Source organism: Bos indicus x Bos taurus, chromosome 17 (assembly GCF_003369695.1).
Source record: "Bos indicus x Bos taurus breed Angus x Brahman F1 hybrid chromosome 17, Bos_hybrid_MaternalHap_v2.0, whole genome shotgun sequence".
Lineage (NCBI taxonomy): Eukaryota > Metazoa > Chordata > Mammalia > Artiodactyla > Bovidae > Bos > Bos indicus x Bos taurus.
Genome location: NC_040092.1, coordinates 12,952,698 through 13,024,786, shown reverse-complemented (window position 1 = coordinate 13,024,786; position 72,089 = coordinate 12,952,698). Strand labels below are relative to the sequence as shown.

General features: G+C 43.7%; 1 long non-coding RNA gene across 1 annotated transcript; it reads right to left on the bottom strand.

The window, feature by feature from the left end:
• Window positions 1–23,310: 23,310 nt before the first annotated feature.
• LOC113907481 lies at window positions 23,311–68,709 on the bottom strand. Its single transcript, XR_003515209.1, has 5 exons — window positions 68,620–68,709; window positions 37,518–37,674; window positions 29,327–29,448; window positions 28,489–28,628; window positions 23,311–23,588 (listed from the first exon to the last, which is right to left on the bottom strand). It is a non-coding gene; the product is annotated as an uncharacterized LOC113907481 (long non-coding RNA).
• Between the last annotated feature and the right edge of the window lie 3,380 nt (window positions 68,710–72,089).

Sequence of the window (72,089 nt, the reverse complement as noted above, 5' to 3'; positions counted from 1 at the left end):
TGTTGTTTTATTTTTACTTATTTTTTTTTAGGTTGTGTCATGTGGCATGCACAGTTGTAGTTCCCCATCCGGGGATCGATCCAGTGCCCCCTGCAATGGTAACATGGAGTCTCAACCGCTAAACTGCCAGGAAAATCCCCTATCTGTTTTTTGGGGGACTCTCCGGGGATCTAGAATACGACAGTGCCTTCCATGAAGACACTCAAGAGCAGACGAACCTGAGGCAGGCCACACCTGTGGTGTTGGTATTAGGGTCATCGATGGTGCCTAATTGTTTTTTTAAAAAAAACCAAATGATGGGCTTCCTACCATTGTTTTCCAATGCCTAGGAACTTCCAAAATAGACAGAAATCATCTGACATCCTTAGGCTCAAAATCTCTCTCTGCACACAGCCTCTCCTTTCCCCGGGGAGGAATGTCTCCTTTGCACTCACTCTCTTCGGAAGAAGCCAGAAACATGTTGTCACCTGCAAGCATTTCCAAGGTGACCCAGCAGAGAAATGTCAGTTGGAGGAGGTGTGTGAATGTGGAGGCTGCAGAGATGGCCAAGATTCGAAATGTCCTCATCTAAATAAACATGCTCCGTGTGTGTGTGTGTGTGTGTGGTGCTGGTGGTGGTGGGCAAGGGCATGCAGACCTTTGTAAGTAGGGGAAAACAACAGGCTGCTACAGGAAAAATGCTAGATGGGGACTTCCCTGGCGGTCCAGTGTTTAAGACTCCATGCTCCCAAGGCAGGGGGCAGGTTCGATCCCTGGCTGGGGAGCTAAAATCCTGCATGCTGCACAACACGGCCAAAAAGAAAGAAAACCAAAACAAAACAAAAACGCTACCTGAAGAGCCAGCCAGGTGTGGGTGAGCATCCCAGTTCCTCTCCTTCTCAGCTCTGTCATTTTGCACAAGTTTCTAACTTCTCTGAGCCTCCATTTTCTCCTCTGTCAAATTTCAGCAGTTTTCCTGTGCTACTGTATGGGACTCGATACAATAGCTCATGTACCGAAGAATTCATGCATTGCAGCTGCCCCATAAATAGTAGGAACTCAATGTATGGATTATCCGGATGCCTGGGTGACCTTGGCCAATTCCTTTTGTTGTTATTCCTGTCTAAGTCTTGATTTTTTTCATCTGTAACATACAACTGGAGTGGCAAACGAGGCTGATTGGTTGATTGATTCTTGAAGCTTTCGTTTTGTTATGAAGTGGTTTTTCTTCCCTCAAACAAAATCTCATGGGGAAACCCAATGCGTACAACTGTTAGAGTCTCAGGTTCAAGGAGAAACAACATACTCCAGCACCCTTTCTTAGCCACCCTCTTCCTGGTACATCTCACAGGTGCTGGGCTCCTGCGAACAGTGGGAAAGCCAGTACACCACACAGTGATCCCCAGTCTTCCTTTGTCTGCATGACAGCCTCACCACATTTGCCACGTCTGTGTACCACTTGGATTATTTATTTACCTAATATGTTTCTCAACTCAGCCACCTGCTATTGGCTTAAATTTTAATTCAGTCCAAAAGGAAGCTCTACGTCATGACCATAAATGAAAGACCGGTGTCTGTTTTCATCAGTAGGTGGTTACACGGGTCAGACATGTGATAAACCCGTGAGCTTCCTGCTGTGGATTCAGAGCCTGGAAGCTGCCCTCACTCAGTCTGTATTCATTTATTTTTGATTGATTTCTCACTGCAGTGGCTTCTCTCGTTGCAGGGCATAGGCTCTAGCTGTGCAGGTTCCAGCAGTTGTGGCGCACAGGCTTAGTTGCCCCGAGGCGTGTGGGATCTTCCCGGACCAGGGTTCAAACCTGTATCCCCTGCATTGCAAAGTGGATTCTTAACCACTGGACCAACAGGGAAGCCCTGCCCTCATTCTCCCTTAAAAAGGAGGATGAGCAAGTGGCAAGAAGGGGTTTTAAGACACAGCAGCACCAGCTGGGCCTTTCTCCTTGCAACAGTCAGGACTGAGTGGGAAATGAAAGGAAAGCACAGCACAGCATCTCTTTGTGCCCTTTCTGTCTTTCTTTTTTTGGCTGCGCAGCATGTGGGATCTCAGTTCCCTGACCAGGGATCAAACCTGCACCCCCTGCATTGGCGTCTTAACTACTGGACTGCCAGGGAAGTCCCTAGCTGTGCCATTTTAGGTTGGCTTCCCTGCATGACATTGTTCAGAAACACTCTATGATCACTCTAACGGGTTTGTAATGATCCCTCCCTCCCCATAAAAGATAGATTCAAGTCCTAACCCCCCATTACCTGTGAATGTGACCTTATTTGGAAATAGGATCTTTCCAGATATGAGAATCTCAGGAAGAGATGCTCCTGGATTTAGGAGGACCTTAAATCCAATAACAAGTGTCCTTAGAAGAGAAAGAAGGAGAGTTGACACACACAGGACCACGTGAAGATGGAGGCAGTTGACACACACAGGGACCATGTGAAGATGAAGATGTGGCTAAAAGGGAGTGATGCAGCCACAAGCCAGTGGACGGACGCCTGGAACCATCAGAAGCTGAAGGGCCAGGAAGGGGCCATGGTCCTGCTGACCCCTTGATTTCAGATTCCTGGTGTCCAGGACTGTGCAGGAATACAGATCAGTCGTTTTGAGCCTCCGAGTTTGTGGTGGCTGGTTGTGACAGCCTTGAGAAGCTAAAGCAATCACTAAACCCATTCCCTATATCAGGGGTCCCCAACCTCTGGGGACCATGAGATCTGAGGTGGAGCTGATGCAATAATATCAGAAATTAAGTGCACAATAAGTGGAGTGCGCTTGAATCATCTCAAAACCATCCCTCCCCCTCGCCCCCTGTCTGTGGAAAAACTCCTCCACGAAACTGTTCTCTGGTGCCAAAAATGTTGGGGACTGCTGTCATATACACTAACATTTACCAGTGTAACCAATTGTGTGTTTTCTCCTCTTTTCTTTATGAGGGGCTATGAGCTGCCTTTTTAGAACAGGCGCTTTTTCCTCTAAGCGATCTCCTCTCCCCAAGAGTGTGCTTGGTTTTCCCTAAGAGGGATGGTAAAGACATTGGATAGACCTGGCTGGAAGATTCTCCTGTGTTCTCCGCACTCCCTGCTTGGGGAATCCTTTGTCTCCATTTCCCTTTTCTCTCAGTCCTACCTGAAAGATCAAAGGAAAGGGAAAGTTGGATCTCCGTCTTGGTACCAAAGACCCAAAGTGCAACTTTTGGTTGCTATTAAAAAGAAAAGAAAAAAAAAAAACAAACCTCATGAATAAACCATGTTTTGTGATTTAAAAAAAAAAAAAAAAAAAGGCTATAATTCCAGAGCAAATCAATGGTTGGAACTTTCCAGCTTAATGTGAGCCAGATTCCTGCCTCCCTGTTCTCTCTCCCTCTCTCCTGCCCTTCTTTTCTTTCTTTCGTACCAAAAGCTGTCTGCTAAACTTCTCAAACACCCTTTGCCTTTTTGACCCTTCAACTTGTCTTGAACTTCAGAAAAAATTGGGGAAATGGCACTGAGTGAACTATATATAAGTCCTGGGCGTGGAGGGGGTAGGGAGGAGGGGGGCCACGTTGGGGGGTGGGGGGACAAGTCTCACCATGAACTTGGGGCCTCGGATATTCGCTTGGAAAAAAATAAAAAGCCCTCTTCTGTTAATGGAATTAGTAAATATTTGTTGCTCTGTTCTAGGCCGGTGCCCCAGGGGGCTCTCTGGAGGAAGGGGGGGAAAAGAGAGCAAATAAAAATAAGACTAGCTACTTTTCTGCTCCTTTCCCCCCTCTCCAAAGACACTAAACAGACAAGTCGGAGGATTAGAATGAGGCCTTGTGTGGCTGCTGCGAGCAGGAAGTTGTGAGGGGGCTTTGTGGCGGGGAGGGGGGGCCTGGTGGGGACGAAGCAGACCCGCTATCTGGTAATGGGAACGCCATTCCTGCTTAATGAAATGATTGCTGGCCGAGTTCCTGAGTTATGGCGCGGCCTGCACAGTCTCTGGCTTGCTTCCTGGAGCCCGGGACCCCCGGCTGGGGCTCCCGCCTGATGTGCAAAGCGTGTTTGGTGAGAGGCAGGGGGAGTCGGGACGGAGGTGGGGAGGTGGGCAAGAGGGAGAGAGAGGGGAGCAGAGGTCCAGCCCTCCGTAGGGAGCGGAGACCTGGGCCAGGACGAGGACGATGCCAGAGAGAGGAAGCCGGGGGCGGAGAAAATGGTCGAAACAGAGCGAGGCGGAAGGGAAAACGGAGGGAGGCCGGCAGAGGAAGAGGCAGGACAGAGTGTGCCTCGGGTTCACAGACGTGGACAGAGGAGAGAGGCCAAGATGAGGGGAGAGGTGTGGACGGGCCGGGATGAGGCTCGGAGCTGATGCAGGTGAGACCTGGACACGGACAGAGTGAGAGATGGAGAGAAGGGCTGGGAACAGAGACCGAGCAAAGCAAAGACATGGAGACACAGGGAGAAAGGTGGAGCCAGGGCGGAAAGCCTAATGCTAGGGAGACGGGAGGAGGAGGAAGGAACCAGGCGATGGGAGAGACACTCCTGGAGACAGGGCCTGAGACAGAGATCCAGGAGGAGGGAAAGAGGCAGAGGAAAGAGTACGGAGGCAAGGAAAGAAGGTGGCATCTCTGTACTTGGGAAGTTAAGTTCTCTCTTTTTTTTTAGAATTTTAATTTATTTATTTTTCAATTGAAGGTAATTGCTTTACAGAATTTTGTTGTTTTCTATCAAACCTCAAAATGAATCATCCATAGGTATACATATATCTCCTCCCTTTTGAACCTCCCTCCCATCTCCCTCCCCATCTCACCCCTCTAGGTTGATCCAGAGCCCCTGTTTGAGTTTCCTGAGCCATACAGCAAATTCCCGTTGGCTATCTATTTTACATATGGTAATGTAAGTTTCCAAGTTACTCTCTCCATGTATCTCACCCTCTCCTCCCCTTTCACCAGGTCCATAAGTCTGTTCTCTATGTCTGTTTGTCCATTGCTGCCCCTCAAAAAAAATTCTTCAGTACCATTTTTCTAGATTCCGTATATATGCGTTAGTATACAATATTATCTTTCTCTTTCTGACTCACTTCACTCTGCAAAATAGGCTCTAGTTTCATCCACCTCATTAGAATTGACTCAAATGCATTCCTTTTTATGGCTGAGTAAAATTCTATTGTGTATATGTATCACAGCTTCTTTGTCCATTCATCTGTTGACCGACATCTAGGAAGTTAAGTTTTAATGAGCCCATTAGACTCCATCACCTTGACGTGAAGTAAGGTCCAGCTGAGGATAAAATAAAGATCATATGAAGACTTTCCTGGTGGTCCAGTGGGTAAAAGGCTTCGAGCTTCCACTGCTGAGGTGGGGATAGGTTCGATCCCTGGTCAGGGAGCTAAGATCCCGTGTGCCATGCAGCACAGCCAAAAAAATTATTTAAAAAAAAATTTTTAAGTCATTGAAAATGAAAAATAAAGGTCATATCCAAAGGCAGCCAAGTAAAGAAGGGACAGTACAAGAGAATGAAAGGATCTGAGGCCCTTCAAGGTCACTTTGAGCTCGGACTTCTGCACTTCCTGGGATGTTTGGGGACCAACTCACAGATGGAACAGTTTCACTTATGTAGCTTGTTTCTGGTCATCCAACAACCCTCCAACCATCCAACAACTTTCCAACAAAGGAAGATTCCAGGGAGAATCTGAGAGTCAGGGAGGTGAAGTTATTTACAAGGAAACAGAAAGAGAAAGGGGAAACGTGGAGGCTCTAAATTGGCTGGACAAAAATAATATATATGCCAAAAAGAGGAAAGGTTGGAGGTTAAGAGCTCTGGGGCTTCATTTTGTTCAGAATGAGGCTAGATGAATTACTTTAGCGATGATAGTGATCAATCAAATTCAAAGTAAGAATTTAATGTACACATTTTTAAAATGTAACTTCTAAACAAAGAGAGGAGAAAAGGTTGATGAAGAGGAGGAGATAAGAAAATCCTGTCACTCTAACACACGTAAGGAAAAAGAGAAGGAAAGGAGCAAAGACAAGAAGAAAAACATAAAGACGTGACAAGAAGAAATCTTAGATGATGAAGTCCAAATGAATCTGTAATCACATTCATTATAATTCATTAAAAGACAGAGATCTTGGGAATGGATTCTGTGTTTTTTTTAGGAGGTCAGCTATGTGCTTTTTCCAAGGTAGGTATAAAGTGATAGAAAAGCTGAAATTGGGACTTCCCTGGTGGTCCAGTGGTTGAGACTTCGCCTTCCAATGCAGAGGGTGCACGTTTGATTCCTGATTGAGGAGCTAAGACCTCCACCTGCCTGGTGGCCAAAAAACCAAAACATAAACAGAAGCAATACTGTAACAAATTCATTAAAGACCTTAAAAATGGTCCACATTAGAAAAAATGTGAAAATGAAAAATTAGACCAAAAAAAAGATATTCTAAGCAAATATTAACCAAAAGAAGGCTGATGTGGTAAATGAATTTCGTGTAGAATCAAGTTTGGAGCAAGCTGGCTTCCTCTAATACCTGAGCATGGGCTGTCACTGTTCACACTGGTGTCCAGGCCCGGGGAGACCCTCAGCCTTGTAGGCTGACTCTGGACTCAAACACCAAGGCTGGACTTTTACACGACATATCTTTGGGCAGCCACTTTCTCGTGTCTTCACCTTTTTGGTTTCCTACCCTGAGCTCCAAGACCTATTTCTCAGTAATGATGTGTCTGTCACAAGAGGGGAATACAAGAAAACCACCTTTGTGAACTGATGGATCACAGAGATGGTGGAAAAAAGTCTTGAGAGAGAAGTGGGTGGAACAGGTTTGAGGGGTTCCAGCCAGCTTCCCCACCCCCACCGTCTGCAAAAAAGCCTGCTTTTCGTAGCAGTGAAACATACTATGCTTTCATGTTTCCCACTTCTCGTCCTCCAGCATCCTCATCTTATTTCCTCCATCTGAAAATGTTCAGGTTTCCATCAAAGTGGGTAGTAGTTTCCTATTTCTTGGTTTTATTAAGAGGGCAAGAGCCAAACATCTTGGAAAAGGTCGTTATTCTCCGGGTTCTTGCAGTGTATTCAATCCAGAGTCAAGAAACTGCTAAACATCAGCCTCCCGCCTCTGCCTTCTCACTGTGTCCGAGATGGGGGAGAGCACTAGAAGTCAGAAGAAATTGCTGAGCCTTCTCTGGAGGTCCAGTGGTTAGGACTCTGGGCTTCCAGTGCAGGGGGCACAGGTTTGATCCCTGGTTGGGGAACTAAGATCCCATATAACTCTCAGCCAAAAAAAAGACAAAACGCACATGCAAGAAAATCAGAAACAATATTGGAACGAATTCAATAGAGACTTTAAAAATGATCCACATCAGAAAATGAATAAATAATTTGAAAAAAGTAGATAACCAACAAGGACCTACTGTATAGCACAGGGAACCCTGTTCAATATTCTGTAATTATCTGAATGGGAAAAGACTTTGAAAAAGAATAGATACAAGCATATGTTTTAAAAAAAACGAGTAGAGACACGCAGTGAATGATACCTATAAGGATACTAATGATGGTCATTATTATTATTAGGCATTATGATTTTCCCTCTGTCCAGCACTCTTTCTGCTCCACACAGCTGGGCTGAGACACGATGTGACATGCCGGTGTCCCAGCCAGAGGCTGAGGAAATGAGACAACTGTCCCAGCAGCCTGGTTCTTCAACCATGGTTACCACATGAACAGCAGACCAACCTCAAGCTAGACTTTCTTCACCTCCGGGCAGTCAAGAAGCTGTGATGTGATCTCAGGAAAGGCCTCAGCTGGTCTTGATCTCATGGAGGTTCTGAAGATGAGATGACCCTTCTATAGGGGCCAAGGGGCTGAGTTTTGATTCCCCTGCTTTGCCAGTCTTTGCATGTGGGATGTCCTTGGTGGTTCAGTGGTAAAGAATCCTCCCATAATGCAGAAGACTGGGGTTTGATCCCTGGGTCAGGAAGATCCCCTGGAGAAGGAAATGGCAACTCACTCCAATATTCTTGCCTGGAGAATCCCATGGACAGAGAAGCCTGGCGGGCTCCAGTCATTGGGTCACAGAGACAGACTGAAGCAACTGAGCTCTGCCCTTTCCTTAAAGGGTTTGTTATCTTGAGTAACACGAAAGTGAAAGTTGCTCAGTCGTGTCTGACTCTTTGCGACCCCATGGACTATACAGTCCATGGAATTCTCCAGGCCAGAATACTGGAGTGGGTAGCCTTTCCCTTCTCCAGGGGATCTTCCCAACCCAGGGATTGAACCCGGGTAGCCTGCATTGAAGGCAAATTCTTTACCAACTGAGTTATCAGGGAACCCCAATCTTGAGTAAGGCGGGCCTCTTTAGTTGAGGGCAGAAGCCAGAGGGATGGGAGATGCAGGCATTTGGAGCACCACACCCTTAAACACTGTGGAGTAAGACATTCAGTCCTGAAATGGATCGGAGCAGCACACCATGCCTCCATGACACTTGACCTTAAACTTTCTGTGTCTCCTTTTTTTCATCAGATGGAGATGATGACGCCCTTTCTCAATCTCCAATAAAGGACCTAAAATAAACAACAGATATAAAACTGCTTTGAAAGATTAAAAGAAGAGGAAAAGGAGGAAGAACTCTGCAAATGGCCACAAGATATCAAAGGGAGGAAGACTCTTTGGTCCCTGCCTCGGACGAGTCAAACAGATAGGCCTTGAGAACTTGTTCAGCAAGTTTTACACATCCTCAGCACCCTGTTCAGGCTGTTTCTCCCCTTTGAAGAATGATTTGGAGGAAGGCTTGGCCAATCCTTTAGCCGTCCTTCCAAGACCTCAGGGTCATTTCCCTTGTCTTCAGTGATTTCCTAAGGAGAAATGCAAACCTGGATTTCTTTAGTCGTTGCATCAACATTTACTTCAATGGGCACTGTCTGGCCAGGGAAGAGTGGCTTCTCCTCCAGGCAGGAGCATATAAGGAAAGGAATCTGGATTGCATAGAGGTTTATCTTGATAGAAAAGATCCCCAGTGTGGTCTCAGCCATTCCTCCAGGTGCCCTACTGGCTGAAAAGTCACAGCAGAAAAACTAAGGCACCAGATCTCAGACCCACAAATTTCCTTTTTCAAAAAATCTTCCCAACAAAAATCTTGATATATTGGCCTTTTTAAAAAACTTTTTATTTTATGCTGGAGTATAGTTGATTAATGATGTTATAATAATTTCAGGTGCACAGTAAAGTGACTCATATATATATATGAGGAATTTGGGGAAGAATGGAGATACACCTTCTCCTTTGGTAACCATAAGTTCGTCTCTGAGTTTGACAGACCCACAAATTTCTGCTGTCACTTCTTGTCCCTAGCAAATGATGCAACCAAGAGGCTTCTGTCTGGTATGTTTGCGACAGGCATCGGCTCCTTTAAGGAACTTCCCAAGCCACAGCCATGGTATTGTTCCCCAGTAACCAAGATGCCAGTGGCTGTTGGCATGAATGCTGGGGCCACTCCCTGCCTTGTCTATCCTGGCAGCGAGGAGAGTGAACAGTTCAAACTATGGGGCAAGGTCTGGGCAGACTAACCCAGGAAGAGGAGGGAGTGAGAACCACAGATGGTCCGAAAGGATGGCCGAGTTCCCAGGCTCAACTCTCATGTGTATTAAGTTTCATTGATCACCTACTACACACCAGGCACTGGAAAAATTCCTCTAATTACTTTGCCCTCATGATCCTCATGACTGCCTTTCCCCCATTTTACTGATAAGGAAACAGAAGTTCAGAGAGGGGTCATGTCTTCCCCAGTGGCTGAATAATTGCAAAAGGATTTGAACCCAGATCTCCAAAGCCTAGATTCTTAACCACTGGCTGCCTTGTGTAGCGTGGTCGGTTCTCTCAAACTGAACAGATTCTAAAGCGAACTCAGCTTGGTCTCATGTCCAGCTGGGTGTCTGTGTTATATCCTGATAGAATGACATCATGAACAATGAGACTCAAGACACTTCCTGTTCTTTCTGTGTCCTCTTCCCTCTATGTCCTCCTTTCTTTTCTCCTTTGTTTTCTCTATTTACTGAGTCCCTATGTTATACCAGACAATGCAAGTATTGAGAAATTTATACCATTGGTCCTGTCTTCTGTGTGTCTTTAGCGAGACGTTCTTTTAGGAGAATCGGGTGAAAAAGCCAATGATTACCCTGCAGTGGGACACATAAGGACTTGGAGATGGAAACAGAGGTCCACGGAAACATAGAGAGGTTATTTAAATGCCTGGAAAGACTTTAGTGAGAAGCTAGTGCCACTTAGGCGTGATGGATAAAGAAAGAGCAAAGATGAGAAAGAAGAGCGAAGCTAGAAGAAGGTATAGCGTGTGAAAGGTTCTGTGAAAGGAAGGAATGTGTCGTTTAGGGCAACAATGGGGTTGGGTGGAGGCCTAAGGAGGAGAGTGGAAGATGTTGAAGTTCTGGAGGAAGCCTGTTCAGACGTGACAGGCCTTGGGTGTCGTGTTAAGGAGTTCAAACTTGATCACACTGGCACTAGGGAACCCCATCAGATATTTAAGGGTGGGAGAGTGGTGATAACATGGGCTCTGTAACTTTTTCAATATTTATTTTTTATTTATTTAGCTGTGGCAGGTCTTAGATGTGGCATGTGGGAGCCAGTTCCCAGACCAGGGATCAAACCCAGGCCCCGTGAATCAGGAGCATGAAGTCTTAGCCACTGGACCACCAGGGAAGTCCTGGGCTCTGTGTTTTAGAAAGATCATTAGGCAGGTGTGTGCATAATCGGGCTTCCCAGGCAGTTCAAGTGGTAAAGGATCCACCTGCCAAGCAGGAGATGCAGGTTCGATCCCTGGGTCAGTAAGATCCCCTGGAGGAGGAAATGGGAACCCACTCCAGTGTTCTTGCCTGGAGAATTCCACGGACAGAGGAGCCTGGAGGGCCACAGTCCACGGGGTCGCAAAGAGCCAGACACAACTGAGCGACTGAACAGCAGCAGCAGCAACGTGCATAATCAACTGAGAATAGACCAGTGTAGTGAAGAGACTAGAGCCAGCGGAGCCAATCTAGAGCCCATTCACATTGTCCGGGTGATGTTAGATGAGGGCCTTCCAGTCACCGCTTCTCCTGGGGGGATCCAGTGCCTCTGATAACCTCTTTACCCCAGGGCATTGGGGAATGGCACATTGTACCCTCCACAAGCATCTGCCTTTGTAAAGAGTGATACAGAGTGGGCTGATGCTTAACTAAAGAGTGATTGACTCTCAGGCCAATTACAGAGTTATTTTCTAAGAGCTTGTGACACTTTCAGAGTGCACCGCTTATTCTAACTGGACTACTCCAGGGCTAATGTCTTCCTACTCAACTTTATTTCCACCCAAACACTTCATCCAAGTTCAGCAGGCTTTTGGCTGAACTCTGGACCTGCCCTTCATCCTCCTGAAAGGATTCCCGGCTGATTTCTACCCCACAGTCCTAGAACCCGGAGGAAAGCCTCCAGCAACCACTGCCTCTCTCCCAGGCTGAAATAAAAGATGATTTGGCTGGCGCTTCCAGCTCTCAATTTCTCCAGCCACCCTCTCTCCAGCAGAGTCCCAGTCTCCATTAATACTATTACTTGGGATGACATTTCCTCTGACCGTCGTTGTCTCTTTTTTTTCCTCGTCCTTAATTCTCTAATTTGTCCTAATATGCCCATTGCCTGCGTATCAAGTCATCCGTGAAGCCGCCCCATTTCCAGGTTCCTTCCTCCCCATCAGCCGAGTCTCCGTCTCCCACAGAAATTAGAGGGAGGCGGCTGCAAGCCCGCAAGGGCAGGAAATAGAATTAGGGGACGTATTAATTGGGACATCAAGTCGGATTTCGTTCCAGGCACTTCCTTCCGTTAACCACTTTGAAGCTTCCCCTCCGTGGCTCTGTTTCTCATTAGATGGAGCTCTTAATGGGGAGCGGTGTTTACGCATGGCGCAAATATGTCATGTCTTAGTCTTCAGACTGGCAGGCCCAGCTGATGGGTGAGGACAAGAGGAGAAAAAGGCCAGCCAAGGGGGTCAGAATGGCTAAGGGTGGAAGTGATACTGAGAAGAAATGGCGACTTTTTAGCGATGCTAAAAAGAGGTGTGCTTTAGGCTAAAGAGAGAGATTGCGCCAAAGCGCCGTGACTTTAAACTTCACCTTCTGTGCAATTTCTAGGGTCTGCATGCTCATTTGCAAAGCAAATCCCTTTCTTTCCTTTCTTTCTGTTGTATAATAATTGTGCTTTTCCCAGCAGCCATGGATTTACTGGCTGCTAAGATTAAAGATGCTTTTTGCCAACACCTAGGAAGCTGGTTGAAACGAAAGCACAGGACCTGATCCAGAGAGAGATGCCAGGACACCTTGTTCCTCTGTGTCTTCCTAGCTCCCAGTTGTGACAACATCTCCAATCTGGGACACTCACAGCCCCCTTGAACCCCACCCCCCAAATGCTCCACCCAATCCATCCACCCCACCTCTTGGAGGTCCTCTGTCTTCAAAGGTATGGTTGGCCTGTGCCTTTATGGAATCCCCACTCAGAGGTGTTTTTGCCAACACTAATTCAGGGCTGTGAGAAGAACTTATTTGTGGAAGGGTATTTGTTTTTCCACTGAGGCAGCCAAAACCGCCAGCCTCCCTTGCAAAGGAAGAGAAGAGAGAAGAAGCATTTGTTTCTCTCGATCGCAAGCGGTAGCCCGACAAAACAAAACGCTTCCCGGGAGATTCCGAGCAGGCTCTGAGAATCACGTACTGAGACTCAAGTGTGGGTGCGTTTTGTCCTAATCCCCAGGACCCAGAACCTCACAAAGGAAACTCCTGATGCACTGAAGGCTGAGGTCAGGCCCTTCTGCTCCTCTAGCAGCTCCAACAGCCAATATAAATACCACAGTCCTGCCCTGGACACCCTTCAGTCCTCTGGAGCTACCAGAAGCCAAGATAAAGCAACCGAAACCCATGCTAAATGCTGGGGAGACAAACCTCAGCACTGAACAGAAACCAAATCAAACAAGCCCCCACCAACCCATTGAAAATGATGAAGACAGAGGTGTTTCATTTTTTTTCTTTCTTCTGTGTTTTTTTTTTTTTTCTCATCATTAAGTCCCAACGAATGAAGAAGAAAGGGACTGGGAACAAGAGGGGAGAAAGCCTGTCTGTCTTTACACAAAGACCTTGAAGTCTGAAGCCTCTCATCTCAGGGCATGTGCATTGAGACTGTCTTGGCTGTAGTGAAATAAATCAATTTGTCCTAACAAATGTTGGGGGAATTATGAAGATGTGGGGTTATGTCCAGGAACTAGAAGCATCTCAGGAATCCACGCATTTCTCTTTTCTAGGAGTCTCTGTGTGTGTGTGTGTGTGTGTGTGTGTGTGTGTGTGTGTATTTCTTCTCCCTCATGGAAGACCCGGAGAAGGCAATGGCACCCCCACTCCAGTACTCTTGCCTGGAAAATCCCATGGATGGAGGAGCCTGGTAGGCTGCAGTCCATGGGGTCGCGAAGTGTCGGACACGACTGAGCGACTTCACTTTCACTTTTCACTTTTATGCATTGGAGAAGGAAATGGCAACCCGTTCCAGTGTTCTTGCCTGGAGAATCCCAGGGATGGAGGAGTCTAGTGGGCTGCCATCTGTCGGGTCGCACAGAGTCGGACACGACTGAAGCGACTTAGCAGCAGCAGCAGCAGCAGCAGCAGCGTGGAAGACCATCTTTTCCTACTTTATCTCTTTGGTGAGGGCAAGACAGTTCCATAGGAGACATTAGCAAATCACAGTAAAGACAGCATGGACAGAGAGCATCTCAGTCTCAGCTCTTCCTGGGGAAGATATTTTGATTTGTCTCCTTGGGGCTCGATGCCATTCTTGGTTCCAACAGTTGTGGTCATAATGGATGAGTCATGTTGGACAAAGGTGGATACAGAGAAACCACCCCTACGAATTGTGGGAAGAAAATCCAGGGCACCATCATCCACAGGGAGACACCCCACAATTCTCTTGCACAGTGAAACTGTCATTGCACATTGTTTCATCCTGGGGGAATTACTTTCATTCACTGATTCATTTCTTTGTTCATTTATTTATGTGTTCACTATTTGTAGAGTATCCACTATGTGTCTGTCATTGTTCTTTCCTTTTCACTTTTTTTTATTTGGCTGTGTCGGGTCTTAGTTCCGGTATGTGGGATCTTAGTTGCGTCATGCAAGATCTTTTGATGTGGCACATGGACTCTCTAGCTGCAGCGCTCAAGCTTCAGTAGTTGAGGCACGTGGGCTTAGTTGCTCCACGGCATGTGGGATCCTAGTTCCCCAGCTAGGGATCAAACCCACATCTCCTGCATTGCAAGGCAGATTCTTTACCACTGGACCACCAGCGAAGTCCTCTTTTACTTTTTTTTTCTCAATTTTTTTCAGTAACTATTTATTCAAGAAATACACCTATTGTGTGCTTAGGGTTACCAGGATATGGAAAACACACTGGTAAATAAATAGCATTGGGTTGTCCAAAAAGTTCGTTCGGAGTTTTCCATAACACCTTACTTTTCTGGCCAACGGAATACCTTCTGACTTTCTTCTAGCAAAGCAATTCTAACCATTGCACGAAAAAAAGGAAATTTACTTTCTTGGGCCATCGTCAAACTGGAACACAGCTTTGCTACTCCCTCAAGCCAAAATGACTTGACCAGAGAAAAAGACACAACTTGGCTGGTTTAATTTGTCTCTTCCTGAAAACCCAACTGGAAGGTTTCTGTGTTCTAACATGACAGGGTCGGCAGCAGTGGCTATGAGAATCGCTTCCCACTCTGGAGATGAAGACTCTTAAATCAAGCCTATTCATCAGGTTAATGACAAAACCATTAGCCAACTAGAAGATAGACACTTCTGAGCGGATACAAGAGGCCTGCAGCCACTGGTGAGCGTGATCCCCGTGGAAATGAATTAAGGGTGGAAATAGAATAAACTCAGAACCTCTTCCCATGCAAGGGGGCAATGGATGGACTGCCTCCACCCTCCTGTTTCTTAACCATCTCACAGATCTGACATGTGAAACACCAGTGCAGTGACTAATATCTAACAGGTGCTTCTCAAACATCAACGACCTAAGAACTGGGATGTATTTCCAGCCTGACAGACCAAAAACAGACTGGTTGATGCAGAAAGACAGACGGACACATTTTTCTTCCATAAGCAAGATGGGTCAACAGGACAGAACTTCCAGATAGTGATGATTGACCTGAAGTCTGTAGGCAGAAACTTTATCCAGCCAACATTCACCAGCATCTGTGATGCACTAGCTACCATGCTAGACACACTCTGCTAGAACTGAAGAACCACAAAACAGGACTCAGCCTTGTATATTTGGTTTCAGAGTCCATAAATACACCTTACAATAAAATGTCTCAGGGAAGCCAACAGAGGGGTGAAATCCATCCCCAAACTGTGCACATAAAAGGCGGGGGGGGGGGGGGGGAAATTCCATGGAGCAATGGGATTTTCAGCTGTGCTGTAGGAAAAACGACTTCCTCTCTTCCTCTCTGTAGGGCTTATTTTTTTTCCATAAACCTAAAGTCATGGCAAAGGGACCACGAGACTTAGCCAACATGGCAGCAGACAAGTTGGTTGCTGTTCCTTTGAGGAATTTTTCACTTTTAACTCTTCCCTGGCTTTGCTGCTCCCTCACCACCGCGTTAATCTCCTTCTCCGGACTCAGTACACAAACAAGACGTGTATTATAAGAGCCTGGAGACCTTTAAGACGGAAGCTCCTGAGGATCAGCAGGGCGATGACAGAGGGAGAATTACCGCAGTAGCCGGAGTCAGTTCACATTTGTTAGAAATCCTAATCACAATTGCAATTTTTTTTTGCTGAATATCTAACCTCACTCGGTGCAAACTCCATGCGACCAGGAATTGTATTTGCCTCTTTGACTGGCGTGCTCTCAGAGTTCAGCTCCATCACTGACACAGAATAGATTTTCAATAACTATCTGTTGAATGAATGGATCTCTATACGTTTGCCTGATTTAATTCTCCCAGCAAGATCATGTATCCTGGTCCCCATTTTCCTCGTGACAAAACAAATGGATGTCTCTCACTGGGTAGGTATTAATAGCCCATATTATAGGACAGGAAAGTAAGGCTCAGAGAAGTAAAATTAAAAGAAAATTTTAATTCTGTGCTGGAGGACACAGAGTTAAGAAGGAAGATGCAAGACTTATGAATGCTGCTCTGTTTGCAGTAACCAGGACAGTGCCTGCCACGTAGAAAGGACTCACAAAATAATTTTTAATAAATTCAGTAAATATAAGTACAGAGCTAGGATTCAAGCCATGGATTCTTCCACTGCACCACACTGACTTCCCCCCACCACCTTGGGTACTATTTCTATAGTACTATAGGGTACTAATATAGGGTACTGATAGTCTCTATATTTGTCTTCTGTAAAGAACCACGTAGAATACGAGGGTCTTGGCACCCACTGAAGCAGCTGCTTTGGGATCAGATAGACATGGGTTTGTGTCTAAGTGTTAGCTGCTAAGTCGTGTCCAACTCTTTGAGACGCCATGGACTGTAGCCCACCAAGCTCCTCTGTCCATGGAGTTCTCCAGGCAAGAATACTGGAGTGGGTAGCCCTTCCCTTCTCCAAGGAATCTTCCCAACCCAGGGATCAAACCTGGGTCTCCCATGTTGCAGGCAGATTCTTTACCATCTGAGCCACTAGGTGATCTTGGACATGTTTTTAACCACTCTGAATCTTCATCTCTATGTGTGATGCTTCTAAGAGGAAGTCCAATTATGATTTTACTGAATTGGGGGAGGGGAAGGGGAGGATACCTTGTGGCTTTTGAGACATAACATGTCCCAATTTGATAAAAAAAAGAGAGGTTTAGAGTATCGGATGGCTAGGATTCATGACCCTCTAAAGAGGAAAGGAAAATAGAAATTTCAAAGGAAAATAGAAATTCTGATTCACAAAAATGAATTAGAGGAGGAATATGAATGGAACTCTGGAGAAGGGAATGGCAACCCACTCCAGGATTCTTGCATGGAGAATCCCATGGATGGAGGAGCCTAGCGGGCTACAGTCCACGGGGTCGCAAAGAGTCAGACACGACTGGGCGGCTTCACTTTCACTTTCACTTTATGAATGGAACTCAGGCGACATCCCAAGGATCTCCTACTCTCTTGTAGTTATGTCCAGTGGTCAAGGTTAATTAAAAAAAAAAAAAGCTATAGCAACATTGTACATGCCAGGACATCAAGAGAAATAAAGGTCCTGAAAAATAAAGGTGGGTCTTCTCATGGGGCAAACAACCTCAAGCAGGGAACGTGGGGTGGATACTAGAATAAATATTAGCCACATCCTTATGAGTAGTAACAGAAACTGGTTATATTTCAGTTTCCTGTGTGTGTATGTCAGATATAAGGCATCCCCAGTGGCTCAGTGGTGAAGAATCCACCTACCAATGCAGTAGATGTGGGTTTGATCCCTGGGTCAGGAAGATCCCTGGAGAAGAAAATGGCAACTCATTCCAGTACTCTTGCCTGGGAACTCCCATGGACAGAAGAGCCTAGTGGGCTAGAGTCCGTGGGGTTACAAAGTGAGACACGACTTAGTGACTCAACAACAACAAATGTCAGATATACGTTTATATATCTAAAAAATTTTATTTTATACTGGAGCATGGTTGATTATCAATGTTGTATTACTTTCAGGTGTATAGAAAAGTGATTCAGTTATGCACAGACATGTATCTATTCATTTCCCATTTAAGTTATTAAAGAATATTGAGTAAAGTTCCCTGTGCTATACCATGTCCTTTTGGTTATCTGTTTTAAATATACCAGTGCATACATTTCTTCTCTTTCTTCCCTCTTTTACCACCCTATGGTGTGTGTGTGTGTGTCGGCTCAGCTGTGAGTGCTCAGCCGCTCAGCTCTGTCCAACTCTTTGTGACCCCACAGACTGTAGCCCACCAGGCTCCTCTGTCCGTGGGATTTCCCAGGCAAGAACACTGGAGTGGTAAGCCCAAATGCAAGGAGATTGGACTCGATTCCTGATCAAAGAACTAGATCCCACATGATCCAATGACGATGGAAAATCCCATGTGCCACAACTAAGACCCAGCACAGCCATATAAAGTAAAGAAATATTTTTTAAAAGATTTTGGGAACAGCTGGCCTGGGTGGTTTTGGCTCAGAGGCTATCATAAGTTTGCCATTTTGATCGGCTAGGGTGGTGGTCTCATCTAATGGCTAGACTGAAGCTGGAGGTTCTGCTTCCAAAGTGGGTCATTGGCAGGGCTGGCAAAATGATGCTGATTGTCGACATGAAGCCTCAGTTTCTCCCCCACAGGGTCCTCTCCACATGCTGCTTGAGTGTCCTCATGATATGACAGCTAAATACTTCCCCTGGAAAAAGCAAGCCAGGAGATCAAGCTGAAGACGCATAATGCCTTTTATGAACTAACTAAAAGCCAAGCAGTTTCCTCTGGTATCACCTATTGATCATGCAGAACAGGTCTGATTTAATATAAGAGGGGACGACACAAGGGTGTGAACACCAGGAGGGGACGAGCATGGATCACTGGACAAGCCTGGCTGTCACAGACATCAATAGTGTCTGCTACACATCTGAATTTTATCGTAAGGGATTATCAATGCTTTGGGACTTCCCTGGTGGTCCAGTGGTTAAGAATCTGCCTTGCGATGCAAGGGACACTGCTCTCATTCCTGGGCCAGAAAGATCCCACATGCTGTGGAGCAACTAAGCCCGTGAGCTGCAAGTACTGAGCCCACACACTGCAAGTACTGAAGCCCGTGTGCCTAGACACTGCACTTTGCAACAAGAGAATCCACTGCAATGAGAAGCCTACACTTGACAACGAAGAGTAGCCCCAGCTTGTTGCAACTAGAGCAAGCCCACGTGCAGCAACGAAGACTCAGCACAGCCAAAAAATAAGTATATCGATGCTTCATCGTGCACATATGGTCTGGTAGTTCTAGGTGTCTACCCTTCACTGCAGAAGTCAAGACATACACCCAAATAACAGTCACGTGACCTCAGCTCAACCGGTTAGATGTCCTCTCTCAATACTTTGCATCCTAGTGCATTCATTTCCAAGCAATGCCATAACAAAATTCCACAAACTGTGTTTCTTAAACAACAGACATGTACTTCTCACATCTCTGGAGGCTGAAAGTCCAAGACCAAGATGCCCACAGAGCCGGCTCCCCTCTCCTTGGCTTGCTGGTGGCTACTTTCTCGCTGAGTCTTCCTGTGGCTTTTCTCTCTGTGTGTACATCTCTGGTATCTCTCTGCATGTCCAAATTTCCTCTTCTCATAAAACACAATTAGATTGAGTTAGAGCCCACCCTACTGACCTCATCTTGACTTAATTACTTTTTAAAAGCCCTATTTCTAAACACAATTATATTCTGAAGTATTGGGGATTAGAGGTTCAACATATGAATTTTGGAGGATAGAGCTCAGCTCATAACACTCAGTGAACGTTGCACCAGGCAGAGCCCTTGCAGACCCCCGACTATAGCATACGTGCACGGACCTGAATCTTCCTACCGTGATATTGTAGCTGCAGTCCCTGCTCCCCACCCCCATCCCTGCCTCTGTTTGAGTCCACAATTCATTCCCACCTTCTAAACCTAGTTGGCAAAACCTCCTGCCAATTCTGAGAGATCCAGGCTACACGTCAAATAAATTAAGTTCTGCTTCAGGCAGTCGAAATGGGCTTATATTTCTTAACAGTCGTGTCCTCTGACTGATACGTTGTTTTTTCCATATTTTCTGGAATGAATATACGTTTCTTTTATACTCAAGTTTTGGGGGCAGGGTGTGGAGAAAAGTCATTTTGAAAGTATGACAGGACTCAGGCTAAATTAAAAATCTTCCTAAGCATGTCTTTCTTCTCGCCTGAATAACATATTTCTCACCTCATTCAGACACAGACATACACAAATCCACTAAGTTAAAAAGAAGGGGGAAGGTGTAAGACCTGTGGGGTTTTGGCAGTGAGTCAAATTACCATGCACACTATTGATTGTTACCCGATACTATGATTTTCCTGACCGTGGGCAGAACACCGCTCACACTGATGGCTGGAGATGGAATATAAGATCCCAGAGACCGGAGAACAGTCTCTTGGTACAGTGTCTAGCGTCTTCTTAGAGATGCTCATCAGACTAAAGCCAGAAGAAGCTCAATCAATGAAGCTACAAAGTCTGTGCCTGCCTGAGTTCTGAGTGTTGGAGAATTAAATACCGTAAGGTGGTCCCATCCCCATAGTTACTGTAAGAAAATCCATCTCTATGCTGTGGGACTAAGAGGTGGAAGACAGAGAGTGCTAACATGGTGAGGGCTGTGAGCACATGTCCCAAGGTGACTATGAGATGTCGGGGTGAATTTGGCCCTCCTTAGGTCAGTCCCAGTTCCAACGCTCTTCCAGTGCTTAATGAAGCATCCCTCAGCACTGAGTGTCATTCTAAGCCTTAAATACATTTATTGTTTCATACAACAGGCCCCTTAAACAGCTCCTTCTTCTGGTTCTCAGTACAGAGATCTTTGATGGTGGAAACAAAACTGGATCTCATGGGCTTATAGAGAGAGGAGACATCAGTCTCTAATAAAGCAGCATCCGGAGACTTCCCTGGCTGTCCAGTGATTTAAGAACCCAAGCTTCCACTGCAGGGGGGCACAGGTTGGATCCCTGGTGAGGAGCTAAAATCCCACAACTAAAATGCCACAGGGCAATTGGCTGTACTGCAATTACCCTGTATAGGGCAACTACTGAGCCCACACGCCACGACCAGAGTCTGTGCACCTCGGTGAAGATTCCACATGTCACAAGTAAAACCTGATGCAGCCAAGTAAATAATAAATAAGTAAATAATATTAAAAAGACAACCTCCTAGGGGACAGATACTCAGGATGCCCCTTGACTATGCATATGTTGCCTTATGCCTTCATCCTGCATGGAGTTTACCCACATGGAAGAAACTACTCTTCTGTATGTTGTTGTTGTTATAGTTTCTGATCTGCCCCAAACTTTTTTTTTTTCACCAGTTCAAGAGACACAGATTCGACCCCTGGGGTCAGGAAGATGTCCTGGAGTAGGAAGCAGCAACCCATTCCAGTATTCTTGCCTGGAAAATTCCATGGACAGAGGAGCCTGGTGGGCTACAGTCCATGGGGTTGCAAATGAGTTGGACGCAACTTGGTATGCACACATTTTTATTTCTGGCTGTGCTGGGTTTTGTTGCTGCTCGGGCTTTTCTCTAGTTGCAGTGAACCAAGACTGCTCTTCGTTGCAGTATGAGGGCTTCTCCTTTCAGAGGCTGCTCGTTGCAGATCATGGGCTCTGGGGCCAGAGGGCTTCAGTCGTTGCAGCTCTCAGGCTCTAGAACACAGGCTCAGTAGTTGTGACGCATGGGCTTAGTTGCTCTGCAGCATGTGGGATCCTCCTGGACCAGGGATCAAACCCATGTCTCCTGCATTGGCAAATGGATTCTTTACCACTGAGCCACCAGGGAAGCCCCTACCTCCAACTTTTCACCTGACATTGCCAACCCTTGCAGAGATTACAGACCAGAGGAACTCTGAATGAGAATTGGGTCTCCCCTCTCCCACCCCCAAGTAATATGAGGTGCTTTCTCCACCCCAACCTTTTTTTTGCAAGTCCACTCTGAACCCCAAGAGACAGGTGATCTTGAAACTGATAATAAGAGGCATTCTTCCCTGCTGACGCAAAAGGCTAAGAAAGTTCAACACAGATTGAAGTAGAGAGACATGATAAAGTTCAGTTTAAAGAAAAAGAGGGAGATTTAGAGGGAGGGAGAGAAACAGGGAGAGAGATAAAGGAGTATAACAGCATCCCAGGGCAAGTGAAAATGATCAGCCAAACATAGAAACATGTTCCAGATAGTTTGGTGATAAGCAGGAAATTGCTGGAAAAACCAACAGTCATAGAAGGAGAAAAGTGCAGTTAGAAGGGGGGATTGAATTGAGCTAAGTGTCTGTGTCATAAAGTTTATTATTTTATTAGTTTTAATAGTTGGGTAGATAAGCTAATAGCAATAGGATTTACTTTAAAGATCAACACCATAGACTCTGCTGTTTATTATTTGATAGTAATGTGTCTCCAGTGAGGGGAATATTAAATCTCATAAAAAGGCATTCCTACAGTCAACCCAAGCCCTTTCTGAGTCACACGCACATGGATTTTCCCCTATTAGTTCATTTCTCTGGCAAGGGTTTTGTTTGGATAATACTTCTAGGGAATCTATGAGAGCCCTTTCAACTTCCAGTTTGGGTCTTTTTTTTTTTTTTTTTTTTTCGGCCACATGGCATGTGGGGTATTAGTTCCCCAACCAGGGCTTGAATCCATGCTCCCTGCCCTGGAAGCACAGTCTTGACCACTGGACCGCCTTGGGAGTCCTGTGGGATTCTTATTATTATTTTTTTTCAGTTTGGGTCTTATGATCATGAAGCTGACATTCAACTTTCTCAGAATTCTCTTTTTTTCATCTTTTTTTTCATTTTTATACTATTTTTAAAGTTACTTTCCATGTACAGTTATTCAAAATATTGGCTCTATTCCCCATGTTGTACAATACACCCTTGAGCTTGTCTAAAACCCAATAGCTCACACCTCCCACTCCCTCACCCTTCTATTGCCTCTCTGCCCCTCCCCCCACTGGTATCCACTGGTTTGTTCTCTTTATCTGTGAGTCTGCTTCTTTTTTGTTAGGCTCCCTAGTTTGTTGCATTTGTTAGATTCCACATATAGGTGATCTCATACAGTATTTGTCTTTCTCTATCTTATTTCACTCAGCATAATGCCTTCTAAGTTCATTCATGCCACTGAAAATGCCAAAAATTTGTTCTTTTTTATGGCTGAGTGGTCTTCCGTTGTACATATATCTACCACATCTTTATCCGTTAGAGTCTTCCCTGGTGGCTCACGCAGTAAAGAGTCCTCCTGCAGCGTGGGAGACCCGGGCTCAATCCCTGGGTTGGGAAGATCCCCTGGAGAAGGAAATGGCAACCCACTCCAGTATTCTTGCCTGAAGAATTCCACAGACAGAAGAGCTTGGCAGGATATAGTCAATGGGATCTCAAAGAGAAGAGTTGGACATGACTCAGTCTCTCTCTCCCCTCTCCTTCCTTCCTTCCCTCCCTTGACTCTTTCTTCTTTCTTATCATTTTGCTGTAAGTGACATTATTGAGACAATCTGTCAACTGGTAAAATATAAACAAAGTCAATAGACTTGATAGTAAGTGACTAGCACTTTCTATTCATTCATCAGCTGATGGACACTTGGGTCATTTCCATGCCTAGACTAATGTAAATAATGCTGCTATGAACATCCTCAGAATTCTTCTAGTGAGAGAAATGATCATTTCATCTGGGTCCTGAATGTGTTGTATAATGTGGATGAAGGGCTGAGGGTGATAGACAGGCTCTGGAAATTATTGTGAGAGTTCAAAGAAATAGCACATTTACTTACTTTGCACAGTGCCTGGTAAATCTTCATGTAGGGAATGTAGGGAAATAGTGAGCATAGTAGGTGACTGCAGGTTCCGGACTCAGGCTGCTGGATTACAAGTCCTGGCTCTGATCTTCATCATCTTTTCAGTATTCCCTGCTCAAGGTACTAAGTAGAAAGGGAGAAATAGACCCCACCATCACTGAATGATCCCAGCTACCCTCAGCAATCTCAGAACAAAGCTTGACGTCACATGCCTCCTGCTACCATGCACTGAGAGATACACGTCACTTCTATGCAGTTCCTGTCCAAAGTACATGTCGTAAATCTAACGCGACACATCCAAATGGGTGAACATTCTACAAAATAACTGGCCTGAACTCTCTAAAACTGTCAACAGAGTGAAGTACAAAGAAAGCGCGAGGATTCTCCCAGATTAACAGACTCAAAAGGCAACTGAGCACACTAAGGGATTCCATTTTTTCCCCTTTTTCTCCTCTTTTTTTCTTATTTTACTTTCTTTTTGCCCCTTTCTTTCTCTCTCCCTCTCTTTCTCTCAATACTGTTTCTTTCCATTTTCAAAATATAAAATACAAAATGAAGACAAACACTGCAAGTCTTTTAAAAATCAATTTTTTCCCCTTTCCTTCTCTTTTTTCTTATTTCACTTTGTTTTTGCCTCTCTCCCCCCTCTCTTTTTCTGTCTCTCCCTCCCTCTTTCTCTATCAATATTATTTGTTTTCACTTTCAAAATATAAAGAACAAAATAAAGACAAACATTGCAAGTTTTTAAAAATTCAAATATTTTTTCTTCTCTTCTTATTTTGCCTTGTTTTTGCCTCTCTCTCTCCCCTCCCTCCTTTTCTTCTTCCCTCCCTTGCCTCTTTCTTCTTTCTTATCATTTTGCTATAAAGGACATTATTGAGACCATCTGTCAACTGGTAAAATATAAACAAAGTTGAAAGACTAGATAGTAATGTGTCTATATCAACATCAATTCCCTGATTTTAATAGCTGTACTATGATTATGTAAGAAACCATCCTTATTTTTAGGAAATAAACATTGAAGTATTTAGAAGCAAAACGGCATCAGGTCTGCAACTGAATCTCAGATGGTTTAAAAAGGGGGGCAGAGAGTAAAGCAAATGTGATGAAGTTTTAATATAAGGGCATGGGTAAACTGTATACAGGGATTTTTTTGAAACTTCTGTGCAGGTCTGAACTTGAAATAAAAAGTTGAGGGACTTCTCTGGTGGCCCAATGGTAAAGAATCCACCTTCCAAGGTAGGGGCTATGGGTTCAATCCCTGGTTGGGGAACTAAGATCCCACAGTGGCAGGGCAACTCAGCTCTTGTGCCACAGCTTGAGAAAGCCTGAGCACCACAACAAAGACTCAGTGCAGCCTATCACTCAGCCATTAAAAAGAATGCATTTGAATCAGTTCTAATGAGGTGGATGAAACTAGAGCCGATTAGACAGAGTGAAGTAAGCCAGAAAGAAACACACCAATACAGTATACTAACGCATATATATGGAATTTACAAAGATGGTAACGATAACCCTGTATGCGAGACAGCAAAAGAGACACAGATGTATAGATCAGTCTTTTGGACTCTGTGGGAGAGGGAGAGGGTGGGATGATTTGGGAGAATGGCATTGAAACATGTATAATATCATGTATGAAACAAGTCGCTAGTCCAAGTTCGATGCATGATACTGGATGCTTGGGGCTGGTGCACTGGGACGACCCAGAGGGATGGTACGGGGAGGGAGGAGGGAGGGGGGTTTGGGATGGGGACCATGTGTATACCGTGGCAGATTCATGTTGATGTATGGCAAAACCAATACAATATTGTAAAGTAATTTAAAAAAAAAACTCACTTGAAAAAAAAAAGAAAAGAAAAGGGACTGTTAAAAAAAAAATAAAAGATTGAAGGAAAAAGATCTCAGCTCTACCACTTTGGAATTCTGTATAACTTGATTTCTTTGAGCCTCGGGTCCATCATCTCAAATTGGGGGTTTTAGTACCAACATGGGAGACATTTTCTTTCGGGTGATATGGCAAAAGCAGTCAAATATTAAATCCTTAAGCTCTTGCTTGAATGAGGAGATGGGTTAGAGAATCAGAAATAGGATAGAAGTCCGGAGCATCAATTACACATGTTTATTAGTAATAAAAACCGTGAGTTTTACATTTGGCCATGGCTATTCCCTCCAATGAACTGTGTCAAATCGGATAAAGTAGAGGAACCTTCTTGAAACCTTGCTCCCCTTTCAAGGCTGTTGTGGACATTAAATGAGATCATCTAGACAGAAGGCTAATGGCGGTGCCCAGAGCCTGGTAGGAGGTCAAGTCACGGTGGCAGATGTTGCTGCCCTGATTGGTGCTTTCGTTAACTAGTCAGCACCAGGCTCCTTTGGTCTGTGATTCTCAGAGGGTAGGAAACTTCCAGTGCGCCTCACCACACGTGTTTTGTTACTTGCCTCATGGTCAAGTGCACGTTCTTTCCAGAAAGTCAGGTTTGCCCAGGGAGTGGCATTCTGGCCAGGCTGCCAGCCAAATGATACCACCCAGCAGCCTGATCAAAGTGTCAGCTGGGTGGCCAACAGAGGCCAAGACTAGGACTCAACGCACTTTTCTTGAAACCCACACACCTGGCTGAGTGTTCATGGTGAGTCAATCCAAGCCAAAGTGACCGGGGAAGGTACATGGGTCTGCAATGAACTGTTCTACGTATGTCCACACATCCCAAGGGAAGGTGCCTTCCTCAGAAGCTTTAAGAAGACAAGGATGGGAGAGCACTGGCTGGGAGACAGAGGCAGTCACCAAGTGTGTACTGAGCATCTGTGCTCTTTACCAAATATCTCCATCTCCTTGCTCCCAGTCACAGGAAGCTTCTCACTTCCTGGGCCCCTGTGATTACATTGGAGCCCAGTGACTAGTTCTGGCCAATGGGCTGTGAACGGAAGCTCCATGTGTCTTCTGGCCACTGTATTTAACAGCCAATGCGAGAACATTCAAAGATTCTCTTGCTCTCTGCCATTGAAAACTGACCGTGTTGGAGATGGTGGTGACTCCATTAGCCCGACTCTGAGTAATTCCAATGAACAGAACACCCCCTGAGATCTATGAAAGACAGGTAGTGTATCAAATAAGACTGTTGTCTTAGGCCACTGGGATTTTTTTTTTAGGTCAGCATAATCTAGCATGTATCCTGTCCAACAGATGATGAAAGCAAAACAATATAATTAAATGATAGCTAGATGCTTTTAATTATATTAAAGTTAATATAATTATGGTGATATTATATTTCAAGCCTCTGAACCCAAGCTCGCCTCTCTCTTTGGCCAAAAGGGATATAACACGTAATAGGCAGGAGTTAAATGTTAGAACTTTAAGTCTCTTGAGTTAGCAGAATGATTAAATGAGCATTAAAAGGAAATAGTTTCTCACTTGGGATTCAACTTTATTTAAATAAAACCTAAATCATACAGTAGCTAAAATTCCACAAACAGGTTGATTAAATCAGAACAACCCTCCATCCAGTATCCTGTGACCCATGGGCCAAGGATAATTTAGGATGTGGGTAGAAGCCAAGGGAACAAATGACATGTCTGTCTCCTTCAGTGCTTCCTCACTCTTGTCCAAAAATTCCTTCAATGCACTCCAGAAGAAAACAATAACTAGAAACTCAGATGAAACTTTCTCTTCTAAGAATTCACAGGTAATTAGGAAAAAGAGAGTTCTATTGTGCCATCACAATAAATGGCACAAAAGATTAAAACTCTCAGCATTTCCCTGATGGCTGGTGGCCTCTTGAATTTTCTTGAGTTATAGGACAACCAGGTTTTATAGCCTCGAGTAGCTTCCCCTAAGGGGCTTCCCTGGTGTTTCAGATGGTAAAGGGTTTGTCTACAATGCAGAGAGACCCAGGTTCAATCCCTGGGTAGGAAAGATCCCCTGGAGTAGGAAATGACAACGCACTCCAGTATTCATGCCTGGAGAATCCATGGACAGAGGAACCTGGTGGGCTACAGTCCATGGGGCCACAAAGAGTCGGACACGACTAACACACACACACACACAGAGCTTTCCCTAAAGTTTAATACTTAACCACCCAAATCAGGATCACCTGGACAGTTTGTGAAATATGCAAATTCCTTGAATTAGACTCTTCCAGGTATGGACTGGGAATGTCCATTTTTATCAGATCCATTGAGGGTTCTGAGTGCAATTGAAGGTTGAGAAGTTCCACTTTAAACTAGATTTGAGGGACTTCCCTGGTAGTCTAGCAGCTAAGACTCCGAAATCCCAATGCAGGGGTCTGGGTCCAACCCCTGGTCAGGGAATGAGGTCCCACGTGCCACAACTAAGATGGAAGATCCCAGGTGGCACAATTAAAGACCTGGTATAGCCAAAGAAATATTAAAAAAAAAAAAACTAGATTTGCTCAGGAAACAGGAATTTTGTGGAAAAGCCTAAGTCCAGCCCACCTTGAGGATATTGTGAAGATTCATAAGTTGGTTCACTGGTTACCAAGAAGAGTCAAGGTATCTGGGCGGACAGGAAAGTGACCACACACACATGTAAACCCTTCCCCCACAAGGTCCCATCTCCGCTCCTGGAATAGACTGCACAGGTCAGCCAATCAGCACACAATTTACCTTGAGTAACTGGTATTGGTTCAGGACTGGACATCCAGCTCCAGTAGATGAAAGGGAATAACCTGTAGTCCATACCTGGGGGAGAGTTTCAAGATTCTTTCGTTCTCTCTTTCCAGATGGGACAATGACCCACATAGACTCACCTGCTATTGGAAGCTTTGTTGTAACCAAGAGGAGGAGGTTCAGAGTGAGGGAGAAGGAGGAGGAGGAGGAGGAATCATGCAGAGCAGAAAGACAGAAAGCACTCATATTCCTGGTTATATCATGGATCTCACTGGACCTGGGGCATACCCTTCCTCTGACTTTCCAGGCATGAAAGGTAAGAATCTGATGAATTGTTTAAGTCGATTTGACTCAGAATTTTCTGTTATTTGCTGCTCAAAGCACTCCTTCTGATATTTACCATCACTGTCACCAATGATAACATCCTTAATTAAGGGCTAGGGTAGCATTTGCTTTTCTCCATGGAAAGCAGGAAACTTAATATGTCCTCACTCAGCACATATAGCTCTTCAGTTCTGGAAACTGACACCGGTCTGGAATCTGTGTTGAGAAAGAAAGAGAGGCAGAACTCAGAACCAGTCCTCTCCTAGCTCTGCCACAGACACCGTTGTGTGTGACTTAAGATGAACCCGGGGTCCATCTTCCGCATAAGTAGAATGAAGGGGTAGAATTAAGCACCCTCTGCTACTCCAAGGGTCTTAAAAGGAGGGCCACAATTGGGAGTCCACGGCCATCATGAGGCCTATTAATGAGAAAGAGGGGAAAGCCCTCGGACGACTTTAAAACTGTGCATTCAATGCCAATCCTTTTGAAAGCAGATTGCTCATGAAAATCAAGGATTGGAGATTCTTTTGATACCTCAGAACAATTGTCAACACTGAACCCACCTTTCCACAGGCAACCAGTGGCTAGGGGTCAGCAGCTGCTCTCTTTAATTGAGGTCTGTCCCCCATCTCCTCACAGCCCCCCATCTCCTCACAGCCCCCAGGACTGAGTGTCAGCTGTCTAGTATCATCTTACACTCAGTTCACTCGGTCATTTACATTTCCTGCCCGGTCTGGGTAGATGTGGACTTTGCAACCCCAGATCTAAGAGCATCGTCTACCACATCTGGGATCCAAATTCTCTGGGACTTTGTAAAATAGACAATGCTTGTCTTCAATCACATTCTCACCCAGAAAGCAGGACCCCGGCAGCCTTGAGAAACCATCAGGAAATCTACCCCCGACTCCACTCACCGGACTTCTTTCTTGAGGGTCAGCTTTTTCTGGGTTGTGTTTTCCACATCTTCTTTGGACACTTCTGTTTCTTTCCTGCTTTGAGGTCTGTTTTCCAGCTCACGGGTGGTCAGTTCTTTGGGCTAGATGAAGTAGAATTTTCCGTAATCGCCACCTCTCTTGAGCCAGTTTGGAGTTTGGGGTTTGTGTTTGAGTCATTAAGTAATTCACTGCTGGGGAGTTGGCACTTTAAAAACTCGTAAAATAAACAAACACGTCTGCCTCCAAGCACAGATTGCAACGAATGTTCTGATTCCGAATATGGGTCACGTATGTTTTTGCCTAAAAACAAGTCTTAACTAATCAGTGTGTTCCCTTTAGATATCTGAAGCTGTAATGCACAGTAACTGAACTGGAACCTCTGAGTCTTGAATTTGGGTGACGTGGTTGAAAGAATCTGCTGGTCCTCCTGGAAACTCATAACATCTATTACTGAACTGAACGGTGGGATATGATCTGCATATCTTATCTAGACTTGGACAAATTTCTTTCAGAGTTAGTTTCACCTTACCCTCTGTATGAGAAATGGGTAAACTAAATTGATGGTTTAGAGTGGGTTTCAAGAACCCACTCTAGACTGTTCAAGAACTCCTTGCAGAAGCAATGGGGAAACCTAATGGGTAAAGCCTTGTTTTCAGTTGCTAAGTCAAGTCTGACTCTTTGTGACCCCATGGACTATTACACACCAGGCTTCCCTGTCCTTCATTGTCTCCTGGAGCTTGCTCAAATTCATGTCCATTGCGTTGGTGATGCCATCCAACCATCTCATCCTCTGTTGCCCTCTTCTCCTCCTGGGACTACTGTTTTCAAATCCTGAAGCTTTGCTGTGTTCTGTTTGACGTGTTACAGTGATTTATTGGGGGAAGGGCGTGGGGAACGTGTTGCTCAGTGAAAGAAGAAAAAGGAGGGAGGAGGATGGGAGGTACATTGTAGCTTCAAGGAATTTGGGCTTCAGGTGTATCTTCGGGATACTCAAGAGGAGAGCTTTGGGATCTACATGGTTGGCATTCAGCCAGTCTAGAGTCTATAGAATCTCAATTATCCAGGATTGAGAAGTAGGCCACCATAAAGACCACTCCTTTCAAGTTATAAAATCACTTCCAGTTCAACAAAGTTTTGCATGCTGCCCCAGAGAGAGCCTAGGGCACAAAGAACAGCTGGTAAGTGACCTCCACTCATCAAACAAGAGATACCACACACAATGCCAGTCCAGCCACTGCTGGACTGCTCCCCACTCCAGTCCAATCAATTGTCCTTCGTTAAAAATTTTATTAACAATTATTATTGATATGACTGTCACTTGATGAGACCAGCTTTGCATATCCTTTGCCTTATTATGTTTTCATATAAGCAGCTGTTTGAATCCCCATTCTATAATCAGTGAAACTGAGGCTCAGAGAGGTTAATTAACTTTCTCAAGATCACAGAGTTAGAAGCAAAATCAAGAATTCAAATAGTTCTGATACAGAGCCCTGCCTCCCTTAAAAAGGAAGGTAACCGAGGAAGGCAAAAGGAAACGGGGAGAGCAAAGGATGAAATGGTTAGATAGCATCACTGACTCAATGAACATGAATTTGAGCAAACTCCGGGAAAGAGTGGACGACAAGGAGCCTGGAGAGCTATAGGTCACAGGGTCGCAAAGAGCTGGACACAGCTTAGCGACTGAACAACAGCAACAAACAAACAACCCCAGGATGACGTAAGGAGACCAATTTCACTGCCTCTCACACACTAGGCGGGTCTTGCAGGTAATCGAATCTCTGCTCGAGGCAGCCCTCTAGCCCCAGCTCCCTGCCTCCTGGACTTCTTTCAGAAAGAGAATGCATTTTTCACTTTTGAAATCACTTGGGTGTGTTGAGAACAGCCCGAGGTCGCTCAGGCCTTAAAGTCTGGCAAGTCAGATTGACATTCTTTATCCTACTGATCTCAGGACATCAGTGGAGCAAACCCAGTTGGCTGGGCTTCGTCCCAGCTTCTGCTCCTCTCGGTCTCAAACCTGGCCCATCCTATAAAGAGCAGTCCTGAGATGCCGATTTGAAGATGAATCCACATAAAATCCAATTCCACTTTGCTTCTCCCTAACCCCTCAGCCCATAATGGACCCCACGGTGGCATTCTCCAAATAGGCCAAGCTCCCAAGAATGACATTGCAACAGCCACCCGCATTCCCCACTGCTCATCTTGCCTCTTGGCCAGCTCTCAGCCTATAATTCTTTCCAAACCCGCCTGTATAAAATAATCATGTACATGAAGTAAAACAGGAGTCTTATATACACACTTAATAACTCTTGTGTACTATACAAGAGGGAATTCCACTTTATAACCCCCAGAGCTTTCGACTGGTTCTTATTTAGCTTTGCATTCCTGGTGCAAGATCTAAAACTTCTCTCTCTCTGCCCCAGCCTGTTGCTGCCTTTTGAAACTGTTGTGTCTCCAGATTCCTTGGGACCATTTCATCTCCATCTCTGCTTCTAATTGGGGGATTTAAGCATTGCTTTTAGCCCTAGAGCTAAATATCAGGGTTTCACTCAAAAATCCCATATTTGGGGAATTGAGCACATTGTACTGGGGAAGTGTCAAGCGTGAGCATGTCAAAGCAAATGGAGTTAAATGGGTCAGCTAATCCTTCTAGCCACGAGCTCGATCTCAGGGTGAGAAAGTGGGTTCCCACACCTGGTATACGACAAGCGCCCTGTGTGGCCTCAGCCACATCATTGGTCCTTCTTGGATCTCTCAGCCTTTAAAGGGAATCCTTCAGTAGTAGATGGCAATTCCTCTGCATCTCCAGTTAATCAGGCAACACTTTTCACCAAAATCTTAAGTTTTAGGGGGATAGTCAGTATCAAATCGTCTTTTACACTGACCCCATGAATACAATCATACTTAGGAAAATAGCAAAAACAGTATTAAGGGGTTAATTAGCTTTACTTTATAAAATATGCATAAATAGTGGCACCTAAGGTTGTGGAGGACAGGAACCAAGGGATGCAAATTCAGTCATCATATGTACAGTCATCAAATATCCATGGCTACCTGGTCTTTGCCTGATACAGTACTCAGCACTTAGAAGATGAATGAGCTAGATGCAGCCTCCTACATCAATTCAATTTCACTTCACTCCCTAGCTTGCCCTAAACTGGCCACACTGGCTTGCCTTATTTTCTTGGAGCACACCAATCTTGTTCCTGCCTCGGTGTCTTTGCACATGCTGTCCCCTCCACCCAGACTGACCCCTTTTCTAGTCATCAGACCCGGATCTCAACTCAAATCTCAGTAGAGACCATTCTTTACCATCCCTCCCCTTAACACTTCCACTTCTCTCTCGCTGCCAAAGTGTCTTCACAACATGTGTGTCTATATAGAATCATGCTTGATAGGGGATTGGTTTCTGATTTATTAACCAGTATCCTTCCCTCCCAAACTGTAAGCTCCTTAAAGTCAGACATCTTTTTTAAAAAAACTTTTTATTTTATATTGGGGTAGAACTGATTAACAATGTGATATTCTCAGTTGGACAGCAAAGGGACTCAGCCATGCATATACATGAACTACCCCCACACACCATTAAGGCTTCACAGCATCGAGCAGAATCCCCTGTGCTATACAGTAGGGCCTTGTTGGTTATCCATTTTTAATACAGCAGTGTGTACATGTCCATCCCAAACTCCCTAACTCTCCCTTCAACCCATCCTTCTGCCCTGACAACCGAAAGTTCATTCTCTCAGTCTGCGACTCTGTTTCTGTTCTATAAACAAGTTTACTTGGATCGTTTCTTTTTAGAGTCTGCATATAAGGGACATCATGCAATATTTCAAGTTCTGGGAGATGGTGAAGGACAGGGAAGCCTGATGTGCTGCAGTCCATGGGGTCGCAAAGAGCTGGACGTGACTGAGCGACTGAAGAACAACAAGATGCAGGATTTCTCCTTCTCTGTTGAACTCAGAGATCTTGTCTATCATACTACCTGTCTTTTCAAACTCTAGAAGAGTGCCTGGCATTTAAAGACATTCAATAAGTATAGAGGAATGACTCTATAATTAAATGAGTTTCAAGTCACATTTCTCCCCTAAAACACATCAAGTTAATCTGTCAAGCCCAACTCTTATTATTCCCTTCAGTGATATCAGCACCCCCAAGGGATGCTATTTCTTCTCAAACAAGCATGTGTCAAATGTGGTAAAAACATATAGCTCTCAGTTCAAAAGAAATCCTAGTAAGTAAAATGGTTACTGGGACAGCAAAGGTGTTCTGATTAAGACAAGGGTTGGGGGTCTGGAACTCCATCCATGTCCCCTCCTCCCCAATTCTACCCTAAGACACCTCTGGAGCCCCACCTGGGACAAACTGTGCAATTTTGATTGGAAAGAAACTTCATTTTTGTCAATGCTGGTAGGTATACTGTGGACTGATAAGGAGTTTCTATGGCCAAGTTTAGGAAATACATAATTTTTTTTTCAAATTGAAAAATACAGTGTTATTGATAATTGGATTACCTATCAATTGACATAAACAGTATGAACTTAAAATTCAGGCTTATATATATGCCCATGGCGTCATCAACACAATCAAGATAAAAAGTATATTCATCACCTCTAAGAGTTTCTTCTTGCTCCTTTGTAATTCATTCCTCTCCCCTCCTCCTGCCTAAGAAATACAAAATTGCTTTTAATAAATATATATTAAGCGGTCCTTGGTAGCTCAGCTGGTAAAGAATCTGCCTGCAATGCAGGAGACCCTGGTTCGATTCCTGGGTCAGGAAGATCCCCTGGAGAAGGAATAGGCTACCCACTCCAGGATTGCTGGGCTTCCCTGGTGGCTCAGACAGTAAAGAATCCATCTGCAATGCAGGAGACCAGGATTCGATCCCTGGGTTGGGAAGAGCCCCTGGAGGAGGGCACGGCAACTCACTCCAGTATTCTTGCCTGAGAATCCCCATGGACAGAGGAGCCTGGTGGGCTACAGTCCATGGGCTCACAAGGAGTTGGACATGACTAAGCACAGCACAACATGTTCCAGAAATCATGCTGGTTTGGGGGATACAGTAGGGAAAAAAAAAAAAAAAAACAGGTACAATTCCTGTATTCATAGGCCTCATAATCTAGGGATTACAGAAAAGTCTTCTGGGTCAAGAAGTGGATCAGTTCAAAGGTACAACTGGGAGTATCTGAATACACATTTTTGCTCAAGGTTGCTGGGCATGTCATGGATCTAGTGTTCCACAAAGCAGGCTTTGGGAAACGCTTGTCGAGACCAACTGCTACGAGCATCATCAGAAAATGAACTCTATAGCACTGTCAATTTTCAAAGCATTCCAACATTTTTTAAAATGTATGTAATCCTAAATGACTCAACTAATTTGATCTCTGATGATGCATATGGCATTTGAGAACTCCTGTGTCTTGGGTCATCCTCTGGACATGGGTCATCTTTGTACTCGGACATGGTCATAGCCATTAAAAGACTCTCCTGTCTGGCTGGTCAATAACTAGAGAGTCCTGTTTTGCATTTACATCAGCATACAGCTCTGTCTTTAGAGTCACTTCTTATAGGAAAATGCACTTCTTAGACTGGAAATGCCTGTAGAGAGATTTCAGCCATAAAATATACACTCTCCCCAAACACAAATCAGGCAGAAAAATCCAATCAAAAGAGAACTCCACTTTCTCTCATCTCCGCCTGGGGACATAATTAGCTGCTTCTTCCCATGTATTTGTAGAATCCTGTACCTTTAACTATCTGAAGCACTTACCACAGTAGTTATTATTCATGACAATCATGCAGGGTTCTGTATTTTATGCCAGGCACTTTGCAAGATATTTTCCATGTATTACCGCTTTTGTTCCCCAACTCATAAGCGGTAGAGACTATCACCATTCTTGTTTTAAAGATGAGAAAACTGGAGCTCAGAAAGGCTAAATAACTTGCCCAAAATACATGATGAATTAGAATCGATGGAAGACCAACATTTGAACCCAAGCTAATCTGATTCCCAACTCCACACTCTCCCCTCTACATCTCCCAGTTCATGACTTAAGGGTCTACAGCCTCCAGCTTAGATCTTCAGTCTCTTGAGTGATATCTTGGAGTTCCAAATATTAATAGCACCTAACACAGTTCATGATGCTGAAGCTCCAATACTTTGGCTACCTGATGTGAACAAATGACTCATTGGAAAAGACCCTGATGCTGGGAAAGATTAAAGGCAAAAGGAGAAGAAGGCGGTAGAGGATGAGACAGTTGGACAACATCACTAACTCAATGGACATGAACTTGGGCAAATGCCAGGAGATAGTGAGGGACAGGGAAGCCTGGCATGCTGCCATCCATGGGGTTGCAAACAGTCAGACATGACATAGCGACTTAACAACAGTACAGTTCGTGGTGCCTTGTGGGGGCTCAGCACAGACTAACTGAATGAACTGTGAGAGGCAACATGGGACTAAGGAAAGAGATTTGGGTTACAAAGCAAGAAAACTGGATCTTTCCTCAGGCTTTGTAACTAACCCATGATGTGACCTTGAGCAAGCCCATTCTTCCTTTCTGCACCTTCGCCTTCCCATCTGTAAAATGGGAGAACTGGAAGAGATGATTTCCAATGATACCTCTCAGTCCAAGTGACCTACAGTGCAAGCTGGTGTCACATATTTTTTTTTAAAAAAAGGAACAAACTCGTGCCATTTGCAGAGACATGAATGGACCTAGACGCTGTCATACAGAGTGGACTAAATCAGAAAGAGAAAAACAAATATTGTGTATAATGCATACATGTGAAATCTAGAAAAAAAATGGTACAGATGAATCTATTTGCAAAGCAGAAATAAAGACATGGATGTAGAGAACAAGGGGAGAAAAGAAGGTGGGAGGAGATGGAAATTTATGATTGACATATGTATACTATTATATATAAACTAGATAACTAATGAGAACCTATCCTATAGCACAGGGAAATCTACTCAGTGTTCTGTGGTGACCTAAATAGGAAGGAAATCAAAAAAAGAGGGGATTTATGTATACATGTGACTGATTCACTTTGCGGTACAATAGAAACTAACACAACATTATAAAGCAACTAAACTCCAGTAAAAATAAATATGTGGGAATTCCCAAGAGGATAGAGGTAGTGTCGTCTGTTTCTAACCTAGAAACACCTGAAAGTGAACGTATTAGTCGTTCAGTCGTGCCTGACATTTCGGCAGCCTATGGACTGTAGGCTCTGTCCATGGAATTCTGCAGGCAAGAATATTGGAGTGGGTAGCCATTCCCTTCTTCAGATCTTCCCGACCCAGGGATTGAACCCAAGTTTCACACATTGCAGGCAAATTCTTTACCATCTGAGCCGCCAGGGAAGCCAAACACACCCCAAATCCCACACCCCAAATCCCAGAAAGAAGCAAAAGCCATTTCCTTCTAAGGGAAGATAGAGCCACGAGTGAACTGCAGCACTGACCCAAGCCTTCAAGAATGAGAGTGGCTGGCGGCCAGCCAACAGGGGCAGACGGAAGCTGGGGTGGGGAGGCCTCTTGGCTTCCCCCCGCCCGCCCCACACCCCTCTGATGAACTTCAAATTCCTGGGTCAGACCTTTCATCACCAGCACGAAGTCTCTGGAAAATATACACGAGAAGGATCCAAGTCTAGTTTTTGCAAGGCCTTTGCCCCATCTCTCACCCTCCCCTGATGAGGAAGAGATCAAGAAGCCAAGAGACAGAAAATTGTAAAAACAAAACAAAACAAAACAAAACCTTTGTATGAAATAAATAAATCGATCCAAGACGTCATCTTTTTTGTTATACAAACATGTTTTCCTTCCTTTCTGACCCTCTAGCATTTTGGAGTTTGGGGAGTTTATTGAATGCCTAGTGTCCACGAACTCTTGGAAAGTTCATTACCCTGACTCTTCTTGGCTGTTAAATCTTAGCACTAGTTGCTGGAAAGTAATTTAGTTTCGGGGGGAAAAAAAAATTTTGTGTTGTTTTTTTTTTTCTTTCTTTTCCCCCAAACACCCTCATCCCTGAGTTCCCACTTTGGGACTTTGTGCTGGATTTTCTCTGATAGTTTATAGATTCCCAAACACATAGCCAGTTTTTCTTTTCCCATGGACTCTGTGGAATTCACCTGAAAACTTGGTGATTATTTATGTTCCAACGTACTTACAGTCAAGCCACCCAGGACTTCGTATCCACAGGAAAACTGACAAATCCAATCAATTCTCCCAGTGCAGCTCTGTAAAGTCTTATTCATTTGGATGCCATCAGTTCAGAATTTTTGGATAATTCAGACAGTCTGGATGGAAGTTGCTTTTTGCACAGTTCTACACGAAAAAAAAAGAGAGAGAGAGTTTCTTAACAAATTGATAATGCAAAGCAGACTGTTGGAGCTGAGAATAAACTGTCTTCAAGTTCTCCAGAATAGCATTCACTGACAGGCAATCAACGATTAATTACAAATTATTTTTATCAAACAATTAAAATGAATTCCAGGCAACTCACCATACCTTGGGAATAGTATAGGACAGAGAGAGGGAAAAAAGGGGGGGCTTCCAATCCATCACGCAAGAGCTCGAATTCCAGCTATGTAACTCGTAAGTTTCAGTTACTGTACATAAGCTCCTTCCCTTCCCTGCGCCTTAATTCTGACATATGGAAAAGTTTGCACAATGGACATAAGAATTGGAAATCACATAGGTGAAAGCAGAGTTTCCAAAACTATGCTCAGAAGGATTCTAAGTCCACAAGATATTAACATGTATTGCATGCAAAAGAGATCCATGGCTGAATAAGTCGGGATAAACGAAACTAAACAAAATTAAATATGTTTGCTTGCTTTTTTCATTTGCTTATGTGCAGACCTTCTCAGTGCCTTTAATATTGTACTTTATATTGCAAATTCCCAAAAGGAGGACATACTAAGCATTTTTTCCCCAAATTTTTTCCCCAGGAAATTCTTCCTGCTGAAATACTTTTTGACCTCTTACAGAACTCTCACTGAAGAAAGCTTGGAAAACAAAGCTCTAGGATCTGTGGTCTGAACTTTGTGGTAGGGGTATTGAGCCCTTATGGAGACATTTATACTTTATCTCCAAATCTTCTTGGGACCAAGGTCAAAATCTGGAGGAAAGAGTTCATGACCAAAAAAAAAACAAGTTCTGACATATAAAGCCATAGTCTTGCAGACTCCCCACAAACTAGCCTAGAAAAAGTAACTTGTAGGATTTTTTTTAATGTACCTGGAAATCCTTGAATCTGGATGCTAGGATCTTCAGGGTCATTGACTCAAGGCCTGAAAGTTTCAAAAGATTAAGGAAGTAGATTGGGGAGAGAAAGCATAAGAGGGAGGCAAGGAATCTAATTCTGGCATGTGATAATGATGTTACGGAGTGCTTGTAAAATCATTAAAGCAATGAAAAATAGAAACCATAGTGGAATAAAATTCAAGTCTTGTTACCAGTTTTCCTTCTGGGAACTATGGTAAATGCAGTTGTTGTTATTCCTCCAAAGAGAAGGACATCTGCAAGGAACTTGGGATGGTGTTAAATGGTGTCAAGATTTAAAAAGAATGTCAAGATTCATCCCTACCCTAATAAGACTGAAAATGGAATTAAAAAGACAAGAGTTCACAATGAATGTTACAACACAGCTCATAACTAAGAAGGAAATGGAAGTTCCAGATAGTAAGCTGTCGTTCATTTACGTCTTCATTAATTTGTGTTTAGCATGTGACAGGTGCTAGAAGGCTCAGTCAAGGCCCTTCCTGACATTTTGCTCTTGCAAAAGAGCATGTGACCCCTATGGTCATCACAGTGGAGGAAGAAAGGGCTGAAGAGTTGCATGGAGGGTATTTTCTTTCAGGAAGCTTACGTTTTACCGGGGCTGTATGTCAGAGGCAATAGTATTCACCAGCTCTCCCTGTGTTCCTCCACATTTTCCAGCTGCCCTTGACATGAGACTGGGGTCCCTTGACTGGGTTCTGCTTGATGGGAATGTGGGCAGAGATAGGCCCACCTTTAAAAACACCCTCCAGAGGACTCCCCTGGTGGACCGGGGGCTAAGATTCTGCACTTCAGTGCGGGGGGCCTGGGTTCAATCCCTGGTCAGGAAACTAGATCCTACGTGCCACAACTAAGAGTTCGCACGCCACAACAAAAGATCCCATATGCCACAACCGAGGCCCAGTGCAGTCAACTAAGTCATTTTTTATTAAAATAAAATAAAAACACCCTCCATGCAACTCTTTAGCCCTTTCTTCCTCCCCTGTGATGACCTTAGGGGTCATGTACTCTTTCACAAGAGCAAAAAAGATGGAGAAGGGCTCCCCAAATACATAGAAGACTGATGAGACAGAGAAATAAACATTCACTGAGTCAGGCACTGAGATCTGGGGCTTCATCTTGGTAGTACACAGGAACAAGTGTGGCCGTGTCTGGCCCATGTGAAAGTAAGCAGGAAAATACAGAGAGAAAAGGAGAGAAAGCTGATACACAGAAACAGAACACCCAGCTGAGAAGCCCTGTGAACCACAACAGATGGAAAGAGTCATCTCGGGTCCGGAGTTTCGAGGGTCTTGGTCCCAGGCCCCTGTGGGGTCTCCCGTGTACGCTTGCCCTTCTTTTCTTTAATATCCACCAATGTCCTCCAATGCTTTCATGTTCTGGGTATAAGTTATGTAAAATTTTGCTCCCTATGACCTAAAAAGCCCTTGACTAACTCAACACGTTATGGCTAGAGCAGTGAATGGGTAGAAGAATGGAACAATCTTTTCTCTTAAACCAAAACATATATAGGGCATACATATGGCACCACATGGGGCTTCCCAGGTAGCCCTAGTGGTAAAGAATCCACCTGCCAGTCTCCGGCCATATCAGCCTGAAGGCGCCCGATCTCGTCTGATCTCGGAAGAATCCACCTGCCAATACAGGAGCCCCAAGAGACCTGGGTTCGATCCCTGGGTGGAGAAGATCCCCTGGAGGAGGAAGTGGCAACCCACTCCAGTATTTTTGCCTGGGAAATCACATGGACAGAGGAGCCTGGCGGGCTACGGTCCATGGGGCTGGGAAGAGTCGGACACAACTGAGCGACTGAGCACTCAGGGCACTATATAAGCGTGCATAACCTGGCTTTCAAGTTGCACACAGTAAGCTCAGAAAAGTAGATCATAACAGGAGAGACAGAAAAGAACATTGAGAAGATTAATGCTTTTTAATAAAAAGGCTTTCTTCAAAATGGTGTTCAAGTAGGTCATTTTACAATTTCATAAAAAAAGAATAATAACGTAGTGAAAATTGCCAAGATTATGAAGTTAGGACTCATCGTATGCTTGTGCTGAAAGAGCTTGAAATAAAAGACAACCCTTAAGTACCGAGCATTATAATTATATGCTACTTTAAAGAACCACAGTCAATCCTCCTGCTGACTAATCTTAACCTAATCTTAACTATCTGTCAAGAACTGAAGACGGAGAAGCCATCGTAGCGTTTGAGGGATTGTCTCATCCTGGGGTCTGGCTTGAGATTTCCTCTCCCAGGTCCCTCCAGGAACCTGTCTGAGTGACAAGGAGGATTTCATCACAAAATCTCTTCTTTGGATTTCCCTAACCTCACCTGGAAGGGGAAGGGAGAAAAAAAGGAAAAAGAGTCTCAGTAAGAGAAATAACTGAAAGATCATGGGGAAAGAAATCCAGTAGATCAGCTCCTTAAATGAAGGATCTACATGTTTCTTATTATTTCTTTGTTCTCCCTCTAGGGTAGGGAATATGTCTGGCTGCCTCGCTGTTGTACCCTCAGCCTCTGAAGGCAATGTTGGGCAGATGGTAGAGGCTCCATGATTATTTGTTGAATGAATGAGTGAGGCCAATGAGAGTATCCTTTACTGTCTTAATCCTAGATTGATGTCAATTCTGAGACCTAACACTGTCTCAATATAAGAAAAGTATTTCAGGTCATAAACCATGGAATCACTGACCAAATGTGAAATAGCTAGGGAAGCCTCTCACATGAATTGGAAGATTTCGGCGACTGTGGTAAAACCCAGAAAGAGAAAAAATATTTCACCGGGGTTATAAAGAGATACCTCTTTGCTCTTCCAATGGTTATTAAATGAGGAGCTGGTGTGTGCTATGTTCATGCTAAGGCCAGTGGTAATTCAGAAATGATACTTCAGCAGAAGGAACAGACCTGGAAAATGGTCTACAGCCAGCACTAGCTGATACAAATCTAAGGGATGCCACATCTGGCATTTTAAAGTTTTGAGCAGTGACTTTAAAAAAAAATGTTGGCTATGCCGTGCAGCTTGCAAAATCTTAGTCTCCCAACCAGGGACTGAATCCAGGTCCTGGCAGTGAAATCACAGAGTCCTAACCACTGGACCACCAGGGAATTCCCTCAAGCAGTCACATTTTTAAAAAGTAACTTGTGAAATTAATTTAATATCATTACATGTGTTAATCTACTATGTATATTATTTAACCCAATACATCCAAAATATGGTCATTTTATCATGTGATCAAGATAAACATTATCAATGAGAAATTCTACATTCTTTTTTCATCCTAAGATTTCAAAAAGAGGTATATTTTATACTAACAACCCTTCTTATTTGGATGTTAAATTGTCATCAAAAATTCTGGAGATTTTATATTTAGGAGTCATAATCACTATAGCTGAAAAGTACAGATTCACATGCTAAAGTTGTTTCAAACATACTTGAAAACCGATAGCTGGATAGCTGAATCATGCTCTTCAGCTGAATAGCTTCCAATAGCTGAATCATGTCAGTTTTTAAATTTGAAGTTAAATTAATCAACATTAAACAGAATTGAAAATTCAGTTCTTTAGTTGTGTAAGTGCTCAACAGTCCCAGTACCTGTTGGCTGCCATATTGGACAAGTAGGGATATAGAATATTTCCATCACTGCAGAAAATTCAACTGGAACAGCATTGCTCTTGATGGTCTAAGAAACCTACAAACATTGAAGATAATCATGTATTTTCCCCTTTTTTATATCCCCTAGAACAATGATTAATCCATAAGATTCCACAGATGATAATTGAAAGGATAAGTGAATGATCAATTTGTCATATTACAGAGGTTGGAGGATTCAAAGAAAACTTAGCTAAAGAAGGGACATTTATGACAGGCCTTGACGGGTGAATAGAAGTGCACTAGGCCAATATTAAGGCAAAGACAGAGTAAGAGCCTGGGGCAAGGATGCTGAATTATAAAATGATGTATTGATACTATGCTGTTAAGAGCATGAGTTTTGTTCATTTGTTTGCAAAGGCAAGATGAAATTGAATTAGTGCAGAACACTGCACTAATTTCCAGCTGGGTGTCTTTGGAAAAATCATTTGACCTCTCTGAGGCTTGATTTCCTCATCTGTAAAATAGGAGTACTCACTTCATCAGTTTTGAGGACTCACCAGGTAAGAGATGCAGAGCGCTCACTGTAGTGCCTGATACATAATAAGCAATCAAAAACTGTTCAATGGCAGTCACTATTGTGTCCAGTGTTTCATGAGAAGTGGATCGTGGTGGCACAGCAGGGTTCCAGATGCTCCCCACCCAGTCCCAGCATCTCTTCTCATCCTCTGTCTTAGTGTTCTAACTTTTAATAGTGTAGTTACGTCCCAGGTAAAAGTCCACTTCTTTCAGCCTTCCTATAACCCTGAGAAGCCGTGGGCCCTCGTTTAGGTCAACAAACTTTAAAAGAATGATCTATTTGTTCTTTCTAAATGAACAGTGATCTAAATGAATGATCTTACTTCTAGGAAGTTTCTAAGAGGGAGGGGGTTTCTCTTCTGTCTTCCTCTCCCCACTGCCCCGAATGCAAGTGATGCTCTAGGTTTCACAGTACAGGGAATTAGAAGCTACCTGAGCCCCTGGTGATAATGATGTAGGTAGCATTTTGAGTCTTCCTTGACCCTTGGAACTAGTTCGTTAAGGACCATCTTTTGGGATGAGAACAAAGTTTGGGCAACGTGGTTTAGGTGATCTGGAGGGAAGAGTTCATGGCTGAGATGCCAGTGGACCGAGAAGACCATATGCAATGAATGTGCGCACTGTCTCACGCTCTGGGATGCTGGAGGGATGGTGGGGTTCCATCAGACCAATGCCATCTCAGAGTCACGTGGCTGTGCCTGGTCCTCTATGAGGTCGGGGGACCGAAGGTGATTCACTGGCCGACAACAGCGGCAGCCCCACCATATGGTGTGGGTGTGTAACTTTTCTGCTCCGCCTGCTGCTTGTTTATTGTGGTTCTCCTGCTGATTGTCAACTGACATTAGACGCTAAGGAATGCTGCCGTGTCTCTTGAGTCTATTGTGTTTCTCGTAAACTGTTGTTTGTTGTGGCCAAAAAATTGGATGATGGGATTTTTTTTTCAGCCTGTATTTTTGGAGCCGTCGTTTGATGTTTGGAAGAGAACATTCGCTTGTGTGTTTTTAAACCATCCTAAATGGGAATAAAGTCAGTAAGTTACTCCTTGCTGTCCTTCAAAGAAACCCAAGCTTGGCTTTGTCTTAAACACTCTACCATAAACCTTGGTACATTAAGCCAAGTAGACTGGAATTATTCACAGAGAGGAAAGTAGCTCATAATCTCCATCTAGATTGTGGGATACCTTCAGAAAAAAAAATAAAGGCATCATTCTAGAGACTCACTGTGAAGTTTTGTTGTATGCATGCATGCTCAGTCACTCAGTCATGTCCAACTCTTTGTGACTCCAAGGACTGTAGCCCACCAGGCTCCTTTGTTCATGCGATTTTCCCAGGCAAGAATACTGGAGTGGGTTGCCATTCCCTTCTCCGGGTTGGGAGATCTTCCCAACCCAGGGATCAAATCCAGGTCTCCTTCATTGCAGGTGGATTCTTTACTGTCTGAACCACTAGGGAAGACCAAGAATTTTATATAACTCATATCAAACATCCCAAGAATCCTGGGACTTCTCTGATGGTCCCATGGTTAAGACTCCATGCTTTCACTGCAGGGACACAGGTTCAATACCTGGTCAGGGAATTAAGATCTGAGTGGATGCCATGTGCTGTGGTTTTAAAAAAAAATTTAAAAACTTCCCTACAATCCTAAAGGCAGGGATTGTTACTAATGGCATTTCACAGGAGGAAACTGAAGATCATAGAAGTTAAGCAATTGTTTAAGTTCACACAGTTGAGACTGGGATCAAACACAAGCCTGCCAGACTCTTGAAGTCATGAACTTAATGCATTAAACTATGCCATGATTAATGCTTAATATTTAGCTATTATAAAACCAGGTAATTAGGTTCTTCTTCCATTAGCAACTATAGTGTTTAATATTGCTCTGTGTGCAAAGCATTTGGGAAGATATTTTTTCTGCGATGTTTTATGATTTTATATATATATATATCTTTTAAATTCTTTTCTCCCATATACTTTATTTTTTAACTTTTTGTTTTGTATTGAGGAATAACCCATTAACTTATTTTTAATTAGAGTATAATTGCTCTACAATATTGTGCTAGTTTCTGCTATACTATATGCATACATATATCCCCTCCCTCTTGAGCCTCACCCAGGTCGCATCCCATCCCTCTAAGTCATCACAGAGCACTGAGCAGAGCTCCCTGTGTTATACAGCAGCTTCCTACTAGCTAGCTATTTTACACATGGTAGCATATATATATCAATGCTGCTGCTGCTGCTGAGTCCCTTCAGTCGTGTCCGACTCTGTGCGACCCCATAGACGGCAGCCCACCAGGCTCCCCCGTCCCTGGGATTCTCCAGGCAAGAACACTGGAGTGGGTTGCCATTTCCTTCTCCAATGCATGAAAGTGAAAAGTGAAAGTGAAGTCACTCAGTCATGTCCGACTCTTTGCGACCCCATGGACTGCAGCCTACCAGGCTCCTCCGTCCATGGGATTTTCCAGGCAAGAGTACTGGAGTAGGGTGCCATTGCCTTCTCTGGATATCAGTGATACTCTCTCAAATTGTTCCACCCCTTCCTTCCCCACTGTGTCCACAAGTCTCTTTAAGTCTATGTCTCTATTCCTGCCCTGCAAATAGGTTCATCAGTACCGTCTTTCTAGATTCCATATCTATGCACTAATATACGGTGTTTGTTTTTCCCTTTCTGATTCACTTCACTCTGTATGACAGATTCTAGGTCCATCCGCATCACTACTTTGCAATGCTTTAAAGCAATCTATCCTAGGACCTTGCTTTTCTCACCCTCAAAATCAACAGTGTGCTTTAAGGACGAACAAGGCAATGGGTGAGAAGGAGTTCAAGAGATGAAAGTAGAAGCCTTAAGTCAGAGCTAAAGGTATATGAAATGGTAGGTTTCTTTCTCATCTGCACTAGTTCCTTCTATTTGCACTCGGTTTGAATTCAAAGAGGGTAAAAAACACATTTTGCAAATGGAACCCCAGGCTGCTCAACTCAGTTCTTTCATGCCATTACCTCCCCAGATGAGGTCAGCGGTCTCCAGTTATTCACAATTAATTCTGTCAACCACGCACATGTCAAAAAAATACAACTGCCAGATTTTGTGAGTTGAAATGTTCCCAGCTCCCACCCACAGTCACACATATGTGGAAATTGAAGAGAAGGTCTCCAGACCCAGCTGAGACCGCTCATGTGTAGTTACTCTTGTGGACAGGAACGATCCTGGGCCAGTCCACCCTGGTTTTCCAGAAAGCATTCGGGCTTTCCAAGTCTTGGGCAATATTAGCCAGGGATTGTTTATCTGTTTTGATTGTTGTGCTCTTTCCAAGTTGAAGACATCTGTGAAGTGTTTTCTTGATTGCAAATGTGGACCCTGTTTAGTTTGCTTGTGTGTGTGTGTTTTGCTCCATGTTAGAAGAATCACCAAAAAGAAGAAAGGTCATCTAGAGGGAAAAGATACTCGCCCAACAGGAAATAAAATGAGAAAAAAAAAAAAAAAGGCAGGAGTGACGTTTCCTCTACCGTGATTTGTTCTGCACATACCAAGGGCCATGTGTGTATTAGTGGGTGATAGGCGTTGGTAGGGGTCACAAAGAGTCAGACACGACTGAGCGACTAATACGCACGCATACACACAGGCATTGATAGAACCTTGAGAAAGAACACATACTAAAGCCGCCGGGCTGGGATTTCCTGGTGGTCCAGTGGCTAGGACTCCACATTCTCAATGCAGGGAGCCCGAGTTTGATGCCTGGTCAGGGAACTAGTTCCCGCATGCCACAGTGAAGATGGAAGATCCCAGGTGTTGCAACTAGGGCCAAGCACAGCCAAATGAAACTATTTATTTTGGACTTCCCTGGTGGCGTAGTGGATAAGAATCCGCCAGCCAATGCAGGGGACACAGGTTTGATCCCTGGTCCAAGAGGATCCCACATGCCACGCAGCAACTAAGCCCAAGCACCACAACCACTGAGTCTGCGCTCTAGAGGCCTGTGCTTTGTCACAGGAGAAGCCACCACAATGAGAGCCCACATACCACAGTGAAGAGGAGCCCCCACTCCCACAGCAATGAAGACCCAGTGCCATCAAAAATAAACAAGTTTTTTTTAAGTTCTATTAAAAAAAATAAAATAAAATCAAGCCTCGAGCTGTGCTAAAATCTCAGCTCTGTTCTCATAAGCTATGTGACCTTGAGTTTGTAACTTCATCTTTCTGAGCCTCTGTGACCTTTTCTGAAAATTAGGAAGGGCGGTAGTAAATAATAACTATTGATTATATTTATTGAATGCTTTCTATGTGCCATGAGCCTTCTTAATCCTCACGGTAAGTCTTTGAGCTGAGTACTATCACCCCCATTATACAGAAAGCAAATATTCAGAGATGGAACACCTTTCCCATAGTCACAGAGTAAATGACAGCACCAACCCCTATGTTACCTGACTCTGGAAACTAAGCTCATAACATAGTTTTAACACAAAGGTTATCAGAATTTAGGGAGAAGAGTCAAGGGAAGTGTCACCTCCAAACAGAGTTATTCACTGGATGTATATGCAGTAAAAGCAAAAATAAACAAGTGGAATGACATCAAACTCATAAGTTTTTGCAGAGCAAAGGAAACCTTCGAGTGAAAAAACAAACAATGGAATGGGAGAAAATATTTGCCAAATGCAGATCTGATAGAAGATTACTGTCTGAAATATACAAGGAACTCCTACAACTTAACAGCAAAGAAACAACCCAATTCAAAAATTAGCAAAGGAACCAAATAGACATTTCTCCCCCCAAAAAAGATATATATAGATGACCAAAAGGTACAGGAAAGTATGCTCAGCAGGGACATCAAAACCATGAGGAGACATCACCTTGGACCTATTAGGATGACTATTACCAAAAAAACAAGAACAAAAATTAGCCAATGTTGGCAAGAATGTGGAGAGAGAGAACCCTTGTATGCTGTTGATGGGAATGGAATTTGGTGAAGCCACCAGACAAGTGGAGAACAGTATGGGAGTTCCTCAAATAATTAAGCACAGAACTGCCATATGAGCCAGCAATTCCACTCCTAGGTATTCATCCAAAGAAACTGGAATCCGGATCTCTAAGCCATATCTGCATTCCTTACAGCATTATTCACCACAGCCAACCGCATGAAAGCAGCCTAAATGTCCATCAGCTGGCGAGTGGATCAAGAAAATGTGGTATTTACATACCTAAGAATATTATTCAGCCTTAAAAAAGGAAGGAAAGTCTACCATTTGTGACAACATGGGTGAATCTGGAGGACGTGACGCAAAGTGAAATAAGCCAAACACAGAAAGACAAATACAGTATGATATCACTTCTATCAGGAATCTCATAGAAAAGGAGTAGAACAGTGGCTGCCAGGGGCTCAACAGAAACAGAGAGGAGTTGGTCAAAGTGTGCAGAAGTTCAGTTATGCAAGATGAATACATCCTAGAGTTTTGCATACAGCACAGTGACCTTGGTTCACAATGCTGAATTGCATACTTGAAAATTTGCGAAGAGAGTAGGTCTTGTGTCATTATCTTATGAACAATCGAGGAAAGAAAGAAAGAAAGAGGGAGGGAGGAGGAAAGGAAGGAAAGAACTTTTGTAGTGATGGATAGGTTTATGTTATACAGGTAGAGATGGTTTCACGGGCATATACTTACTTATCTCCAGTATCATCAAGTGGTATGTATTATATATGCACAGCTTTCTGTATATCAATTACACCTCAATAAAATTGTTTCTTTAAAGATTCTATTTATACCGCCCTCCAAAAAAAAATTGATACTACCTCCTAGGCATGACATACTCAATGAAAATAGATCAATGGACATACAGGTAGGTTCACTAAAACACACACACACACACACAAAGAAACTTCCACTTCCAGAGCTAGGGGGAAAAAAAAAGGTGAGCAGAAAGGAACTTACAGGTAATGAGAGCCTCTCCCTACAATGAAGCCATTGATACCCAACAATGAAAGGTCCGAGGGGGGAAGAGATTTGATGGAAATGTGATAGATGTGGGAAAAGACTAATAAAGCTTCTATTCTTCCAGAGACCCCCGGCCACTGAGGCACCAGGATGTGACATGGATTGAGCATCAGCTCCCAAGGGGCCAACAGGTCAAGACTGTCAGGAAATTCCTGTGGGCCAAACTAACAGGTACATGGAGACCCTTCCATGTGAGAGACAGGCCAGTGAACAAATGCACAGCATCAAGTCGACTCTTGGAGGGAGATTCAGAATCCCTCCTTCTCGTTCCAGAGTCCCAAGAGGCATTTGCACGTGCAGCCGTGAAGGTGCAACATCATGACTGCACCACTGCTGTGTCTGAATTTCAACTGAGGGGCAGTGAGAGATGGGATTCTGGTCATCACCACCACGGTACTTAGAACATGAAGGGTGACGGTTTAGAACCCTTGTGGCAGAATTAGAAAAAAGAAAAAGAAAATCTGTGGTCGATAGGCAGAGCAAACTAGTGATTACCAGCAAGGAGAAGGAAGAGGGTAGGGGCGATACACGGAAGAAGGCTAAGAGGCACAGATTCTTATGTACAATACACGGTACAAAGATGTATTGAAGAACACGGGGAATATAGCCAATATTTTTAGAAAAATATAAAAGGAGTATAACCTTTAACAATTGTGAATCACAGTCTGGTACACCTGTAACATACATAAAAATTCTACTTCAATTAAAAACTTTTAAAATTCATGTATATATACACAGATAGACTTTTTCCCAATACATTCCAGTATTTCGTTAATAAACAATGGATCATATAATATACTCTGTTTAGTAACCTTTTCTCATTTCATATAGAATGGATACATTTTCCTTTGCCCTTAAATATAGATGTATTATTTGTATAGCATTATGTTGTGTAGAACTTACAGTTCATTTATTTAATAGATTATATCTGATAGACATCTAGGTATCTTTGGAGTATTATGAACAGTGGTGCCATAAACATATTTGTGGATTAAAAAAAGGAAGAAATACCGATGAAATGAAGGTTGTCAGTAAAACTACACATAAACACTATAAAAAACGAACAAGTATGGAACCCGAGTTCTGACTCACTGAACTTTCAGTTAACCATAACTCTTTTTTCTTATTTCACTTTTAGGGGAAAAAAAGAATGGAGTAGAAAAATAAGTGAAGGTGGATTCAGAAATCTAGTCAAAGGAGGAGTCAGAACATATTCGACTTAATTTCCAGTACCTCCTGCATCTTTTCGATCTATATTCACCAGATTGTGCGCACCATGGGGATACAGGCCACGTTTTTCTGTCACTGCTGTGTCCTTAATACCTAGTGGAGTGTATAGTGCTTCCGAGGAGTGCAGTGAATGTTTATTAAATAAATGCTGACCCTTGTCCCACTCAAGTGTCTCCTAGATATTTAAGCAACAAAGGAATATTTCAACTGTGATCATTATCATCCAAGTCAAGAAAGTAAAAGTGTTAGTCGCTCAGTCATGTCTGATTCTTTGCAACCTCGTTGACTGTAACCCGCCAGGCTCCTCCATCCATGGGATTTTCCAGGCAAGAATACTGGAGTGGGTTGCCAGTTCCTTCTCCAGGGGATCTTCCCGTCCCAGGGATCTTTCCTGACCCAGGGATCCAACCCGGGTTGGACACTTTACCATCTAAGCTACCAAGGAAGGCAAGAAAGGAGATACAGATGTTTTAGAAAAGCTTTTCAAAAATGAGGTGTGGTGGAGTCAAGATGGTCATAAATTATTTGCTACCCTTCTCACTGAGAGGTGACTAATTCCTTTCCTTGGAATCTGTACTGGTTCTAGTAAACTTCCTGATCAATAGAATCTGGCACAAAGGATGTTCTCAGATTTCCGAGACTAGGTCAGAGGAGGCCTTCTGAGTTATACTTGGACCCCCTGGAACATTCTTTCTATGCCTTAGCTGCCATGGAAGCAGTTCATTTCTCTATGTTAGGGAGAAACCACTTGTAGGTGGTTCGGTTAGCAATTCTGACTGAGCCACTCTGCCAGCCAGACCCTCCAAGGCCCCAGAGAAATGAATGAAACTGTTTTGGACACCCCCTGCTCTGCCCCTCCAGATCAGAGATCAGAACCCTTTCTCTACAAAATGCCAGATATCCAACACTGAAGGCTTTGCAGGCCATCCAGCATCTGTTGTTCCTACTCTACTCTTACAGCATGAAGGCATCATAGACAGTATATAAAAGAATGGGCATGATATATAACTTGTGAACAGAAAAAAAAAAATCCTAAAACTGGAAGCACTCTTACTGAAAATTGAGTGATTCATAAAATGATGTACAAATATATATACTGACCTAAAACATGTTCAGAATTTATTGCTAAGTAAAAAGTGCACCCTGCAAATGTTGTAAGCCTGTGAATTAGAAAAATACGTGCAGAATAATAAATATATTTTTAGTATTGTCTCTCTATTTCATTGAAATAAATGTGTGTATCCCCCAAAAAAAATTCTCCAAAGGAATGCTGTCAAAGCTTTAAACAAAGAATATTTCCACAGATTTTCCAGAGGAAGAACATGTGCAACAATTTCATTATCTCTGTTTTATGTATGTATTTTATTTGATCTTTATAAGGACATTTTACCTTTGAAACTGGAAAAATAGAAATTAAAGTGTGAAATCTGAAAAGAAAAAAAAAAAAGAATGGGCATGGCTGTGTTCCAATAAAACTTTATTTACAAAGACAGTTGCCAGGCTGGATTTGGTCTTCAGGCCATAGTTTCCTGACCTCTACTCTAGACCACCCCAAGTGACTTCTGTTAATGCTGCAAGGGACAGAAGAATTACCCAGCTGAGACCTGCCCACATTCCCAATCTGCAAAACATTTTAAAAATGTAACAAATTTTGTTTTCAAAATACTGAGTTTTGGGCAGTTTGTTATGCAGCCATAGATAACTGAAACAAAAGAATTACAACCTAAAAAATGTGGGGGTGGGAGGGAGGTAGGGATAACTCTCAGTCCATCCCCACAAGCATGACAGTTGCTAATGTCATATGTGAAAATGGAGTAGAAAATAAAAATGTTATCACTTAGGACTGGATTATTCTAGCCAGAAGTAAGGAGATTTTAGCTAAGACTGAAAGAAGATGAGGGAAGGATGCAGAGAAGAGGAATAGAGAGTTGCAGGACATCCTTGATTCAGAACTCTGGGGGATGGAGGGCACTGTTTATGTTATTTTCTACATGAACAGTACCCCCCACCCCCAGAGAAGTTCATCATGGTAACCCTGGTTAAGAAAGAATAGGAGGTTGCCTATTAAATAGGCTTTGGAGTCAGATGCATCTGGGTTCACATCCAGCTCCATATCTTACGTAGGGCACAATCCCAAACAAGCCTTTTAATCTCCTTGAAGGTCACTTTCCTTACTTTAAATAGTCCTTAGTTCTGGTACTTCCCTGGTGGTCCAGTGGCTAAGACTCTGAGCTCCCAATGCAGGGGACCTGGCGTCTATCCCTGGTCAGGGAACTGGGTCCCACACGCCATGACTAAGAGCTTGTATGCTGCACTAAGAACTGGCGCAGTCAAATAAATAAAAAATACAAATAAATATCTAAGTAAATAGTCCTTAGTTCCTAAGGTGCTTGTAAGAATAAGTGAGGCTCTATATGTTAAATTTGGTTCAGGATAAGTGTTCAGTAAACAGAGTTTAAGATATATTCATAAATAAAGAAAAAATCTACAGGTGCAACAAGACACTGCTCAATGGAGCCAAGTAGGTGATTTTTTTAGAGCATGAGTTCATAAAAGTCATCAGTCATGCCTGGAGCCTTCACTCAAAAATTGTGAGGCACTTTAACACATTATCTGGTGTCAATGTGCTTAAGAATCACCTTGGGGTCTTTGCTGAAATGCATATCCCCTTCCTCCCCTCTCCCCTCCATGAGATTCAGATACAGCAGATCTGGGATGGGATCCAGGGATTTGAGTTGTTAACAAGCGCCCCAGGGTTTGTTCATCCAGAAAGTACTCTGGTCGCACTTTGAGAAATTTCTTTCTGTAAGCCCCATGCCATGAGGAAACAGCTCAGGGAGGTAAAGGACTTGCCCAAGGTCATTCAGCTGGATGGTGGTAGAGGCAGGTCGTTTTTTTTTTTTTTTTTTTTTACTACTTTAACTTTTTATTTTATTTTGGAGTATAGCCAATTAACAATGTTGTGATAGTTTCGGGGTGGACAGCAAAGGGACTCAGCCATGCATATACATGTATCCATTCTCCCCGAAACTTCCTTACCATCCAGGCTAGAGACAGGTTTTTAATCCATGTCCTGTACTCTAGGCGCTCGACTGCATCTGCCTGCAAACCAGGTGTGACGACTGTGGCTGCATTTACTGTACCCCAGGTCTCCAGCCAAAAACAGCCTGACTTGGGGAATCTTCCCACCCAGTCATCCTCTTGTACAGATGGACAGACTGAGACTTCCAAGGTGGCAAGCAGTCACCTACCTTCTGTTTGCAGAGAGAACAAAAGCCCGGACTCAGCCCAGCACACTTCCCTGTCTCCCATTTTCAGTCTTTGTACCAAAACAAAGGTTTGTGGTCATGGTAAACTGAAGACAAGAGTGATCAAACCCCACTACCTCCCATTCCACCATATATCTCAGCATTAATGTTAAAAGTGATGGAGAAGCAGTCACCAAAACCATCATGAAATCAGTCCTTTCTTGGTCTAGCAAAATCGTCTCAACCTATGTATGATTCCATGTTATGGTCCTGAGATCAGTCTAAACAATCCCTTTCTATAATTAAAAAAATACATATTCCACTGCTAATGTTCCCGGCTCCTTTTAGTGAAGGGGCAGCTTCCAGATGGGATGACAGAGGCCGGACGTGTGAGATGGCTCAGGCCAGCAACACAATGAGCCATTACAAGTTCTGTTTATTTTATTTGGACAACACTTCTTACAAAAAGGGAATTAAAGACTGGAGTCTGCACCCTCTCAACTGTTCTGGACAATGCAAAGTCCATCCCTTTAAACACAAAGAGCTGTTTGGTAATCGGGCTACAGACACAAACACACATATGTACATGCATCCCTCTCGACTTTTATGTTATGGGTGGACTTTCTCCACCAAGTGTATATATTTAAGGCCAACTTCTATGTAAGTCTGGGTACAATAGAGAAAAGCACTCTTAGCCTTAATTTCTTAATCCTTAAAATGAGAAGGAAAAAAACCCAGTATCAACAAGGTTTTCATAAACAGTCAATAAGCATAAAGACTTTGCAAGATTTCAGGCACATGTCAAAGTGTTAGTTGCTCAGTCGTGTCCGACTCTTTGAGACCCCATGGATTTTAGCCTGGTAGGCTCCTCTGTCCACAGAATTCTCCAGGCAAGAATGCTGGAGTGGGTTGCCATTTCCTTCTCCGGGGGATCTTCCTGATCCAGGGATTGAACTCAGGTCTCCTGCACTGCAGGTGGATTCTTTACCGTCTGATCCACCAGAGCAGATGCTAAATCGATCACAAGTGGTTGTGACAGCAGTAGCGACCGGAGGGCATGGTTATGAGACGCTCAGCATCAGGAATTAGACTATTTGGGCTTGTGATTATAGCTGCCACAGTTCTTAGCTCTGGAATTTGCAGGAAATGACTCAGCCTTCATCCCCTCAAATGTAATATAAGGATGCTAATAATAGCATCTAACTTCTAGGATGGGGAGTTTGAAAAGAGTAATCCATGTGAAGTGTGTAGCCCAAAGTGCCCAACCAGTATTGACATCTAGTGCCTTTGTCTAGCTAATCTAGAAATGGGGCTTAGTTCTCTCTTTATTTTTGGTTGCGCTGGGTCTTCATTGCTGCGTGGGGGGTTTTCTCTAGTTGCGGCGATCAGGGGCTACTCTGGTTGCCCTGTGCAGTCCTCTCATTGTGGAGCATGCGTTCTAGAGCACAGGCTCGGTAGTGGCAATGCCATAGGCTTAGCTGCCCCACAGCATGTGGAATCTTCCCCAGTTAGGGATCAAACTCATGTCCCACGCATTGGCAAGTGGATTCTTAACCACTGGACCACCAAGGAAGTCCTTGAGTTCTTCTTTAAATGATAAACCTGAAGTCTCTAGATCCTCCAGTTTATTTCCCATGTGGCTGGTTTGATAAAGATGATCGGGTTGTTTCACTTCAGGGCCCCCAAGAACCCCTGTCTCTCTTCCAGCAGAGAACAGAACACCCAGACATCTGTCCTGAAAACATCCTAGGAGAATGCTAAAGCTGGGAGGGACCACGGCCGGAGCTACTCGGGTGATTTCCATACTTGACTTCGACTCAGAATCACCTGAAGAAGCCTGCTAAAAATATAGGTTCATAGCACGTGGGTGGGAGATTCTGATTCCATCAGGCTAGTGCTTAGGAAACTGCATTTTAATGTCTTTGGCCCTGGTGTTTCTAACATGGGGGTTCAAGGATGGCCTTTTGGAGCTACCGGTCCAATTTGGTTACAGCAGAGGAGGAAACTGAGGCTCAGAGAAAGAGAAGAACTTGTTCAAGACCAACCAGTGGCATAGAGAAGACTTTAACTCGGGCTTCGGAATCATCTGAACTCTCTTCTGTATTTTTTTTCCCCTCTGGTTGCCCTTGTCCTGAGAACAAACATGGGGAAAATCCCAGCCCCTTTATTCAATCCTGGGTCACAGAAGACCATGCAGCCTCCTGCGAGAGACCGGCTGGGTCTCAGTTCATTGCTACATCCCCATGTTTACAGAGGTATGCCCTTTCCAATTGGAGAAGGAAATGGCAACCCACTCCAGTATTCTTGCTAGAGAACCCCAGGGACGGCGGAGCCTGGTGGGCTGCCATCTATGGGGTCCCACAGAGACGGACACGACTGAAGTGACTTAGCATGCCCTTTCCACACTCCACCTTTCTTCTTGCTTGAGCAGAGTTCAGAAAACAGCTAAAACCAAGCTGAGGAATAGAACAAGAGTGGGCTTTCTTTGATTTTGGTCTTGGTTTGTTTTTAATTTTTATTTTATATTGGAATATAGTTGATTTAAAACGTGTTAGTTTCAGGTATACAGCAAAGTGATTTAGTTGTATCTACACATGTATTTGCAAGTGTGTGTGCTAAGCTACTTCAGTCATGTCTAACTCCGTGTGACCCCATGGACTGTAGCCCGCCAGGCCCCTCTGTCCATGGGATTCTCCTGCTAAGAATACTGGAGTGGGTTGCCATGGCTTCCTCCCGTGTCTCTTACGTCTCCTGCACTGGCAGCTGGGTTCTTTACCACTGAGCCACCTGGGAAGCCCAGCACATTTATCTAGTCTTTATCAAATTCTTTTCCCGTTTGGGTTATCACAGAGAACTGAGCAGAGTTCCCTGTGGTAAGCAGCCCTTAAAACTATTAGCAGATCTTTAACACTGGATGGACTCAGAATTTTTTCTTTTTTTTTAATATTTAAATGGTTTTGATATCTCTGATTTCAGTGTCAGATTGAGGACACTCCCTGGTATTTACCTGTATCTATCAGGTGCTGCGGCTTCGTTAAATGGCTGATAGACTTTCAATGGCTGGGCACCACTCAGTGCTATCAAAATCTTTCATCTCCAAAAGCCACAAGACCAGGGCTCTTTCTCTGCTTTTTGCATGAGGTTATACAGAATTTAGGAGCAAATAGGATTAATGTTTCAAAGCTTTAGGAGATACTTGGATAAGCACACTTAATAGTCTAGATTCTGGGGGCTCCGGAGACAGCGTTTATGTGTACATACTTTATAGGGCAGACTTTGTTTCAGCCCCCCTAATGGAGGTTCCAATCAGGACAGGAAATAAGATTGTATACAGAAACCCGGAGATGAACAGAGTATCTGGTGACAGGCCATTTTCCCAGCCATGCTGGCACGCTAGCAGACTGGCTGGGAGGGAAGAAGAGCTAAAAGCTCTGAGCAAGAGCACGACCTTTCTCTTGTCTGTTTGTTGACCTCCACTAACACCTTGGTAATGAAGTGACACTACAGATGCTCCGTGAGTGTTTAGCAAAGTTCAGCTCATCTCAGTCTATTCAGTAGGGGACTTGCAATGCTTTAGGAAGGAACCGTGGGAAGCTGACGTTGACAAGGCAGAGTCAGGAGACAGAGAAGTGGGAGTGTGGTTGCTAGTTGCTCACCAGCTGTGTGACTTTGGGCAAGTTGCTTAACCTTTCTGAGCCTTGATTTATCTATCTATAAAATGGGATTGATAATAGTGCCTCTGGATGTAGTTAGTTATGTGCTGTATGAAAGCCTTCAATAAATTGTTGCTGAGTGAAGCTGCTCAGTCATGTCTGACTCTTTGCGACCCCATGGACTTCCATCCATGGGATTCTCCAGGCAAGAATACTGGAGTGGGTTGCCATTTCCTTCTCCAGGGGATCTTCCCGATCCAGGGATTGAACCCGGGTCTTCCGCATTGCGGGCAGATACTTTAACCTCTGAGCCACCAGGGAAGCCCATAATTGTTGCTGAGGTTTTAGTTATTATTTGGATGGTTCAATATCCTAGTATCTTAGATGCCTATCCCTTAGATAAAGAGATCCTGCTATGCCCCAAAGACATTATTAACTGGGTCTTTTAACATAAAAGAGGGAGAGAAATCCAACTCAAATAGATTTAAGGAAATAAAAATAGTGTCTTGATTTACATAAAGTCTAGGAGCAGAGCTGTCTGCCTTTAGGCATGATTGGATTCTGATACTCAGATGATGCCATCAGGATTTAGTGTTTCTTTTCACAGTACGGAGGTTCCTTAGAAAACTAACAGTACAGTTACCATATGATCCAATGATCCCACTCCTGGGTATACAGCCAGAGAAAACTATAATTCAAAAAGATACATGCACCCCAGTGTTCATTGCAGCACTATTTACAACAGCCAAGGCGTGGCAAGAACCTTGAGGCCCATCAATAGATGAATAGATAAAGAAGACGTGGCATATATATACAATGAAATACTACACAGCCCTGGAAAAGGGTGAAATACTGGCATCTGCAGCAACATGAATGGACAGAGAGATCATCGTACTAAGTGGGGTTAGTCAGAGAGAGAAAGACACACATCGTGTGATATCACTTCTATGCGGAGTCTAAAAAAATGATAGAAAGGAACTTATTTACAAAACTGAAATATACTCATAGACATAGAAAACAAACTTACCAAAGAGGAAAGGGGGAAAGGATAAATTAGGAGTTTGGGATTAGCAGATACACACTACTATATAAAATAGATAACCAACAGGACCTACTATATGTAGCACAGGGAACTATACTCAATATCTTGTAATAATCTATAAGGGGAAAGAATCTATAAAAGAATACACACACACACACACACACGATAGAGTCACTGCTCTACACTTGAAGCTAACACAACATTGTAAATCAACTATACTTCAATTTTTAAAAAATGGTGCTCAATAAAAAGTATAAAGAAATAAACAAATAAACTTCTTTGATTGATTACTCTAAAAAAGAAGAAGAAACTACCTGCAGCTTCAGTGACCGTCCTCATACCTGGCTTCCTGCCTGAACCGCCCTGTCACTCTGTCCAAGAGTGTTCTCTGACTTAGAGTATGCTCAGCCCAGGACGGGCATACAGGAAGTGCCAGGGAGTGGATGTCCCAGGAGCATCCCACATCCTGTGATGGGAGGAGCTGATGGATAAACACCCAGCTTCCTCACCCACCGTGGAAAAGCCTGAGGTGTCCACAATGTCTCTCAAAGGCTTGGAGGCATGGAACCTCATTTGCCCTGTAGGGCACCTTTCCTTGGCTTTCTCTCCTACCCTGACTCACTTCACTACCCCTTCCCAGTGCTTCTTGGGTTGCCAAAGAAATCCCTTTCACCCAAATCCTTGCCTCAGGCTCTGCATTTTGGAGAACCCAAACTGGGTCGCTACCAAATCTCATCATTGAGAAACACAACCAGGGCCCCCATGTGGCCCGCCCACCTGAAGCCCATCATTGCCCTCAGAAGAGATAGGTCCCTTATTAGGGAGCACAGGGTTCTCAAGCTCTGCCCCACGGACTACTCTGACTTCATCTCCCATTCTCATATATTGTTCCATAGGCTTCTTGGAGTATCTTGAAGATGCCTATAAGACTTTAAACAGTCAATGAAAGTGAAAGTGGAAGTCACTCAGTCGTGTCCGGGTCTTTGTGACCCCAAAGACTGTAGCCCAGAAGGCTCTTCTGTCCATGGAATTCTCCAGGCAAGAATACTGGAGCAGGTTGCCATGCCCTCCTCCAGGGGATCTTCCCAACCCAGGGATCGAACCTGGGTCTCCTGCATTGGAGGCAGATTCTTTACCATCTGAGCTACCGGGAAAGCTTTAAACTCTCTTAATGACCCCATCATGCCCATTGACCACATCTTGATTCAATGAACTCATATCATTGATGATGAATTCAAGGATATCGTTGTCTTAAAACCTCTTCTTAACACCACCCCTAACCCCCAGCCTTGCAAGTAGGATTAAGTATTCACTCCTCCACTTCCCACCCCCCACATGCCTCAATCAGACTACCTGCTGCCCCTCCAGTATATTAAATGTTTCCATGTACATCTTTCCCATTCGACAAAGAAACTCCCAAGAGTAATGATAATAATGTCTTCTTTTATCCTCAGATCATAGTACAGGAATGAGCACATTATAAGCAATTGTACAGTGTTTGTTGAATGAATGAAGAAGCAAATACTTTGAGTAGCCCAGGAAATCTTAACACCCATTCCCACCCCTCTGCCCAAACTTGCTTCTTAAAAAAAAAAAAAAAAAAAGATTTTATTTTTTAGAGGGGCTCCAAATTTGATAGAACATTGATGTGCTGAATGTGTATTTATGATCTTCAACACGCTAGCCAGGAAGTTGGCCTAGAATAAGGACTATGAAGATGATTCATAAACTGTTAAGTATCAAGGAAACACGGTGTTGTTTGTATTACAAATAATGGCACAATTTAGAAATAACAAAAGTAAGAGGCCAAGTGCCTTGTTCAAGGTCATACGAGAAGTAAATAGGAAAGGCAGGATTAGAATGCAGTTTCTGACTTTTGTCTCCATACTTTCTACATATAAATAAGCATCTTCTTCAAGCAAGAAAGCCCTGAAAGCATGGCCACAGGGTGGGAATAGTAGACAATTCAATCCTTGCCTAGAGTGAAAATAGAAGAATCAGAATTAAGTAAACTGTAAGAACAGCTACCATTTGAGTGCTTGAACTAGGTCCTTTATATACATTACTTGTAAGCTTTGTGATAAAAATTTTTATTGGAGTATAGTTGTGTATAATATGTCAGTTACAGGGTGTACAAAATAGTGATTCACAGTTATTAAAGGTTATGCTCAATTTATAGTTTTATAAAATCCTGGCTATATTCCCCGTGTTATACAATTTATTCTAAATTGTTTTTTTGGCTGTGCTGCAAGGTATGTGGGATTTTAGCTCCCCAACCAGGGATCAAACCCTAGTCCCTTAAATTGGAAGCCTGGAGTCCTAATCACCAGACTGTCAGGGAAGTCTTCAATATATCTGACAATAATTTTTGATGACTATTTCAGCTCCAATTTACAGATGAGGAAATGGAAACGCACAGGGGTTAGTTAGTTATCCAGTTATCTGAAAAGAGGTGAGGCTTAGATTCAAGCCCAGAAATGGACCATCTCCTACTTCTAACACTTCTCAGAAAATAAGAAAAGCTGGCATTATTAAGCAACAGCTGTGTCCTTCACAGTTACTTTCATCTTCAGAATAAGCCTGCAAGGTCACTTCGGTTATAATTTTCCCAATTTTGCAGACAAGGAAACTGTGTTTTCCTGCAAGGTAAAATGCAGAGACATTACCCTGCCAATTAAGGTCTGTCTAGTCGAAGCTATGGTTTTTCTAGTAGTCATGTATGCATGTGAGAGTTGGACCATAAAGAAAGCTGAGAGCCAAAGAATTGATGCTTTTGAACTGTGGTTCAAAAGAGAAGACTCTTGAAAGTCCCTTGAACTGCAAGGAGATCCAACCAGTCAATCCTAAAGGAAATCAGTCCTGAATATTCACTGGAAGGACTGATGCTAAAGCTGAAACTCCAATACTTGGGCCACCTGATGCGAAGAACTGACTCATTTGAAAGGACCCTGATGCTGGGAAAGATTGAAGGTGGGAGGGGAAGGGAATGACAGAGGATAAGATCGTTGGATGGCATCACCAACTCAATGGACGTGAGTTTGAGTAAACCCTGGGAGTTGGTGATAGACAGGGAGGCCTGGTGTGCTGCAGTCCATGGGGTCACAAAGAGTCAGATACGACTGAGTGACTGAACTGAACTGAACTGAACTGAACTGAAAAGTCGCTATCTATCCCAAAATCAGAGATAGAATGAGATCTTGGTCCTTTTGGACAACAGAGGTCATTTCTTTCCATGCCTTTTCGTGTTTCTTGGTTCTAGAAGTTCATCAGAGCACACAAAGAGCTCTTTAGAAACTACAGGGACTTCCCTGGTGGTCCAGCAGTTAGGACTTCACCATCCAATGCAAAAGGTGGGAGTTCTGTCCCTGGTCAGGGAGCTACGATCCCACATGCCTCACGGTCAAAAAACCAAAACATAAAACAGAAGCAATATTGTAAAAAATTCAATAATTTGAAAATGGTCCACATCAAAAAAAATCTTTAAAAAATAAAAGAGACTATAAATCTCCAGGCCCCATCCCTTGAAAGCCTGATGTAATAATTGCCACCACAAAGAAACAAATGTGGAAACATGTTAGGGGGGTGAAGCCCAAGGAAAATGGGCTGCTTTTTCGCTAAAGCGTAACGGAGAAATCCAAATGGATTTCTGCCAGTGTGCATCCACCATCTTAGTGCTGACAAGGTTGCAATCGAGGAAGCAGAAAACTAAGACCTCAGCTGGGTCAAGACAGCAGAGAGGGAGCATCATAAGAATAAAAATAAAGTATGAGCTTGCTTTAAGGTAGGGATTTCAAACCAGCTCTCTTGAACTGGTTAAGTAAGTGATAACAGAGCTACACAAATGGCTACTTGGCAGCTGTGAAATGCAATGAATTTGTTCTAAATTCACACACATGGAAAGACATCTAGGATGTGGAAAAAAGCAGTTTGTGAAACACCATGAAGAGTCTGATCCTGTTTGCATGTATAGTGTGAACTATGTTTTTTATACCATAGTACTATATCGTATAGTATTGTCTGCTGTTTGGCTGCTAAGTCATATTTGATTCTTTGTGACCCTGTGGACTGTAGCCTGCCAGGCTCCTCTGTCTGTACAATTCTCCAGGCAAGAACCCTGGAGTGGGTTGCCATGTCCTCCTCCAGGGGATCTTTCCAATCCAGGGATTGAATCCATGTCTCCTGCGGCTCCTGATTTGCAGGCAGATTCTTTACTGCTGACCACCAAGGAAGCCCCTTTCTTCCTCCTATTTATTCTTAATTGCTTGAAAATTCTAAAAACATATATTCATTTGTATCTGGATTCATTTGAAAATCAAATCAAATTATCTCTTGTCAATATCCCCCAATAATCACCGATAGAGACATTTATAGGAGACTTAGGAGACATGAGTTCGGAGACTGGAGACAGAAAAACGAAAGTCTAAGATAGACTTCTCTGACCCTCCTCCCAGCCTCTGCTTTTTTTTTTTTTTTTTTTTGGTCGGGGGTCACCATCTGTAGATTTGTTCTGCACAAAAATAAAGCCATCCATCTCCCTTACTGTGGTGTCATGTAAGCTCAGGAAAAACCACAGCACTCAAGGGGGGCTCCGGGTGGAAAAGTCACTTATCTGCCTCAGCCGGGTTCAGAGCTCCCCCGAAGGCATCCTCCCCTGGACTCAGGGGGTGGGTTTTGTTTATCCCCCTGGCACACAATGAAATGTCGGGAACACATGCTCAGGGTGAGGTGGGGCCTGATGAAGGTTAAAAATGGAACGGCGGCTTTGATCGCCAGCCAACACCAATGACGCTTGGGGTTGGGGCCAGAGTGAAACGTCATGTTCCCTTGTTGTCTCTGCAGAAGGTGCAGACAGTCCCCTCCTGACTCCACAAGCAGACAGAGCCCCAGAATGGAGAGTGGGGGGCAGGGAGGCTGCAGACAAAGAGGGCTGGAGGAAGCTGGCCTCCTCTGGGTGGGCCAGGGGACTTGCTCCACTGGCAATGGCAAGACAGCTCAGGATTTGCAATGGAGGGCCCACTGGAGAGCTGACATGACAGAAATCAGCAGGCCAGGCAATCTCAGCTCCCCGTCTGTCCAATCTGTGGCCGCCATTTTGTCATCACTTCCCTACACTCTCACTGTGGTGCCCAGAGCTCCTGTTCATCTGCACCCTCTTCACTCAACCAGCAGATGTGTGTTGAGAGTCTGGACTGTTTCCAAACTGGGCTGGGTGCTGAGGATCCAATAGTGAGACAGTTGAGAAGTGAGGTGGGTGAGTATAGAGGGCTTCCCTGGTGGCTCAGCGATAAAGAATCCATCTGCCAATGCAAGAGACATGGGTTCAATTCCTGGGTTGGGAATGATCCCCTGGAGGAGGGCATGGCACCCCACTCCAGTATTCTTGCCTGGGAGAACATCCAGGACAGAAGAGCCTGGTGGGCTACAGATCATGGGGTCACACAAAGAGTCGGACACTACTGAGTGACTGAGCACGCATGGACGGGTGAGTATAGGGTGTGGGAGACCAGTGAGGGTGGTAATCCAGGCTCGATGGGGGAGGGCAGGGGAGGAAGCCTGGAGAAAGAGAGAGCTACTTACCCTGAAAATAGAAGTAGAAGTATACTGGGACTTCCCCTGTGGCCCAGTGGTTAAGACTCCACATTTCCATTGCAGGGAGTCCAAGTTCCATCCCTGGTCAGGGATTTAAGATCCTGAATGCTGCCTGCTGTGGCCATAAAATAAAATAAAAAATAGGAGTATACCATGTAGAAGAACTGAGGGAAGAGCATGTCGGGTGAAAGGAGCAAAGAGAGGTGAAGAAGAGATTGGAGGAAATGAAAAAGCAAAACACTGTTGGGAGACATGAGAAGAACTCTCCAAATTACAGACTGCAACGCCAACGCTAGCTGCTTGGTTACTTTTACTATCAAATGGACCAACTGCTTTTCAGCGAACTCGGTGAAGAAGTCATTACTCTAATCAGATTCATCACTTCTATTGAGCATGTCCTATGAGGGCTTTCCCGTTGGCTCAATGGTAAAGAATCTGCCTGCCAATGTAAGAGACGTGGATTTGATCCCTGGGTCAAGAATATCCCCTGGAAGAGGAAACGGCAACACATTCCAGTATTCCTGCCTGGAAAATCCCATGGACAGAGGAGCCTGGCGGGCTACAGTCCAAAATGTTGTAAAGAGTAGTACAAGATGGAGCATGCACGCTTACATATAAGCCAATAATTCATAAATGTAGGATCTCATTGCATCCTCACACCAAATAAATTTACCAGTTGAATAATCTGAAGGTCAAAGAGGTTATTTAAACCCATCAAAACCATGTAGCAAGTAAGTATATATGGCAGGAGGGTGCAGGACTTGAACCTAGAGCCTCTACCATTTACAGCACTCAGTCTATTTTAGTAGAGATGGATTTCCTCACTGAGGTCCACTTGGGTGATTGAATCACCCCCAGGTCAGAGATGAAGGCTTTCTCATTCATCCCTCCACTCATCGATATAATCAGCCCATTATTTGCACATTCATTGGCAGATTTTCATCTCTCTTGTTCTTTTTTTTTTTTTTTTTCATCTCTCTTGTTCTACATTGCCTTTCCAATCTCTCAAACTGGCTTCCAGAATATTCTCACACTCCAGATGATCAGAGACTACCCCAGTCTTCGAAAACAAAATGGTACCTAGCTCAGAGCTGAAGGATTTTCTCTGCAGCTCTATTTAGGGTCATGTTTCAAAGTTCACTCAGTTGCTTTAACTGGTGTTAGATAGCAAAGACCATTTTGGAAGTCTTTATGGGCTGTGCTGTGCTGTGGTTAGTCTCAGTCGTGTCCAACTCTCTGTGACCACATGGACTGTAGCCTGCCAGGCTCTTCCGTCCACAGGGATTCTCCAGACAAGAATACTGGAGTGGGTTGCTATGCCCTCCTCCAGGGTATCTTCCCAACTCAGGAATGGAACCAAGATCTCCTGCATTGCAGGCAGATTTTTTATTACCAGAGCTACCAGGGAAGCCCAACCCCCAACCATGGGCTAGAACTTATAAAATCTGAATATCATAAGATGTTTTAAGGTCTAAGACATCAGTTAGAAATTTTAGGAGTAGAAATGAACTTTGAGATTATTTAGTTCACCTTCTGGTTTCACAAATTAAAGAATTAAAGTACAAAAATGAAGAGGCACCTTTCCTAAAAACCTATGGATGTTTGATACAAATGTTTGTCATATGGTACTTGGGATACACTTGGTCATAATCAACTAATTCTTGGTTTTAAAAAAAACCTAATTATGGTTATTCAAACTCTTAAATGTTTTAGAGAATGAGGAGCTAAGTCTTTTTGTTTTTCCTTTTTGATAACAGTGATGATAAAAGTCTCCATCCTTTCTTCTCATGCTGCTGTTGCTGCCACTGCCAAGTCACTTCAGTCATGTCCAACTCTGTGTGACCCCATAGACGCAGCCCACCAGGCTTCTCCGTCCATGGGATTCTCCAGGCAAGAACACTGGGGTAGGTTGCCATTTCCTTCTCCAATGCATGCATGCAAGTCGCTTCAGTCGAGTCTGACTCTGTGCGACCCCATGGACAACAGCCCACCAGGCTCCTCTGTCCACGGAATTTTCTAGGCAAGAATACTGGAGTGGGTTGCCATTTCCTTCTCCCTTTCTTCTCATAAGTCTGTAGAAATGTGAGAAGACTGTTAAGAGATTCTAATAGCTCCTAGATCTACTACGAGACAGAGTAGTTAATAGGCTACATCACAGCTATCATTTTGTAATGAAGAGCTGAGATATAGAGAGAAAAAAAAAGGACACATGCCTCCCTCCATCACCGAATACTCACATAAAAAATAGAAGGATACATCTAGACTCAACAATCATGTTAGGATGGAAGGCAAACTTCAAAGAAGATTTGTTATCAGAGATTTGACATCACCTCTGAGTGTCAAGATATGATGGATGATCCGGAGCTAACAGGGTTTATAGTGGTCATGGAATCTTCTAGGTTAGAGAATTAAACTTTCAGAAGACACCATTTAAGCTTGGGTCTAGCAGACTGGAGAAATAGGACATGGTGCTGAGGAATTCAGAGTCACTTCACACAGGGCATTTTCCCTGATCCCCAAAGTTAAGACTCCCTCTTACAAGCTCCCTTCCAATGATACACCCTTCTTCACTGGACTCTATTTATTAAATACTCTCTTGATGTCTCTCCTTCCCGATGACCTGTCAACTCCCCAATTCCCTAAAAAACAGTATCTGTCTGGTTTGCTCTTGTACTTCTATTGCAGTACCTAATATGTTGTGAAATCTGTATGCTGGTCAAGAAGTAACAGTAAAACAGGATATGGGACAAGGGGCTGGTTCCAAATAGGAAAAGGAGTACGTCAAGGCTGTATATTGCAACCCAGCTTATTTAACTTATACACAGGGTACATCATGTGAAATGCCAGGCTGGATGAAGCACAAGCTGAAATCAAGGAGAAATATCAATAACCTTAGATATGCAGATGACACCACCCTTATGGCAGAAAGCGAAGAGGAACTAAAGAGCCTATTGATGAAAGTGAAAGAGGAGAGTGAAAAAGCTGGCTTAAAACCCAACATTCAAAAAACCTAAGATCATGGCATCTGGTCCCATCACTTCATGGCAAATAGATGGTGAAACAATGGAAACAGGTACAGACTTTATTTACCTGGGCTCCAAAATCTCTGCAGATGGTGACTGCAGCCATGAAATTAAAAGATGCTTGCTCCTTGAAAGAAAAGCTATGACCAATCTAGATAGCATATTAAAAAGCAGAGACATCAGTTTGCTGAAAAAGGTCCTTCTAGTCAAAGCTATGTTTTTTCCAGTAGTCATGTATGGATGTGAGAGTTGGACCATCAAGAAAGCTGAGCACTGAAGAATTGATGCTTTCAAACTGTGGTGTTGCAGAAGACTCTTGAAAATCCCTTGGACTGCAAGAAGATCAAATCAGTCAGTCTTAAAGGAAATCAGTCCTGAATATTCACTGGAAGGACTGATGTTGAAGTTGAAACTCCAATACTTTGGCTACCTGATGCTAAGAACTTACTTATTTGAAAAGACCCTGATGCTGGGAAAGATTGAAGGCAGGAGAAGAACCGGACAACAGAGGATGAGATGATTGGATGGCATCACCGACTTGATGGACATGAGTTTGAGCAAGCTCTGGGAGTTGGTGATGGACAGGGAAACCTGGTGTGCTGCAGTCCATGGGGTCGCAAAGAGTCAGACACGACTGAACTGAACTGAGCATTCCATTGTATGTGTGCATCACGCCTTCTTTACCCATTCACCTGACGATGGACATTTAGGCTATTTCCATGTCTTGGCTGTTGTGAGTGGTGCTGGAGTTGTGACGGACAGCAAAGCCTGGCGTGCTGCAGTCCATGGGAGCAAAGAGTCGAACACAACTGAGAGACTAACTGAATTGAATATGTAGTGGGTGTGTGTTAGTCACTCAATTGTGTCTGACTCTTTGCAATCCTATGTACCTCACCAGGCTCCTGTCCATGGAATTTTCCAGGCAAGAACACTGAAATGGGTAGCCATTCCCTTCTCCAGGCGATCTTCATGACCCAGGGATCAAACCCGGGTCTCCCAAGTTGCAGGAAGCTTCTTTACCGTCTGGGCCACCAGGGAAGCCCTAACATGTAGTAGGTAATCCATAAATATCTGTAATATTCAAGACCAAATACCTATGAGGATTACACATGAATCGGAGGTCATCACCAAGGAGGATTATAGAATTTTCTCCTCCACAATTTTAATACTAGCCTTTCGTTGAGTAGTAGTACTTAAAAAAAATTTTTTTTTATCAGATTCTTCACAATTAACATCGTTTTCTTGGTTTGTATAAAGCTAGTTCTCATTTACTGTGAGTTCACGGAAGATAGCAGATAAACAAAAAAGCTCATGCTTTCCTTAGCCCCAGATTTCTGGTCCAGGTGAAAAGAGAAAAGATGTGTCCTCATTCACTCTGCCACCTATTTCTATGAAAGCAGCTAGGCAGAATCAGAAATCATTTTACTATGTGAAGCTCATTGTCTTAGGAGCAACTGGCAGAAAGATGAAATCATGGAAGCCACTAGAAACAGGTCTCTTACATCCCCAAATCTCAGAAGGTGGCATTCACAAAGGAAATCTGGAACAGAGCCTTAAAAAAAAAAAAGGTTGCAACCTGCTAGACAAGAGGCAGGACCTCAACAAACAAGGTCAGTGACTCTTACAGAGATGCCATTCAGAGTAACAAACATGACTTTCTTTGTCTCCCAGTGACAGGTGACACCACCCCACAGGCGCCTCCCCAGCAAGGAGCAAAGAATAGTGTGATGTTCATTCTTCTGAGGCTAAGCCATCATCAACCTTTTTAAAACAATGCAACTTTAACACCCAAGGAATTTGGCTTCAGGGGAAAATCTTATATCGCTTCTATTGTAGTCGCTGGGTGGCATGGAAGTATGCCAAGGGCTACAAGGAGAGAAAAAGAAGTGAAAAAAAAACGGGGTGATTATCCAAGAAAAACATTCCCAGCCAAATTGGGAGACAGGAAATTTACCGGTCTTTGGATGCTCCTTAGCTGGGTAAATTAAGTGTTGGTACATAGTGAGTTTTATCTCTGCTGGGTGCTCTGTTGGTCTGTAAAGACAAGGAAGGGACTTGCCTGGCGGTCCAGGGATTAAGGCTTCACCTCCCAGGGCAGGGGGTGCTGTTTCAATCCCTGTTCTGGGAGCTAAGATTCCACGTGCCTCGCAGCCACTAAACCAAAACATTTTAAAAAGAAAGAAAAGAAAGAAAAAGCAATATTGTAACAAATTCAATAAAGACTTTTAAAATGGTTCACATCAAAAAAAAAAAAAAAAATCTTGAAAAAAAAGACGAGGAAAGCAAAGGAAACCACTTTGGGCAGCCAGTGCATTCTCTTTACCAAGACACTCACAGAGCCACACCTGACAAATTCATCCTGGACTTTCATGCGCCACCGTTTTTACTGGATTGGATTGAGCCACCTCTCTCGGCTGTTTCTTCATGTTCCCTCCTGGGAAGATCGAACTCTTGAGCTGGCACAAGCAGCATGACATCCACTCTCTTGACACTTTCTGATTGCTCTACATTAGGCAAGAAACTCTGTCATTTCTTAAAGTTCCACTGTTCCTGTCTGTAACATACAGGCAGGTGATAATCCCAGCATCACTGGGTTGTTTCAAAGATTTAAGGAAATAAATTATGTAAAGGGTCTGATACAAGGAAGAAAATACGTATTCGTTTCCTTCTTTTTCCCTCAGTTCGTTCCTTAAGTCCACTTTCTCCTGGACTTTCCCGGTGGTCCTGGTTAAGACTCCAGGCTTCCAATGCAGGGGGCACAGGTTTGATCCCTGGTCAGGGAACTAAGATCCCACATGGTCAGGGAACTAAGATCCCCTATGCTGCATGGTGTGGCCAAAAAAAATTTTTAAGTAAAATATAATAATGCTAAAAAGAGCTATTTGTGTAAAAAGAAAAACAAATTCTTATTAACTGACAAGAACAACTTGCTTGATGAAAATTATTTTAATAAGCCAAATCTGAAAGATGAATAAAAAAAGAATTTCTCTCTTTGCAGTGAGAGAAGATCACAGGTCTGGGCGACTCCAGCACCAACCAGCTAGAAAGTTCTCACCCTTTCTGTGGGACTCAGTTTTGTGATCTGTACAATGGGAGACCTGCATCCAGTTTCTCCTCCCCTTACTTCCCAGGGATCCTCTCCAGAACTCTGGACCCTCATTGAACACAGTCTGAAAATCCTGAAACTATCAAATCCCCAAATTCTTTCCAGCTCTGCAAATTCTGAAATATTATGATTTTATGTAAAATTAATAATGATAACAATATTGAATATGGAAAATCTGATGCAAAAAGAAGCAGTCATTGCACATAATCCAAAACCAAAGATAAATGACACCTTGGGTACTCATTTTTGTATTATCTGTGCTAAAATGCCTCTTTCAGTGGACGTGGGTAATTAGGGGTTTCATGATGTGGTTTTGGTCAGCCTTCAGTAATTTGTACTTTTGCATTCACAACCTCAACCATGGAAATATCCCAGTTCCCAGTCATCTGACCTCACATCAGATGTAAGGAATTATTGGCTAGAGCACTAAGAGACAGTCCCTATTACAAAATGCTGTTATATTTTCTGTATAAAATATTGTTTATCAGAACACAATTGCTGGTGCCCTCCAGAGTTTGCTCGTCTATAACTCACAATGTGGGACTTCTTTAGTGAAGACTAAAGTTAGAGACCGCGCTTCCGATGCAGTGGCCCTGGGTTTGATCCCTGGTCAGGGAACAAAGATCACATATGCTATGTGGCAAAAAAAAAAAAAAAACTAGTATTGCATTCGGAGAAGGCAATGGCACCCCACTCCAGTACTCTAGCCTGGAAAATCCCATGGATGGAGGAGCCTGGTAGGCTGCAGTCCATGGGGTCCCTAAGAGTCGGACACAACTGAGCGACTTCACTTTCACTTTTCACTTTCATGCATTGGAGAAGGAAATGGCAACCCACTCCAGTGTTCTTGCCTGGAGAATCCCAGGGACGGGGGAGCCTGGTGGGCTGCCGTCTCTGGGGTCGCACAGAGTCAGACACGACTGAAGTGACTTAGCAGCAGCAGCAGCAGCAGCAGCAGTAATGCATTGGCCCAGGATTGGGGGGTGGGGCCGCACCTGAATTGGTCTCCTTCTGATTTCATTATACACAAGTTCATTTTCCAAATGCAGCTAGTTGCTTTGGCATCTGGTTTGAAAAAGTAAAACAGCTCCGCAGACTCCTGTGTAAATAAATGGATGTATATTGGGCTGGACTTTGGGATATTAGTGGTACCCAAAAGGATGAACCAAATCAAGGACCAGAGAACATATTCCTGGTTTGAGCTTTCAAGATTGGAGCACGCTACCTTCTTCTCTGTTTTGGGAAACATCAAAGAGAAGCAATGTTCTACCACAAATCTTATGAAAAATTTGGTTGGTTACAAATGAAATTTCGACTGCAGAAAAGGCAAGAGAATGAACTCCGACTCAGAAGCAATATAGAGGTGCTCAAAGTAATCAATCAGAAGAATTGCAAGACATATGCTGAATGTAGCACCTCAAAGTGAAAACAGATGGACTAATGTGTATTGATCTCCAATGGCTGTTGACACCCTTTTGAAAAAGAGGCAATAAAGGGCATTGAGGGAGTGCTTTAAGTGGAAAGAGGGGTAAACCATGAGGGATTTGAAAATCTGGGGCAAGGACTCTTTAGTGAACTCTGAGCTTCAATATAGAATGTTACCCTCAAGTCTTTTTTAGCCAACAGCTGGAAGGAAGCAAAGATGCCTGGGGGAGGGGGGGGGGGGGTTTCCATCACCACCTTACCAGTTTCTCTGCTCTCACATGTTTATTTGTACTCTTTCATTATCTCAGCTTCCCCAGCTCCCCAGCCTCTGGATAGATGAACAGCAGTAACAGAATAATCTCACAGGTGATTTGGGCAGCGTCTCAGCCCTCCTCCCAATAAATCCACTTTACCTTTTCTTGTGTGTGTGTGCATGCGCGCGTGTGTGTGTGTGCATGTGTGTGTGTGTTAGTCACTCAGTCCTGTCTGACTCTTTGCAGTCCCATGGGCTGTGCTGTAGCCCAGTCCCACCAGGCTCCTCTGTCCATGGAATTCTCCAGGCAAGAATACTAGAGTGGGCAGCCATTCCCTTCACCAGGGGATCTTTACCTTTTCTTAGAGGGTCTCTATTTGGTGCCTTTTTTTATTGATACCAATGCACACAAATGCTTTTATATTACATTTTACATTTTAGAATCATTTTAGACTTGCAGGAAATTTGAAAAGATAATACAGAGCATTCTCTATGTCCCCCTCACCAGTTTTCCCTACTGTTAACACCTAACTCAACTTTGGTACCTTTATCACAAGGTAAGGAACCAATACGGGTACATTTGTTATTTTTTAATTGGGGTAGAGTTGCCTTACAATGTCGTGTTACTTTCTACTATACAATGAGATGAATCAGCTATATGTATACATATAACCCCTCCCTCTTAAGCTTCCCTCCCACCCTTCCGCATCCCAGCCCTCTAGGTCAGCACAGAGCACCAAG